The 72,089-nt window shown below is 44.5% G+C and overlaps 2 protein-coding genes across 2 annotated transcripts; both read right to left on the bottom strand.

The window, feature by feature from the left end:
- Positions 1 to 15,144: 15,144 nt before the first annotated feature.
- On the bottom strand, positions 15,145 to 38,275 carry SEC22B (SEC22 homolog B, vesicle trafficking protein). Its single transcript, XM_056120810.1, has 5 exons — positions 38,145 to 38,275; positions 28,175 to 28,284; positions 24,075 to 24,235; positions 22,377 to 22,523; positions 15,145 to 18,380 (listed from the first exon to the last, which is right to left on the bottom strand). Exons 1-5 carry the CDS (start codon positions 38,217 to 38,219, stop codon positions 18,226 to 18,228), a joined length of 648 nt encoding a protein of 215 aa, XP_055976785.1. The 5' UTR covers positions 38,220 to 38,275; the 3' UTR covers positions 15,145 to 18,225.
- A 28,660-nt stretch (positions 38,276 to 66,935) lies between these two features.
- LOC130025123 (uncharacterized) lies at positions 66,936 to 67,235 on the bottom strand. Its single transcript, XM_056116091.1, has one exon. It carries the CDS (start codon positions 67,233 to 67,235, stop codon positions 66,936 to 66,938), a length of 300 nt encoding a protein of 99 aa, XP_055972066.1.
- Positions 67,236 to 72,089: the final 4,854 nt, after the last annotated feature.

Raw genomic sequence — 72,089 nt, forward strand, 5'->3', positions numbered from 1 at the left:
GCTTATGAAAATCGTTCGGTAAGGTACGTGAGCATCGTAGTCAGCTGTAAAAAGGAATCATGATTACTGTTGCCAACTATGAATGATCCAAAATTAGAATGCAGTAACTCTAACACAACAATGATCTGAACAGAGAAAACACTGATCCTACTTATAAACAAAGCGAGGATTAACTTTGGAAGAAACTGCTCTTTTGGTCTCAGCATAAATCCGGAACTATATCATTTGAATTTGTACATTTTAATTTTTCTTTTGGCTCTCTCTGGTTACCTTACGGGGCATTTTAAGCAAGAGTATCTAGAATGGCACACCCACGCCCCCCCCCCCCCCCACACACACGCCATCCCTTCAAAAGTTCAAAGCCTATTAAGATCTGAATCACACCATCACTCCCCTCTTCCTTGTGAATCTTGACACAGCCTAGTCAGGCCCAATCTCCTCACAGCTCTTCCACAGAAGGTACAGGAGACAGACCAGCTGCAACCGGGGCTTACTCATCTGTACAGTCATCGGGGGGTGATCCAATAATTAACATCTGCCAAGCGCGCTGCTGCGTACATGCCATTGTTGCACATTTGATTTTAATTTCATTTTAATCTTCACACCAACCCCTCCTTTTTCTCACCCCGCACCTCCCAGTCAAAAGAATCAAAGCTTAGGAATGAAGTGACTTATTCAAAATCTCTCACTATACTCTTTTTTTTTTTTTTGCTTTTTGGGTCACACCCGGCGATGCTCAGGGGTTACTCCTGGCTCATGCACTCAGGAATTACTCCTGGCGGTGCTCGGGGGACCATATGGGATGCTGGGAATCGAACCTGGGTCGGCCATGATGGCTGCGTGCAAGGCAAACGCCCTACCCGCTGTGCGATCGCTCCAGCCCCTCTTTTTTAATTTGGGGGTTTGTTTCCTTTCTTTCTCTTTGATGTTTAGTAAGTTCATCTATTTTTTAAAATGTACTTATTTTAACTGAATCGCAGAGAGATGCACAGTTCTAAAGAGTTTGTGACGGGGTTTCAGTTGTATAGTGTTCCAACACTTGTGTCTTCACCAGAGTACATTTCCCACCACCATGTCCCCGTTTTCCCTCCTGCCCCCAACCCCACACCTCTCTGGCAGGCACTCCCCCCCTCCCCCACCTCTCATTCCCTCTCTCCCCTTTTGGGCATTGCGGTTTGCAACACAGATACTGAAAGGTTATCAGGTATATTCCTTACCTGCTCTCAGCACACAGTTCCTGTCCAAAGCTCACTATGCTCTTCAGTGTATCAATCTATCCTGAACTGGAGAGACAGCACAGCGGGTAGGGCTCCTGCTGTTCAGACCGTGATAAATGTACAATTTTAGACATTTTAGACATGTAAACTTTACTGTATAAAAAAATATCCCAGTAACAGTGTTTGGGTGTTTGGTTTTTTGGACCCTTGTACGCATCCTTGGACCCTTGTACGGAACCGCCTGTCCAGCTGGCTGAGAGTCATCTCTGAGGGTCCTCAGATTTCCTGAGTACCACCTGGGATGCCCTCTCATCCTTCCAAAAACATTTGGCCACTGTAAGAGACAGTCTTTGAGGAAAGGAGCAAAAGGAAATTTATGGAAATTGGGGGGCTTTGACCCCCGCTTTGCGATCTCCTTAAGAACACTGACCAGGTCCTTGTGTTCACAGAGCTGTGGGCGCCTTCCTTGCAGGCCTCTCCCAGCCCCCTCTACCTTGGTGACTTTCCTGCCATGGGCCACCTTCTCAAGCCAGTACCTGGCAATGCGCAGGGTGCTCTCCAGAGGACCAGGGGAAGTAGAGGCCAGGCTGGGCAGCGGATTTCTTCAACTCTGTGGCTTCTGACTCCTCCGCCACCCTCCTCATCAGAGGGTGCGGCTTGGGTCACGATGGCACTCAGCAGCTTTGTGGTGGGGATCGGTCTGCGCTTCCTCCCTCTGCTTTCGATTCAAGGCTTTCCTGTCGCCGTCGGAGCAGCTGCAGTTAACCACAGCCCACAGCAGCCTCCAAGCACGCGGGTTGGGTCCGTTCAAGGCCAAGGACCGGCGACCGGAGGGGAAGGGGCAAGAGGCGAGAGGTAAGAACGGAGGGAGGAAGAAGCCAACTGGAAATGGAGAAAAAATTCCAAAGAGAATGTCATGGGGATTGGCCATCAAGAAAACATTCCAGTAATTTTTGGGTACTGGGATCCGTGGTGGTGGGAAACGGGCACTGGTGGAGGGATGGGTCTTTGATCATTGTATAATTGAAACCCAAGCAAGCACAAAATTTGTAAGTCTACAACTGTACCTCATGGTGTCTCACCAATAAAAATAAATAAAGCATTAAATATTAAAAAAAATTATGTTATATTTCACAGACAGCTCTGGTCAAAGTCAAGTCTAATAAGTTAACGAGTTCAAATACATTTTTGCTAGAATGTACTCTGGACTGTATTTTTCCGGGACTAAGAAATATATACAAGGCTGGAGTGATAGCACAGCGTGTAGGGTGCTTGCCTTGCATGTGGCCGACCCGGGTTCGATTCCCAGCATCCTATACGGTCCCCTGAACACTGCCAGGAGTAACTCCTGAGTGCAGAGCCAGGAGTATCCCCTGTGCGTTGCCAGGTGTGACCCAAAAAAAAAAGCAAAAATATATATATATATATATATATATAGGATGAGATAACACTGCTCTGAGAATAAGTTCAAGAATTTATTAAACAACGAGACTGAAAAAATAGTTTAGTGGGTAGGCATTTGCCTTTCTTGATCTGGGTCCAACTGCCTGGCACCCCATATGGTCCCCCAAGCACTTCCAGGAGTAAGCCCTGTGTACAGAGCCAGGAGTAAGCCCTGAGCACCACCTGATGTGACCCCCACCCACCCACCCACCCAAGAAAAAGAGGAATTTATTAAACAGTAACTTTAAGAGTTCTGTTTTGATTCAAGACTGAGGTAAATGAAGAACTGAAGAAACAGGGATTAACGTTCTTGCTTTGCATACTGCTGAGATAGTAGTCCTGTCCCCAGCATTAAACATGGTCCCCTCAGCGCCACGGGGAGTGACTCCTGAGCACAGAGACAGAAATAGCCCTTGAGCACACAATGGAGTGGAACACACACACACACACACACACACACAGTATAAAAATAAGACTTAGGCAAATGACAACTTGGAGGTGGAATTTAAACTGGATGTATTTGAGGCCCAATTACAAGAGCGTACCAGGCCAAGCAAAGAGAAGAGGGGAAGACCTAAAGCAAAAGGAGAGTGTGTTTTAAAGAAACAAAATGGGAGACTAACACCCAAGAATGGCCGAGATTAGTACCAGGAATTTTGCTCCATGACTTGGAGGCCAGCCACATGTGCTAGGGGAAAAGGAAGCTCAGATAGAGAAGGGAGCACCAAATAAAGGGTGTTGGGAGGATCCTCCCAGGATGGGAGTAGCATGCTGAAAGTAGACTACAGACCAAACATGATTGCCACTCAATGTCTCTTTTGCAAACCACAACACCCAAAAGGAGAGAGAGAACAGAGGGGAATGGCCTGCCACAGAGGCAGGGTGGGATAAGGGGGATGGGGGGTGGGAGGGATACTGGGATTAGTGATATTGGAGAATTGGCACTGGTGGAGGGATGGGCATTCAATCATTGTATAATTGAAACCCAAGCACAAAAATTTGTAAGTCTACAACTGTACCTCAGGGTGTCTCACTAATAAAAATTTTAAAAAATTAAAAAATAATAATAATTAAGAAAAAAAAAGAGTGTGTTTGAAAGCCTGGAGCCCACAACATAAAGGAGGGAGGCTGGTGATTGATCATGAAGCGCTTCTGAGTCAAGCCAAGAAGGTTGAAAGTCCATTCTAAGTTTAGGATATGATTTTAGCAAGGAAATTATTTTAAGCAGAGGGGCAATTTTATCAGTCTTATATTTGGAAGAGACTTTCTGGTAGCCAGTGGAAACTTATACCAGGGGCAGTAAAACTAGATAGCGTAAGTTGGCAATGCCTTGCAAAAGTTCAGAAATAACTTAGTTCAGGTACAGAGTAGAGGGACTGATCTAGGAGCCTGGGGCTTCATTTCGCTTGTCTGTTTTTATTTTATTTATTTATTTATTTTTATAATGTAGGAGTACTGCAATTTATTCAGCCATTGATTAAGCTGATTGAATTGGGCATAAACTCCACATTAATTTTATTATTATTCCTCTTTTTTTGATTCACCGTGAGATGCAGTTACAAAGCTTTCATGTTCGAGCTTTGGTCATACAATGATGAAACACTCATCCCTTCACCAGTGCACATTTTCCACCACCAAAATCCCCAGTGTCCTCCCCACCCCCATTCCAGCCCTTCCCCTGCCTGTGTGGCAGACAATTTCCCCCGTACTCTCTATCTACTTTGGTTACATCTGATATTTCGACACCAGTCTCACCACCACTCAAACCTGCCGGAAAAGGCAATGCTAGACAATTTGTTTTGTATTGCTTGTTGTAGATAGAATATAATGTCTAGGAAATTCTGTGTATTCTCTTCCAGAAGCTTAGCTTGTTTTTATTTTTAATAAAGGTGAAGGGTTAGGAAATAGAGGTTTTTAAATTTTTATTTATTTTTTTGGAAGGGTCAGGACTTGCTCTTGGCTCTACACTCAGGGATCACTCCTAACAGGGTTGAAGGGATCAGGGATTATATGCGGTGCCAGGGATTGAGCACAGGTTGACCGTCTGCAAGACAAACGTCTTATCCTTGTCCCATCTCTGGGTCCCCCTCCCCCAGAAGTGCATGTTCTGCATGTGCAAGGACCCATGACTGAGCACAGTGTAGCCCTAAAGTAGCCTTGGCACAGCTGGACTTGATCACCATTGTCCTGAAGTGCCCTAGCACCCAACCTCCAGCCTGGTTGGTTAAGAATGACCTGGACAAGTCCCCAGACCTTTTGAGAAATACTCAGGAGGCACAGACTAAGAAACAAACAAAAAAGCAAAGTAGATTTGACTGGGCTGGGTTTTTGGTTGAATGTCAACCACAAGCAAAGAGTGACCAAGATGAGTCTGCTCCTGGCTGGTGCAGCAGGGTGGCTACTGTGGCTATGTCCGGGTGTGTCAGTAGAACAGCAAGTTGGACACGTTGCTGGTGTAGAGGAGCTTGTAGCTGTACATCCAAACCACAGAGTCAACACTGAATGATATCCGAACTACAACACCCAGACTTTAAAACATGCCCATCAAGAAGGCAGGCTGGGAGGTGGGAGGGAACCTGGGGACGCTGATGGAGGGAAGCTGACGCTGGTGGTGAGGTTGGTGGTGGCCCACTGGATGCCTGAAACTCGGGTACGAATGACTGTAAATTACAGGCTTTAATAAAGGGCCGGGCTGGAGCAATAGCACAGCGGTAGGGAGTTTGCCTTGCACGCAGCCAACAAGGCCAACCCGAGTTCGATTCCTTCGCCTCTCTCGGAGAGCCCGGCAAGCTACCGAGAGTATCTCGCCTGCACGGCAAAGCTTGACAAGCTCCCCGTGATGTATTCGATATGCCAAACACAGTAACAACAAAGTCTTCAATGGAGACGTTACTGGGCCCGCTCGAGCAAATCGATGAACAACAGGAGGACAGCTTAATAAAGGGCCAAAGAGAGTACAGTGGGTAAGGCTCTGGCCAGGGTTCAATCCCCTGAGCACCACCAGGAGTGATCCCTGAGCACAGCAGGGTCAGGAGTAAGTACTGGCGCTGGAGCAATAGCACAGCGGGTAGGGCATTTGCCTTGCATGCGGCCAACCCGGGTTTGATTCCCAGCATCCCATATGGTCCCCGACGAGCACCACCAGGAGTAATTCCTGAGTGCAGAGGCAGGAGTAACCCCTGAGCATTGCCGGGTGTGACCCAAAAAGCAAAAAACAAAGCAAACAAACAAAAAAAAAGGAGTAAGTACTGAGAACCACTGGGTGTGGTCCCCAAACCAAAGTAACAGAAATAAAAACAGAGAGTTGAATAAGTAGGGTCTTGGCATATAGATCCACAGTCATAGAAAGGAAAAAAAAACTAAAGTCATAGAAAGGGATGAGATTTATCAGAGACTTTGTAGAAGTTTGTCAGCGAAGGTGTAGAAGGAAAAGAGGCTGCTAGAAGACAGATGCCGAGAAATTGGTAGAGAAAGAGGAGTTTGCAAGGGACACTGAAGACTTATGACTAAGGTCTGGGGCAGAGGGGGAATCATACTGAGTAGAAATCATCCAAGGAAAATGGGGAGTGTGACAAGGAGGCCGAGAGTGTGAGGTATAGCTCAGATATAAGTGGTAAGCTAAGACTTGTATAGCCAGGCCAGATAGAGAATCCACAGGGAAGGCCCTTGCCTTGCATGCAGTTGACCTGGGTTTGATCTCGGCACCCCATATGATTCCCCAAACCTGCCAGGAATGACCCAGAGCAAAGAGCCAGAAGTAAGCCCTCAGCACTGCTAGGTGTGGCTCAAAACTGTCACTGTCACTGTCCTCCCGTTGCTCATCGATTTGTTCGAGCGGGCCCAGTAACATCTCCATTGTGAGACTTGTTACTGTGTTTGGCATGTCGAATATGCCACGGGGAGCTTGCCAGGCTTTGCCGTTCAGGCAGAATATTCTCGGTAGCTTGCCGGACTCTCTGAGCGGGGCGGAGGAATCGAACCCGGGTCAGCTGGGCCACCGGCAAGTGCGCAAGGCAAACGCCCTACCACTATGCTATCGCTCCAGCCTAGGCTCCAAAACAAAAGAAAAAAAAATGTGTCTAGCTATCAATAATGAAGAAGGGAGAATGCGTTAATTACTGTCCCTAGTGAAAACCTCTTTGGTACAGTAATTGGTCAGCCAGGTCAGACTGGCCAGAAGAGCGAAAAAGAAGAGTGTGAGAAGCAGCCTGAGCAGAGCTCTCCTTGAGGGAGGTGCCCAGGCCATTCCTTCTCCCTCACACACCCTTCCACACTGTTCCTACTTGGTCAGTCACGCATGTTCCAGGACAGAGCTGAAGTGATGGAGATTTATAAACAAACACACGAAATCCAAGGAATATGTTTTCCAGAGACAAAGGCAGCCTGGGCTGGAAGTCAGGAAGTGAGTGACTTGTTCCAGACACACCAGGCCCATAAAGAAGGGCTCTGCGCGCCACAGTGCCAGTGTGGGGGTGTAGGGCTCCGTCAAGCCAAGAATGTGATGCAATTCCCAAGCACAGGAAGAGGGTTAGCTGGAATGGAAAGAGGGCTCTGACTCAAGGCTGGCAGAAGTGGGAAACGGCAGATTTTGTTTTCCGAAAGAGGACTCGAGCGAACGGACAAAAAGACAGAAGGAATTAAAAAGACAGACTTGAGACTCTCCCTACCTCATCTCTGTGGGAAAGCTGTCAGGCAAGGCATGAGAGTTAGAAATGCTCTCCTATCTCTGGTCTCTCAACCTAGAAGGTCTCCTTGGTATGTTTTAAGCTGAAAAGCACCGCAGTTACAGATGAGAAAATAGATCTGCAAAATCGGGTGGCGGCTATCGACCTTCCGTGAAAACACACAGAAATACACCTGATATGATCCAGAACATTTATGACATTAGCTGCTATGATTCTAATGTGCTATTAAAGCACAAGGATTTTTTTGGGGGGCTTTTTGGGTCTTACTCGGCGATGCACGGGGATTACTCCTGGCTCATGCACTCAGGAATTACCCCCGGCGGTGCTCGGGGGACCATACGGGATGCTGGGAATTGAACCCGGGTCGGCCGCGTGCAAGGCAAATGCCCTACCCGCTGTGCTATCACTCCAGCCCCACAAGGATATTTTTAAACACATTTGAGTGATGAAGAAATAACTGGCACAGAGAATTTTTGCTCGGAATGACCAGGACAGACATGGTTAGCCAGTGTTAGGAGGCATTCTTTGGATCTAACTAGGCATCTCAAATAAATCTAAAAAAAAAAAAAAAAAAAAAAAAAAACAAGATAGTCAGGCCTAAACAACTTACTTTCTTCTTGCTAAAAATTATTTAAGGGGCTGGAGGGATAGCACCGCGGATCGGGCATTTGCCTTGCACGCAGCCGACCTGAGGTCGATTCCCAGCATCCCATATGGCCCCCGGAGCACTGCCAGGGGTAGTTCCTGTGTGCAGAGCCAGGAGAAACCCTGAGCATCGCTGGATGTGACCCAAAAAGCAAAAAGGAAAAAAAATTATTTAAGGCTGGAGAGATTGTACAGCAGGTCAGGCGCTTGCCTGGCACATGACTGACCTGGGTTCAATCCCGGGCACCTTATATGGTCCCCCAAGCCATCCAGGAGTGATCCCTGAGCAGAGTCAGGAATAATTCCTGAGCACCATGGGGTGCGACTTCAACAAAAGGGCAAAAATTGTTTATTTAAAAATGAATATTCTGTGACATCTAAAGTCTGGGTTAAACACAGCTGGGTGAGGCAGGGCGCTGGAGCCATAGCACAGCGGGTAGGGCGTTTGCCTTGCACACAGCTGACCCGGGTTCGATTCCCAGCATCCCATATGGTCCCCTGAGCACCGCCAGGGGTAATTCCTGAACCAGAGCCAGGAGTAACCCCTGTGCATTGCCGGGTGTGACCCCCAAAAAAAGCAAAAAAAAAAAAAAAAAACATAGCTAGGGGGACTACAGCTAGGCTTTCCGGATACTCAGGCGAAATTATTAAAGTGAGGTTAAAGAAAGACCAAATTATCTTCTCTCGACACAGAACAGGCAAAGTGCACTTTGAATGTTTGTTCTGGTGCTCATTATCCTGGAGATTTCTACCTCATCTGTTTCCCTCCTAAGGAAACACGACATAACTTAGAGGCCAGCCGGGTATCCTAGAGGAAAGGGCAGTTCAGATAGAGAAGGGAGCACCAAATAAAGGATGTTTGGAGGATCCTCCCAGGAGGGGAGATGCATGTGGAAAGTAGACTATGGACTGAACATGTTTGCCACTCATTGCCTCTTTTGCTGACCACAACACCCAAAAGGAGAGAGAGAACACAGGGGATTGCCCTGCCACAGAGACAGGGGGGATGGGGGATGGGGGGTGGGAGGGATATTATCCATGGTGGTGGAAAATGGGCACTGGTGGAGGGATGGGTATCTGATCATTGTATAATTGAAACCAAAGCACAAAAAATTGTAAATCTACAACTTTAAAAAAAATAAAATAAAATAAAGGGAAAAAAAAAAAAAAAGGAAACACGACAACGCTTTGGGAGAAGTGCCCGAAGCTTCGGGCTGGAGCCTGCTGCCCTCTGCTGGGCAGATTCAGTCATGGGTCAGACTGAATCTGCCTTCAGAAAGGGGTATGGGTCCTGCAGCCGCGGTCGGGGCCAGGCGAGAGACCCAGACGTCAGTCAATCAAGAGTGATGGACCCAGTCACCCTCTCCTCTCTGGAAAGAAAGGTGGCGGCCACATGGGAGCCTTGTGGACAGCAGGTATGAGCCGGGGGTGTGGGGGCGACTAAAACCTCATGGGAAGGGGGGCGTTTCGCTCCGCCCTTCACGCCCTACCGAGGCCACCAGTTGCCCCCCGCGAGCGGCTCTCCAGCACGGCCACGACTCCAGAACACAGAAACCAATTTCTGAACTATCTGACTTTCAGTAGAAATACTTCCAGGGTCAATAGGTAAAATAGCAGAAATCCAAAACCAACATTTAATTCTTGAACCCAGCTGTAGAAAGCAAATCACTTCACAATGCTTTGTCAGCATGTCTGATTTGGGGGGGGGGGGGTAAACTCTAAATAATAGTGGTGAATCTTTTACTGAAACAATGAATCTAATCAAAGCAGATAGAGTGTTAACTAGAATTCATCTGCCCCACAGGGACTTGGGAGGGGTGGGGGGTGGGGTTTTATTGGGGTTCTTCATGGTAAAAAATAAGTATTGGTAAAGGGAAATGTGTTTGATATTTGCATGACTGAGACCTAAACCTGAAAGCTTTGTAACCTTTCCCACGGTGATTCAATAAATAAATAAATAAATAAATAAATAAAAATAAATAAATAAAATAAAATAAAATGATCAAACATTCTCCAGTTGAAGTCAAGTAGGCAGAAGAGATGCTCATCCTTAATGTTCTCGGAAACTGGTGCCTTACTCCTGGGAATATATCCCAGAGAGGCAAAAATGTATAGTCGAAGTGACATCTGCAATTGTTTGTTCATTGCAGCACTCTTTACAATAGCCAAAATCTGGAAAAAACCTGAGTGCCCGAGAACAGATGACTGGTTAAAGAAGCTTTGGTACATTTACACAATGGAGTATTATGTAGCTGTTAGAAAAGATGAAGTTATGAAATTTACATACAAGTGGTACTACATGGAAAGTATCATGTTAAGCGAAATGAGTCAGAAAGAGCGGGATAGACACAGAAAGATTGCATTCATCTGGGGAACATAAAGCAACAAAACGGGAGACTAACACCCAGGAAGGGCTCAGATTAGTACCAGGAATTTTGCTCCATGACTTGAAGGCCAGCCACATGTGCTAGGTGAGAAGGAAGCTCAGATAGAGAAGAGAGCACCAAATAAAGGGTGTTGTGAAGACCCTCCCAGAGTGGGAGAGACATGCTAAAAGTAGTCTATAGACCAAACATGACTGCCACTCAATGCCTCTCTGGCAAAACACAGTACCCAAAAGAAGAGAGAGAGAACAGGGAGGAATGCCCTGCCACAGCGGCAGGGTGGGACGGGGGGGGGGGGGGGGAGGATGGGGGGTCGGAGGGATGATAGGACCCGTGGTGGGGGAGGATGGGCACTGGTGGAGGGATGGGTACTTGATCATTGTATAACTGAAACCCAAGCACAAAAATTTGTGAGTCTATAAGTATACTTCATGGTGTTTCACTAATAAAAAAAAATGATAAATAAAAAAAAAAAAACTGGTGCCTTATATGACTCACCCTAGCTCCCGCAACTGTAGAGGGCTAAGTTGCATCTGGAACTCAACTCTCCTAAGTTGATCTGGAGAAATAGTTCAACAAGCTAAGCACATGCTTTGCGCAGGAAGTTCAGGTTCAGAGTGTGACCCCCCTCCCCCCCCCCCCCTCCAGCATGGAGCTGGTGACCACCACCACTAGAACACAGATCACACAGAAACAAATAAAACTGAATTTCTCAACTTGCGTTTCAATGCTTTCTACCTCAATCGACCGTTGCTATATGTTAAATCATACGCTTAAATCAATTTCTCTAGATGTTAAATCGACTTTTCTCTCTTGCAGTTTCACGTCTATGCTTTAGGAATGTCTCGTTTTATATTCTTACATATTTAACTTGTTGTTACTGTGTTTGGCATATCGAATACGTCACGGGTAGCTTGCCAGGCTTTGCCTTGCAGACGAGATACTCTCAGTAGCTTGCCGGGCTCTCGGGGAGGGGTGAAGGAATTGAACCCGGGTCAATCAAACATAATAACAACAAGTCTCACAATGGAGACGTTACTGGGCCCGCTCGAGCAAATCAATGAACAACGGGATGACGGTGGACAGTGGACATATTTACCTAATTAATGAAAATAAATATGCGACTTTGTATATGATTCTGTAAGACTAACGTTATCGTAGCAAAAATATCTACATAAATCCTGTAAACTAATGAGGACTCTAGTAGAACTGTTTGAGCTTTTGCCCAGACATTCTTTAATGTCTTTTTAAGAATATCTAACAAGCAGAATTTTGTTGTATTTTAAGTTCCAATTTTGCTCTTAGGGAAAACAGAGTTTGAGAAGGATGAAATAAATAGAGGGGCTGGAGCAATAGCACAGCGGGTAGGGCGTTTGCCTTGCATGCGGCCAACCCAGGTTCAATTCCCAGCATCCCATATGGTCCCCTGAGCACTGCCAGGGGTGATTCCTGAGTGCAGAGCCAGGAGTAACCTCTGTGCATTGCTGGGTGTGACCCAAAAAGCAAAAAAATAAATAATAATAATAAATAGAATATAAAGATTAAAAACATTAAAAATAAAAATTCTAAGTGCACTTAGATGAAATTTCTAATTAATCCTAATAAACGCAAATGGCTAAACAAAATGCATACAAATAAATACAATCTCCAGTTTTCATTCTATTTTGTGCACCTGGTTCACGCTGCCCAAGCGCCTCACTGCTGACTGCCCTGTGCCTATGTAGGTTATCGGAGAGTTCTTGGAAACGCGAATGTGGCCAGAACTGAGATTTTAAAATCTTAAACTTGGACTAAAACCCAGGTCACAGTGTACAAGGTAAGCGTCCTACCCGCTATGCTATTGCTCCAGTCCGCATTCTTACAATGTTTGAAAAAATAAGCAAAAATAATAAAAAATAAAAAATAATCCCCAGCTGGCAGTGCTGGGGATTCTGGGTCCCTCCTGCAGTGGCGCTCTGGTGGCAGTGAGCTGGGTGCACCACTACACCTACTGGTGGTGGTGGTGGTGGTGTGTGTGTGTGTGTGTGTGTGTGTGTGTGTGTGTGTGTGTGTGAAGTAGGGGGCAGGGGGAGGATGACACAGGGATGGACTCCAAGGGACTTGCACTGGTTAGGAATGTGGCCACCACCTGAGCTATCTCCCTGGTCCCTGGGTTTTTCTAAATAAAATTCATAAATACTAGGGGCATATCTGCATCAACAAAATACATTTTAAAAAATCAGTAAAGGCTAAATTACCACAAAAAATAATAATAAACAATCAACATTGGTTTTGAAGCTCTCACCAAGTTGTAGCATCATATTAACTCCTAGGTGAAAAACAGTAACTAGGGAAATGAAATTAAATGAAAAAGTAAAAGAAGTCACTGTCACTGCCCTCCCGTTGTTCATCGATTTGCTCGAGTGGACCCAGTAACGTCTCCATTGGAGACTTTGTTGTTACTGTGTTTGGCATATCGAATACGTCACGGGGAGCTTGCCAGGCTTTGCCGTGAAGGCGAGATACTCTCAGTAGCTTGCTGGGCTCTCCGAGAGGGGCGGAGGAATCGAACTCGGGTCGGCCGTGTTGGCCGCTTCCAAGCCCTACCCGCTGAGCTATCGTTCCAGCTCATAAAAAGAAGTAAAGGGGTAAAAGAATAGGGGAAAGATATGGGAGAAAAGGGAGATTTTTATTTTGGAGATGTTTCCCAAGCAGTGTTCAGGCTTGAAAACTTGGGACAAAGTGGAATGTTAGCGCTTCAGGAAATACAACAGTATGTAATTGTAGTAAACGATAATTGTATTGGTCAGAATCTACCAGTCCTGCTTGGGGATGAATCGAAGTTCTTCAACTCATTATCTGCCTCTGGGCACACCGGGAACACCACTGAGGATCACAGTGAAGGAAAATACTGCAAAGTGCTCAAGAAATGGAGTTTATGCGAGGACATTGTTCACCCTTAATTAGGATCAGTAATTAGGATATGGAAATCAAATTTCCAACCATTCTTCTCATCTAGGGCTGGAGCGACAGCACAGCGGTAGGGCGTCTGCCTTGCACGCAGCCAGCCTGACTGAGCCAGGTTCGATTCCTCCGCCCCTCTCGGAGAGCCCGGCAAGCTACCGAGAGTATTCAATATGCCAAACACAGTAACAAGAAGTCTCACAATGGAGACGTTACTGGGCCCGCTCGAGCAAATCGATGAACAATGGGAGGACAGCTCCTTACAGCTCCTTTCTCATTTAATTCTGGATTCAGTTATAACACCTGGAATAAATTTTATTAAGTGACTGTGTCTGACAGCAATGACTAAAAATAGGATGTGAGACTCCACTTGTCTCTTCGATCTCAAGGTTTATCACACAGGCTACATCTTCCTCAGAATTTTATAGTGCAAGCTATTTGGTCCGAACAGGGAGCATCTCGACAGTCGCTACTCTCTGGCTTTTCGCTGAGCTGCCTCAAAGCAACCATGTAGGGCTCAGTGACGCCCATTTACTGAGGTTTGTTCATGAAAAACCAAAGTGTAACCCAGTGAGGTCTGCTCACATGGAACCAAAAGCACTGTGTAGCCATCCACAACAAACCCCGAGTCAGGAAAATTCCCAAGAATATGCAACTTAAATGGAGATGTTTTATTTCTTTGGCTTTCGGGGTTACACTCGGCGATGCTCAGGGCTTACTTCTGGCTCTGCACTCAAGAACTCCAATCAGTGCTAGGGAGACCAAATGGGATGCTGGGGATCGAACCCATGTCGGCTTCGTGCAAGGCAAATGCCTTCCCTGCTGTACTGTCATTCTGGTTCCCATTCTTATTCATGTACTATTAAACACAGCACAGAGATGATTTATGTGCTGTTCTGTGGGGGGGGGGGGGGGGGGTCACGTCCAACAGAGCTCAGAGGGACATTCCTGGCAAATTACAATGGGTTAAAGATGGAAACACTAGGAAGAAGAGATAGAACTGCTAACAGTAATTTTCCTGGTTGTTACAAACACAACTTCTTAGCCTGCATTCCCTCAGAAATCTTACTAATATTATGAGGTAGCAATATCTGTCACACAGTTAAAGGCCTAATTGTGGTTCTTTATGGGAAACTTGAAACTCTGGTACATGCATTATAATCTGCCTTCTCCATCCGCTTCCCTGGGAACACTCCTGCTGTATGGCAAAATGCCTGAACTGAAAGTACATTTTGATATTTGGTGGAAAAAAAAATAAAGACTCAAGCATCCAACTGCCGAAGTTGAAATTTTAGCTCCATGGATTTCTAGCTCTGCAACTTTGGACACATTATATTCTTTTATACCTCAAAGTGGTAGCACTGTAGCACTGTCCTCCCGTTGTTCATGGATTTGCTCTTGCTTGAGGGAGCGGGCCCAGTAACACTGTGAGACTTGTTACTGTGTTCGGCATATGGCATACTTCATGGGTAGCTTGCCAGGCTTTGCCATGCCGGTGAGATACTCTCGGCAGCTTGCCAGGCTCTCCGAGAGGGGCGGAGGAATCGAACCTGGGCCGACCAGGTTGGCCACGTGCAAGGCAAACAAACGCCTTACCCGCTGTGCTATTGCTCCAGCCCCCTCAAAGTGGCATTCTCTGCAAAGTGTCAACATATGTATTGTACTGTATGACAGCACTTATTTAAAAATGTCAATGTGAGAATAAGCTGACAAAGTATCACACAAATCTTTGGTTCCGGTACCAGGGATAGCTCCTTTTATTGTTTATTTAAACCACTTCCCTGCCTCCCTCCTCCCACCTAGCCCCCCCACCCCCTCGCCCTTGTGATGAGCAGGGGGCCGTGTATCAGCCACACTGTGGTGCTTGCTGGTGGCCTCACACCAGGTCACAGTGCTCGAAGTCTGCAGTCCGTCAGCAGTGCTGCCTACACATGTGCTCCCCAGAGGTGACTCTCACTGTGGTCTCACACACGCTGATTGTGGCGCTTGCCGGCGGTCACTGCAGATTCCACACAGGCTCACCCAAGCTTGTACCAACTGGCCCTGTCACTCAAATCTCCTTTCAGTTAGTGCCTAGGATGGGATGGGGGGTGGGGTCACACCCGTTTGTTGTCGTGCTCACACTCAAGGAATCGCTTGGTATCCCTGGGGATCACAGACAACAGTTACCCGGCTCTAACAGCAGTGCCACCAGGATTGTTTTCAGTGCATGTGGAGGCATCCGGGTCTGAACTTGTGACCTTATGCTTGCAAGGCAGGTATTCTAAACCAGCAAGCTTTTCCTCCAGGTCCTGGTAATTCTTGTCTTGAAAATCATCTGTCTCCTACATCTCATTCTAACTCGAACAGCCCCTTAGACTCATGTCCTTACTTCCAGGCTTCGTCCTCTACAATCTACACTGAGGTCAAAACAGCATCTGAGACTATGTAGCTGCTGGCATCTTCTGCCACAGACATCAGTGTGGAGAATTCCTTACTATCGTAGACAAGTCCCTTTAAAATAGTCTACTTCATCCTCCAGTGTGGGTCGGGTCAGATCAAGTTAATTAAAACCCTCCAAATGTGCTTCCCTCTTTCCACACGTGACTTCACACGTGCCATTATTCTGTCTAGAATCCCCTTTTCTCCTCTCATCGCTCTTGCCAAGGAAGTCAGGTGCCCATTTTTCGTGTGTCCCCAGAAACTCTGATATTTATCATGTTCTATCTCGGATATCTGGTTGCCGATACACTTCTTCTCCCCACAAGAGAGCAATCAGATCTGCCTTCTACCTCCAATAAAGAACAGAAGCGGGAGCCATGTTCTGTGCGCCTTGTTCTACCATTTTTCACCAATACCTTAAAATCACTTTCGATTCCTTTATTCCTCATCCCCCATGCTTGTTTATCAGTCAAGCCGCTAAGTTCAGGTAGAAATGTGCCTAGAAAGGCTACGTTCATGAATTAAGTAGGTGTCAAAATATCACACCGAATGGAACATCCTACAAGTATTTTTTTCCTTGCTGAATATTTGGCTGCAGCATGCGGCTCTCGACAATGAGCTGCTACCCTCCGTCCTGACCAGCTCTGAACGCTACGATACTTGGGCATTCAAAGGCTTTAATCAACATCATTACTTAGGAAAACGCCTTACAGAATCTTAATCATTACCTATCCCTCAAAAGTAATTTTAGGGGCTTGAGCCATAGTCTGGCAGGTAGGGCATTTGCCTCACAGGCTGCTGACCAGAGTTGGATCCCCAGCATACCACTTGGTTCCCAAGCCACCATCCATCACCCCTCAACTCTATCCGGAAGGAATTCCTGAATGTAGAACCAGGAGTAACCCCTGAGCACTGCCCAGGGTGGCCCAAAAAGTAGTAACTTTATATTTCATGTGCAAAACTCCAATTGGCAAATCCATCCAAAATGGAAAGAAAAAACTTTAAACCTTAGTTGTGTGAATTACTGAGAATAAAATAAGCATTTCTCCTTGGCCTATTAATAAGGAACCCTGATTTACCTGCCCCCAACCCCAATCAGGAATCAAGACAGAAGCTTAACTGATCCCTCAGAGTTATAAAACTGCTGACTGGTTAAAGTTCTCATCAAAGACTCAAGTGAGAGGTTGGCTCACTGTCCTATACTACTTAAAGAACGTGTCTGCAGTTTGTACAGGTGCTACAGATTATAATTTAGACCCTTCTGACAATATTCAAAAGGCCTGTTCTCCGCTTTAAAAAAAAAAATTCTACCTCAAAAGAGGAAATGCCCATCATCCCTGAGCAAAGAAGGAAAAAAAAAAAAACCATAGGTATTTTTGTTAATAGAAGCTACTGTCTATGATATATCTACCTCTAGAACATTTTTACAGACTGTATGTAAACTGAAGTGGGTTATGAGCTGCTCTCAGAGGCTTTCCTGGATAAATGTATGTTAAAATTTAAGGAGTTGCTTTGCAAAAAATGTTTGATTATACACTAAAACATCTTTCATCTTGAAATTTGATAATAACACTACAAAGATGCTTATGAGATATGAAACTACTGCAAAAGGATTTTTTTTTTAAATGTTACTAAATTGTTAGCAGGAGAAAAGAGAATGGACAAAGGGAAGGGACATGACAAAGCTGTCACCATGAGCTGGGTTTTTTTCTTATTCATTCAGGGGCTTCTGGGACTCGGTTTGCTATCACTCATATTTATAATCCAAGTGCTTAAGAATAACTCAGACTAACTTAAATCCTTAAGGGAGTAAATGACAGGAAACATTTCTTAATCAAGGAGAGCTATAATTTCAAGGCATCTGAATAGAATTCATTTAACCCTAAAGCAATTGTGCAATAAGCAAAATCTTCTAAAACGAAAAACAATGAAAGGAGAACTTTTTACAGGGGCCACCAGACAAGACTATGGCAGCACAGCGATCAACCTTCACACACTGGAGTCTTCTTGAAAGGGCCATCAACCTCTCAGGTAACTGAAATCATGTTGCCAACGAAAGGAATGTTGATTCAAGAGTTCGAAACCTTTTCTTCTCCACAGAAATTTCAGACTGTTGCTAGCACAGATCATTCAGACCAAATCTCACTGATGGCTCCATCAGAGAACAAGGATACCCCAACCGGTGCTGTAGGAAAATGTAAAAACTGGGAGGAAAAGAAACAAAATGGAAACACTCTACTGTTCCCCAAAATATATGGCTTAGCACCCAGAGAAAGCCTCTGCCCCCAAGGAAACTTTCTACGCAGGGTTAAGCTTTGTAAAATGAGGTGTGTAGCTCTTCATTTTCAGGACATCTTTTCTTGGAAGGTCGTTAAGAGGCAGAAGTTCCGCTTGGATTCTAATACACATCTCTGTGAGCTCAGCTTCCTGAAAACATACACCTGCCGGACTCTAGGTTCTCCCTTGCCAGTGATTGGACTCACGACTTCACAGCCACCAGAATCGCACATACACTATTAGCATGATGAAAAACACAGCGACGGCTGCAAGTTTGGCGTAAGTGGAACGCATGTTCAAGTACTTCGCATCCTGGCGGTATTTCTTGGACAGACTAGACAGATTGTTAGCCTTTGAATCCAATGCTGTCAAAGAGGAAAAAAAAGGAAAACGTTAATTGGTCCCTGGAAGCACCTTACTAAATGTATTAAGACATAAAAATAACCAAAAAGGATACAGCTAAACCAAATAATCATGAAGCTTTCGTGACTTCTATTTTAAGGGTAAGATTACAACATCAAGATTCTGAAGCACTGTAAAGGCCACAATGCATTTAAAAATTAGTAGACCGGGTTATGTTCAAATGGGGGAGTCTGTATAGTGAAGTGGTTAGAAATGCACATTCTGGTTTCAAACTCTAGTCCACATTTTGCTGTCTTGCCTTCTGACAATGGTAAACTTACTTCGTTTTTTGGGGAACCAGTCTCTTCATCAATAATATGGGGACATAACACGAACTCTATCACATGACTACAGGTATGTGAAAACGCCTGTCAAGTGGGGACAATGTCTGTATCCGGTAAACACTTGATAAGAATTAGCTGATATCAGTCATCTTCACAATTAAATTACACTTATGGTCGAAATTATGATTTATGGTCAAAATCACATTCTCTTACATTTTGAAAATAGTAGCATATTAAAATTCTGGTTCTGAAAATTCAACAGATGAGACACAGGTTTGGGGGTTTTATTGGGGGGTGGGTCACACCTATGGTGCTCACAGTTTGCTCCTGGCCCTGTGCTCAGGGATCATTCCTGGAAGGGGTAGGGGACCATACATGGTTATGGGGATCAAGTCCAGATCAGTTGTGTGCAAGGCAAGCCCCCTACCCACTGTACTATCTCTCTGGTTTCAAATACTGAGTGTCTGGGGCCTCATGGGTCACATCCAGTGAAGCTCAGTGTTTACTCTAGGTCTGCACTGAGTTTTATCTCATGAATGCTACCAAATTTCTAGGACTCCCGTCATAGCAAAGGTCATTTTGAAGGTAGAATCATCAAAATCAACACTGAAAAGTTATATTGTCCATCTACAAAGCTTTTTTCCCCTATAATGGCAATTGTAAGTAATGTTGTAAACTCATTTTTTCATAATTAAATGAACACTTAAAGAGAAACAAACACAAACTGGATTAGACTGAAATATAGGGTCACTGTCACTGTCACTCTCCTCCCGTTGTTCATTGATTTGCTCGAACGGGCCCAGTAATGTCTCCACTGTGACAACTGTTACTGTGCTTGGCATATCGAATACGTCGTGGGAAGCTTGCCAGGCTTTGCCGTGTGGGCGAGATACTCTCGGTAGCTTGCCGGGCTCTCCGAGAGGGCTGGAAGAATCGAACTCGGGTTGGCCGTGTTGGCTGCGCGCAAGGCAAACGCCCTACCTGCTGTGCTATCGCTCCAGCCCAAATATAGGGCATATTTTTAAAATATAAACAAACTCTAAGATTGATATAAATTCTTATCAAACTTTTCACTGCTTTCAATTTTTGAAAAACCATTTTGCAATTTAAATTTATTCTTCCTTGGAAAATGCTTTTGGAATCTCTGAAATTGCTTAACGAAGACTGGTTTTGATTGAGAAATGTGGCATTACTTAATAACAGGCAAGTTGGTCTCTCCAAAACTAACAACTTCTCCTGCAGGAAAAAGAAAAAAACAGCAAACAAACCTAGTTGTTTTGCTGAGATCTGCTGCTCTTTCCACTGTGCTTTTTTGCTCAGCTCAGACACATGTTCTCTTCTTAAAATACCATTCGTTTGGGACTGCTGAGTTCGTACAGGGGAAAGGGCACTTGCCTTGCACTGGCTGACTCGGGTTCCAATCCCAGCACCCCATATGGTACCCAAGCCCCGCCAGGTGTGAACCCAGAGTGATCCCTGAATGTAAGGCCAGAAGAAAGCCCTGAGCACTGCTAGGTGTGGCCCCCGGACAAAAACAAAACGAACAAAATAAAATTACCGTTCCTTTGTGATGGATCTAAATTCAAGAACTCTTTTCCTGGTCATTTCACATTCCCCGACTACCGTGTTTTTATAGCTGACTGTCTATATATGCCTATTTAAAACTGCCAGACAGAGAAAGTGAACAAGGACCCTGGAGATCAAGGAATATTATTATGCATTAGCAGTGTGACTTTTATTTATTTTTTCAATTTATTTATTTTTGCTTCTTGGGTCACACCCGGCATTGCACAAGGGTTATGCACTCAGGAAATTACTCCTGGCGGTGCTCGGGGGACCATATGGGATGCTGGGAATCAAACCCGGGTCGGCCACGTGCAAGGCGAACGCCCTACCCGCTGTGCTATCACTTCAGCCCGGCAGTGTGACTTTTAGAGCAAGCCACTTAACGTTTCCATGTCTCTGCTTCTTTATCTGTAAAACAGGTTTGATAGTGCCCATTTTACAGGAAACTAATATAAGAATAAAAAGTGACATATGGAATCGCCCCTTAGTGTATATATTACTTGGCACACAGGAAATAACAGGTGTTCCCTTACATGACTGCATATCAGTTACGACGCAACGTTCCCTATGTTCTTAACCAGATGAAATTACTTAAGGATAGAAATATAATTCTTTTATAATTGCATATCATATTTGTGTAAGCATTCAAAGAGACTTTCACAGGTCCTATAAACTCAAAAGCACATGAATTTAGAATTTAAGGAAAATCTGTATGCTTTAGCTAAGTAGAAAAACAGTTACGAAATGGGTGTTGGGAAATGTGAACGTACAGCAGTGAAGGAGTGAAGGGATGAGTGCAGGAACACTGTACGCCGAAAGCCTAACCAGGAACAACTTTGTGACTGTGTACCTCTCAGTGACTAAGTAAAATACTAAAGAGAACAACAACGAGAAAATGGTTATGATATAAATTTATACAGATTCATTCACCCACATTTGATTTTGAAAGAGCAGGAAGCTGTAGGCTGGGATAATTGCTGATTTCATAATATAAAGATTACAACTGCAATTCATAATAAAGATCAGTTTATGCATGAATTAAATAAGGATTATTACTGTGAGGGAAAGAAGTATGTCAAGTATGAATCACTTATGCTACCACTTATACTACTCATATAAACTATCTTTAAAGAGTATGTGCCCATACCAACACTTAAAATATTAGATAAATATATATATAGTGTAAGATAAATGAGCAAAAAAGTATATACACACACACCCCATTATGTGCTAAAATACATTAAATAGCCGACTCCATTAAGAGTTTATAGGACAAAAGAGATTAAGGTGATGTGAACTGTAAGGACCAGGGAAAGCTATTTCAAGGGGCAATTCTTAGATATTAAAGAAAAGGTGCAAGATGGTAAGAAAGAGGCCCTGGCTGAGGCTGAAGGTTCGAGAGCTAGGGAGAAATGAAAGAGATTTGCACGGCCCTTGTCTTCTGGAACAGAGAACACAAGGCCTTGTGTATCGTAAAAATTCAGTAAAAATGATTCAATAAAAGATCGGAGAGTTAGTACTGTTCTTGTCTCACACACAGCTGAACCGGATTCAATCCCTGGAAACCTCTACGGTTCCCAGAGCCCAGCAGGAGTAATTCCTAAAGATTCAATAAAATGTAAGTTGGTACCAAACTATATCTTCTCTTGCAGTCACAGATTTTAAGGATTCCAGCAGAGAATGCCTTGATAATAGCGTTTTATAACACCTGCTAAAGTCAATTATCTTGTAGTGGCTCCAAATGAAAGGAGTCTTTGGCAATTCTTTTCCTTTCGTTTTATGTCCCTTACTTACTAAGAATATTTACTAAATTCGGTAAATAATTCAGAAACAGCGATTCTATTGCAGATGAGATCTTTACGATATCCCTGTTCCAAAGAAATGAATCATGCTAGGGGCCCCGAATACCATCAGGTGTGGTTCCCATGACAGCAAAATAAAAGAACACCCCCCACCCCCCGCCCCTCACCTGGAAGCGTAGTACTGTAAAACATTTTTAAAGAAGGAACTGTTAACACTGCTCAATAGGCCATGGCACCAGGAACCATTCCCCTACGTAAGGTATCTACCCTGCAACACTTGCTCCCCAGACTCTACGGTGTTGAGTACCTGAGAGAGCTTCTCCACGCTGCAAGACCTCCTCAATGTTGGCCACCATGATCCTCTGAACATCTTGTAATTCAGTGTTGATGGAGCCTAGGTTTCTTCGAGCACGACTATCAATGTAGAGCTTCTTGGTTTTCTGAATGTAGGTATCTAAAATTAAAAAGTGACCGTGAGCATTTTTTTCAATCCATCTTTTTCTTTCTGTAGACCGCTCGGCCATAGCACAGCGGTAGGGCGTTTGCCTTGCACGTAGCCAGCCCAGCCGAGCCGGGTTCGATTCCTTTGCCCCTCTCGGAGAGCCCGGCAAGCTACTGAGAGTATCTCGCCCGCAGGGCAAAGCCTGGCAAGCTCCCCGTGACCTATTGGATATGCCAAACACAGTAACAACAAATCTCACCATGAAGACGTTACTGGGCCCACTCAAGCAAATCAATGAACACCGGGAGAACAGTGCTACAGTGCTTTTTTTTTTTCAATGAAGACGACAACTCAGTAAGCTAGGAGTTTAGTTCTGCATCTACAACTGCCCGTGGTTAATTAAACTTCAGTACCAAAATCTGAACTTTGATTTTTTTCATTTGTGAATTTCAACATACTAGATGACCACTAGAAATTAAACAACCACACAAGAAAAAAAAGAAATACCCTCAGCACTTCCCTGAATTAGAAGTACCTGCTACCATGGCCAGAGCGATAGAGGGTAGGGCATTTGCCCTGCATGCGGCCGACCAGGGTTCAACCCCTGACATCCCATCTGGTCCCCAAGCACCGCCAGAATTAATTCCTGAGTGCAGAGCCAGGAGCAACCCCTGAGCATCGTCGGGTGTGATCCAAAAGGAAAAAAAAAAGTATCCGCTACCAAGATTCTGAGAGAGGGGTGCGGAGAGGGCTCAAAACGGTCCGAGACACATGCTTTGCATACAGGAGTTCCAACTTGATCCTCAGCACTGCACAGTACCCTGAACACTGCCAGCAGTGGCCCTGAAGCACCAAGAAGGCAACATTCCTGAGCACTGGCAGGTGTGATTCCCAAGCCAAAATCAAACAAAACCCTCAAAGTGGTATAGTCTGACTGTATCTGTTTTCTCTTCCTCTATTTACCATAAGTAGGACAAGTTTGACCTGTGTTGAGTCTTTCTATGATTTCAGTACAAACAGATGTCTACCATGCTTACTACGTCACTAGAGTAAATACTCCCCTTCAAATGATACCATAAGTCTAGTACATTTAAAATTCATTATAAAATTTCTTATTTTAGAATTTATTATATTAAATTAATATAATTAATTATATTAAGAAAAACACCATTCTTTCAGAATTCCATCTACTGATGGCCATAAAAATTACATCACTGTGTGCGTGTGTGTGTGTGTGTGTGAGAACACAAGTGTGTGTGTTCTGAAAGAACTAGGCTGTGAGATGCTAATTAAATAGCTCTTGAGACATGGGTTTTGTCACAACCGAATGAAGAATCAAACCAAGCAACAAGGGCAGAGAACAATGGGTCCATGAAGAAAAGATCAAAAGAGCAGAGAAAACCAGGAGATGAAAGTCTCCTTCTTTTGCAAGGACAGTAAGTATAGAAAAAGAGCAAGAATCCAAAACTAGTAAGCAAATGTGTCTAAAATATTACCAGTGTAACAAACAACTTCCACATATTGTTGGTTCTCTTCACAGACAGCTGAGCTGCCCAAACTTACCAAACTCAATGAAGGAATACGGCCTGGAGACGGTGGGCACCTTCTTCCCATGCTGCTCGTCAAACTCTGAGTGCAAATCTTCTAGGTAGGCGAAAGCCAGCTTTTTAGGGAAGGCAGCTTCACACAAAACCAAGTAACACACCCCCTGCTCAATAATGTAGCTAGAGAGACAAAAAAAAAAAAAAAAAAAAAAGAAAAAGAAAAAGGCTGTTTACAGTAACAATACCTCCAAAGTTGAAACTTTGGCTTTTTAGCACAATGTTCTAGCCTAAATGTATTAAGGCTAGCTAAATGAGAAAGTCGATTTCAAAAAACTTCTCTGTGGAGTGGCTGGAGTGATAGCACAGCGGGTAGGGTGTTTGCCTTGCACGCGGCCGACCAGGGTTCAATTCCCAGCATCCCATGTGGTCCCCTGAGCACTGCCAGGAGTGATTCCTGAGTGCAAAGCCAGGAGTAACCCCTGAGCATCGCCAGGTGTGACCCAAAAAGCAAAAAAAACTTCTCTGTGGAATTAGACAGTAAACATTTTCCTATTATTAAAAGTATAGTCCAAAAGGAGTACTTTAAATAATTTATTATAAATTGTTTGTTATATGATTCTTCAACTGTCACTGTTCTCCCATTGTTCGATTTGCTCAAGCGGAACCAGTAACATTGTGAGACTTGTTACTGTGTTTGGCATATCGAATACGTCACGGGAGGCTTGCCAGGCTTTGCCGTGTGGGCGAGATACTCTCGGTAACTTGCTGGGCTCTCCGAGAGGGGAGGAGGAATCAAACTCAGGTCAAGCTGTGTTGGCCGCAAGCAAGGCAAATGCCCTACCCGCTGTGCTATGGCTCCCTAAAACTTTTATTAAAAATTCAGAATGGCAACTATTTATCCTTTGATTATAAGCAATAAACTAGACTACAAACATTTTAACTCCTAAGGACCAGAGTACAGTGTGTAAGGCATTGCAGATAGCCAACCTGGGTTCAATCTCCAGCACCTCGTGTGGGTCCCTAAGCATCACCAGGTATGAATGGTGGTGTCATAAGTCATAGTGGATGTGACCGCCCCCCCCCCCCCCAACAAAAACATGTATTTCTCAAATATCTAACTCTTCCAACACTTTTCCCCCGCCTCTTGGTAGGGAAGTTTGGCTACACCTGATGGTCCTCAGGGATTATTCCTGGCTCTGTGCTTAAGGGTGACCCCTGAAGGTGCTGGGGGGCCCATATATGGTGCCGGGCATTTGGACCAGAGACTGAAGGATGCAAAGCAAACATCTTCCCCCCTGTAACTAGCTTCTAAGTGTTACAATTCCTTAGAACCAACTTTAAAAACCAGTGGAAGTAGAGTTGTGTAGATGCTTAAAAGTTAGAAGTTAATGTCACAGTATGTATTGGACAAACTGGCAGGCTACCGAATGTAGCCTGCCCGCACGGCAGAGTCTGGCAAACTCCCCGTGGCGTACCCAATATGCCAAATACCAGTAACAATGATGGGTCTCATTCTCCTAAAGAGCCTTGAATATAACCTCAGGGCCAGGATGAAGGAGACGTTACTGGGGCCTGCTCGAGGCAATCGACGAATAACAGGAAGATTTGTGATTGTGATGTATTGGGTACAGAGAATAAAGACGTCGGAAATAATATTCTTCCCTAATCTCCAGGGTACAAGGTCCATCAGAGGGAACCTATTTAATAACGAAACTGGTTCCTCTTACAAGATTAAGCTCCCTAACCCTCTTCAAGGAGCTATACGATACCTAAGATATTCCTGAGGTAGTTAAGCTACCCAGTGGTGGTCAACTATTGTTTTAGTTACAGTATTCTTTATTTCTGCAAAATATGCTCAGAAGAGCAATAAACAGAGCAAACAATCACAAGTCATTTTGCTTAAGTCAGAGCTTAAAGGCCCAAAGCACTAGGCATACCGGTATCTCCAGTCTTCTTATATAGCCCCTAGGTGTCTAAGGACTCCCCAGAGCAATATTTTTGGGGGAGGGGGTTTGTGTTGTTTGGGGGTACACCTGGTGATGCTCAGAGGCTAGTCCTGGCTCTGTGCTCAGGACTGATCCCTGGTGGTGCCCAGGGAACGATTAGATGGTGCCAGAGGATTAAACCAGGATTGGCCTCATTGCAAGGCAAGGGCCTCAACCCTGCACTATCTCAAAGCCTCATTTCAAGTCGATTAAACGGGGGCGGGGGGGGGAGGAGAAAAGAGAGGAGAGAAGAAAGGAGAGGGAAAGAGAGGGAGGGGAAAAAAAGAGAGAAGGGGCAAAGAAAAGGGGAGGGAGAGAGGGAGAGAGAGAAAACAATCATTGCTGCATTATAATTCTGTTCTTCTAGTGCTGGCGTGGGCACTTGAATTATCCAGTCTCCTTGACTTCAGTCTACATCATCTTCTTCTTCTTCTTCTTTTTTTTTTTTTTTTTTTTTTGCTTTTTGGGTCACACCCGGCGATGCACAGGGGTTACTCCTGGCTCTGCACTCAGGAGTTACTCCTGGTGGTGCTTGGGGGACTATATGGGATGCCGGGATCGAACCTGGGTTGGCCGCACACAAGGCAAAGCCCTACCCGCTGTGCTATCTCTCCAGCCCCACGACATCATCTTCTAAACCTAGTTTTATTCCTGAAAAGTAATTAACACTGCTTAACATATCCAGGGCTCCCTTAGGTCCTATAAAATATAACCACAGTCCTTGATATATTGTTTGCGGCTCTCCAAAATAACTAGTATATATCTTAACACATCAAATGACTCTCTCTCCCTACAAATTTCTGCTTTGTTTTTCTTAACAATGAAAAGCACACATCTTTTTTTTTTTTGGGGGGGGGGGTCACACCCGGGGATGCACAGGGGTTACTCCTGGCTCTACACTCAGGAGTTACTCATGGCGGTGCTCAGGGGACCATATGGGATGCTGGGAATCGAACCCGGGTCGGCCACGTGCAAGGCAAACGCCCTACCCACTGTGCTATCTCTCCAGTCCCATGAAAAGTACACATATGAAGAAACTTGGTCTGTTTTCATATGTTCAATTATCCTATAATTTTTTTCTATTGCATTTTTGTATTCTTGGATGTTTTCAATTAACGGTAGTTTTGTCACTTTTAAGTTAAACAAAGAAGGTTCCTCCTATGCCATTAGAGTATTAGTAACTGTAGCACTGTCCTTCTGTTCATCGATTTGCGCGAGCAGGCACCAGTAACGTCTCCATTGTGAGACTTGTTACTGTTTTTGGCATATCGAATATACCACGGGAAGCTTAGCAGGCTCTGCCGTACGGGCAGGATACTCTCGGCAGCTTGCCGGGCTCTCCGAGAGGGGCGGAGGAACTGAACCGGGGTTTGCCGCGTGCAAGGCAAACGCCCTACCTGCTGTGCTATCGCTCCAGCCAATTAGTAACTAAGTTCCTAAAATACCAAGGACTATTTAGCTAATCTCTTTACATTTCCTTCTGATCATCAGGTCCACTTTGCTTTTTAAACTCTTTCATCACTTTCAAATATGACATATATTAAACATTCGATAACAATCATTTCCAGAAGATTTATAAGCCTTTAAATCTCACTTAGCTCTATGCATTGTCTATAACCAATAACTGAGGTGTCGTTAAACTGTCTTTTATAGTTCCTTCTTTCCTAAATACTTAATAGTTCTATTATTTCTGACATCTGGGCACAATACTGATACAGATAAATTTTCTTATAATCCTCAGAAAAATAAGAAAATCACTTATTTTCCCCTAATCCATATAGAATATTGAAGACCAGTGACATTTATGGTAATTGCTTAAATTATTAATAAATGTTGGCTATACTTAAGCTTCTAAAGCAAAAAAAAAACCACTGTATTATTGCTTGATGGGAACAGCATTCACTACATAAATTACTCATTAAAGCACTCACTAGTTAAATTATTGTGTACAAGATGGGGAAAAAAAATTAGACCCATGAAATTGTTTTCATGAAGAGATAGTATTTTAAAAAGTATCCCTACCTAAAAAAGAAATTGTTATTCCTATCAAAGTGCTGTTTATTATGACTGTCTTTCATAATTTAACGATTGCAAAGAAACTATTTCATAATGAAATTGTTGCAAAAATACTCACTGAAAAGTCATGGCGCCAGCTTCCAAGGTACATCTGTTAGGAGACTGTTCATTTAACTTTCGGAAAAGTTGCTTAGCCTGACTCTGGTATTGTTGAAGGTCCCGGCCGGACTGCAAAAAGATAACTTCATTTAAGAATTTTCCACTAAAAAAGTTGTTTAGTTAGTGAAAAAGGTCATAGAGTATAAGGAGGACACTGTGTCAATAAGGTCCGACGTGCAATCTGGTGTTTTGTTATTTGCTTGCATGTCGAGGGCATGTGGCACCAGGGTCTGAGACATTCAAGACAGGCGCTCTACTACCCGAGAGACACACTGATCCTCGATTCCGAGCTCTTTCTCCTATGAGGTCAGTGCCTTTCTCCTCCTCTACATTTCACTTGCAGTTACCATCACAGGATTTTACAGAAGTGCTATACTCGGGATAATTCTGAGAACAAAACACTGATCACAGATTTACACTGACATTCCTAGAAAAACCTTCCAAAAAATATTACAGTGAAGAGCATTTAACCAAAAGTGAATGTGTTTGGCTTTGACCAAAAATTATTCTAATTACCATAACTATAGATAAAAGTGAACAAGAATAAAGAAAAAAATTGGAAAGCTAAATATCCGTTGTTGAAAAATCTATTTCCTGAGTGTGGACAGCAAATGTTGGAGCGCATATACACATCTAAAAATAAAAGTAACATTCAAATAGAATTACAGGCAGTATTTTCCCAATTTCCTAATTATACAATATTTAAAAATTTATTTTTATTAAGGCAACATCCAGATTTAGAGTTGTTCACAGAATTTCAGGCATACAGTATCCAACACTAATCCCAGCACGAGTGTAAATTTCTCTCCACCAAACTGTCTCTTTAACAGGCACTTTTTTTTCCCCCTTTTTGGGTCACACCCAGCAATGCTCAGGGGTTCCTCCTGGCTCTGCACTCAGGAATTACTCCTGGTGGTGCTCAGGGGACCATATGGGATGCTGGGGATTGAACTCAGGTCGCTGAGTGCAAGGCAAATGCCCTACCCACTATACTATCAATCTGGCCCCAAACAGGTACATTTTGAAGTTGTTTATTGTACCTTGGGTCTCAAGTAAGGAATGACAAAACCATGCGGCTTACTGCAACCTGCATGGAACAGGAGGATCTTGTGTGAAGTCAAAAGAGAAAGACACACACTGGATGGTCTCACTTATCAGCGGTCTACAGACTGACAGGCCAAGGAAATGCAAAATATCAAAGGGAGTGATACTGGGGCCGCAGAAGTCGTACAGTAGCTAGGGCATCTGCCTCGAATGCGGCTGACCTAGGTTTGATACCCGGCACCCCATATGGGCTCCTGAGCCCTGCCAGGAGAGATCCTTGGGCGAGAACCAGGTCATGGGGTCTATCCACAAACAAACAAACAAACAAAAAAAACAAAAAAAGCAGGGGGTGGGGGTGGGGGTAAACCTAGATTAGCCTTGACCCAAGTTACAGGAGTGAGGAGGACAGGGAAGGAAAGAGGTTGGGGAGGGCCATTAAATAATAAGACAGAGACGGAAGGTCACACGAGCAAGGGTCTTGGGTATTTCAGTGGTACAGGGCTGTGACCTCTGTCTTTTTCTAAACCGCAGAGCCACGAGCTCTTTGATGTTGATCTTCATTACATATCTTCAATATTAATCCTTTATCTGATGCGCTGAATGCAAATATTTTCTCACATTAGGTTGGTTATCTTTTAGGTATAGCTCATGCTTCTTTGGCATGCAGAATGCTTTGATACAGTCCCATTTATTTTTGTTGCTTTTGCCCAGGAAATTGTATCACTGAAGAATACCTTTGAGGTTCAAATCTCGGGAGTATTAGCCATAACTTTCCTCAATGCATTTTACAAATGCTGGTCTGATCTCAAGGTCTTTGATTTACTGTGACTTGACTTTTGTGTAAGAAATGAGACAAAGCTGTACCTTGTTTTAAATTAAAAAACAATTTCTTTTTAATATGTGGGTTATCCAGCTTTCCTACCATTTACTGAAGAGGCTATCTTTATTCCACTCCATGTACATAATTTCTTTGTCAAAAATGACTTGACTATAGCACTGTTCTCCCTTGTTCATCAATTTGCTCGAGTGGGCACCAGTAACACATCCACTGTGAGACTCTTGTTACTGTTTTTGGCATATTGAGTATGCCTCAGGGAGCTTGCCAGGCTCTGCCGTGTGGGTGGGATACTCTCGGAGCTTGCCAGGCTCTCCGAGAGGGATGGAGAAATCGAACCCGGGTCGGCCGCGTGCAAGGCAAATGCCCTACCCGCTGTGCTATCATAGATCTGGGCTATTTGTCTACTGAGTACTCAATTCTAATCCATTGGTCAGTTTATCCTTATTCCGGTAACATGCTGTTTTGGTTTATAGTATAGTTTCAAGCTAGGTAATAATATGTCATCCAACCATTTTTTTTTCCAGTATGATTTTGGCTTTTCAGAGTGTTTTATATCCTAACAGACTTTATTTTGACCGTTCTAAGTCCCTGAAGAATGTCATGAGAATTTGGATGGGAACCAAGTTGGACCTATATTAATAATTTAGGTTAGGATGCTTATTTTGACAATATTGATTTTTTGATCTATGACCACGAACTATGTTTCCATTTTCTAAGGTCGTCTTCAATCTTTCATAAATGCAGTTTTATGGTCCAGGCCTCACATCTTTACAAAAGGTTGGTGCCTAGGTATTTGGTGTTTTTGGACACTATCTGAAAGGAGTAGATGTACATGTGAATGCAAGAGATTTTTGTATGTTGACTTGTAACTGGTTACTATGCTGTACTGGGTGTTATTTCTAGAAATCTTTTGGTGGACTCATTGTAATGAGGAATAATTTTTTGGGGGAAAAAGTCTACTCGAAGGAAATAGTGTTATCACTTCAGAAAACAAACAAAAAAAACCCTCACAGCTCACTCACTAGATTCAGGGGGAAAAAGAAGTGCTTGCAGAATAGAAAGCAAATGCACGTTAGTTATTCAACCACAAACTAGGGGAAAATAAAATAAACATTTCTGTCATGTAATGAGAATGAATGATTTTAATTTGGACTGAAAGACAGGTTCTAAGGGTTGGGGGAGAGGCTGGAATGATAGTACAGCGGATAGGGCATTTGCCTTGCACAAGGCTGACCCGGGTTTGATTCCCAGCATCCCATATGGTCCCCTGAGCACTGCCAGGAGTGATTCCTGAGTGCAAAGCCAGAAGTAACCCCTGAGCATCGCCAGGTGTGACCTGAAAAGCAAAAAAAAAAAAAAAAAAAGGGTTGGGATAGGCTTTGTAAGTAGAAGCTCTAGGTTCAATCCCTACAACAAATGACCCCTTGAAAAGGAAAGAATATGGTGATGACATATTACAATGAAATACTATGTAGCCACATATTGTATAATATTGTATAATATTTGATGAGAAAATATTCATCACAATACTAAATGAAAACTATTATGTGGGATAATCTTACAGTATTGACTATTATTTTAATTGTATATTTACAGCTTGCTATGTATCAAAATAAATGTAATAAGGGATTATTTATAAAAGTTTATTAATATTATGGTTTACATAATATTATGGTTTAATTTAGTTTACGGTTTACATAAATATTACGGTTTAATTTGTGTACATTTTCTGATTACAATAAGCACAGATCAATTTTGTAATGGGAAAAAGTATTCAATCATCCATTCCTATTTATTATGTATTTCTACCAACTGAGTATGATGTTATAATCCTAGTTTATGAACTGTAAGAAAAATCAAATTAAATTAGAAAAGTATTCAGAAATAGGGGGTTAGAGACAGGAAAAGTATTTACCTTGTACATGGCTGACCTCAGTTCGATCCCTGAGACCACATAATCCTCTGGGGCTCCCCTTACTCCTGACAGAGCCAGCCCTGAGCACAGCTAGGAATGGCCCAAAAACAAAAAAACAAAAAGATTCTTCAAAAAATACCCAGCATCGGTGGGAATGCCGGCTGGTTCAGCCCTTTTGGAAAACAGTATGGACGATTCTAAAAAATTAGAAACTGAGTTCCCATTTGACCCAGCAATACCACTCCTGGGAATATATCCAAGAGAGGCAAAAAAAATACAGTCGAAATGACATTTGCACTTCTATGTTCATTGCTGCACTGTTCACAACAGCCAAAATTTGGAAACAACCCGAGTGTCCAAGAACAGATTAAAGAAACTTTGGTACAGCTACACAATGGAATATTATACAGCTGTTAGAAAAGATGAAGTCATGAAATTTACATACAAGAGGTTCTACAAGGAAAGCATCAAGCTAAGTGAAATGAACCAGAAAGAAAGGGACAGACATAGAAAGACTGCACTCATCTGGGGAATATAAAGTAACACAAGAGGAGTCGAACACCCAAGAATAGTTGAGATAAGTACCAGGAGGTCTGCTCCATGGCTTGGAAGCCAGCAGCACATGCTGGGGGAAAAGGCAGCTCAGATAGAGAAGGGAACACCAAGTAAAGGATGTTTGGAGGACTTGCTCTGGATGCAAGATGCAAGATTCGTGCTGAAAGTAGACTACAGACCGAACACAATGGCTACTCAATACCTCTATTGCAAAATACAACACCCTAAAGGAAAAAGGGAATGCCCTGCCACAAAGGCAGGGTGGGGTGGGGGGATGGGGTGTGGGGGTGGGAGGGCTACTGGGATCATTGGTGGTGGAGAATGGGCATTGGTGGAGGGATGGGTACTCGATCATTGTATAACTGAAACCCAAGCACAAAAGTTTCTAAGTCTACAACTGTACCTCATGGTGTTTCACTTAAAAAAAAAAAAAAAACACAACAACAACACCAGCATCCCATATGGTCCCTCGAGTACCACCAGGAGTAACTCCTGAGTGTAAAGTCAGGAGTAACCCCTGTGCATTGCTGGGTGTGACTCCAAAAAAAGGGGGGGGAAGACTTCAAAAATAGAAAAAAGAATTTAATTTTATTAATGTGTTCCTATCTGATTTCTGTCAGTAGACCATTAGAAACATTTTACATAACTTACATAATCTTTACAACTAACACCATGAGGGCATTATTATATCCATTTTATGGAAAAGAATTGAATAGATATTTTTTCAAAGATGATACGTAAATAACCAACAGGTACATACAGATGCTCAAAATCACTATCACCAGGGAAATGCAGATTAAATGATTTTTTTGATCACATCTGTAGAGTGGAAACTATCAAAAAGATAATAATAGACGTTAGTAAAGAGAAAAAGGAATGTTGCTGGGATATTAATTAGTACAATCACTATGCAATGGATATGAAGGCACCTCAAAACTTACAAATAAAATTACCATAAGTGCTAGGGAGTCTAGGTTTGGATATTTATCTGAAGATACTGAAAACATGAAGTTGAAAAGTTATATGTACCTGCCATGTTTACTGCAATATTCTTGATAACAGCCAAGATACGGTATAATGAAAGTACAATGGAATAATGACCAGATAAAGAAAATGTAGTATACATATACAATAGAATATTATTCAATAAAAGGAAGGAAAAAAATCCGTCTGCAACATGAATGGACTTTAAAGCATTATACTAAGTGAAATATATCAAACAGGAGAAGACATATACTAAAGATCTCACATGAGCAACCTAAAAACAAATTTTTTAAATGTAGCTACTGATGCAGCATGCGGACTAGTGAATGCAGAGTCAGAGGACTAGTAGACAAAAGATGTAAATAGGTAAAGGTGGTTTAACATGAATCTTTCAGTCATAAAATAAACCAAGGGGAAATAATACATAGCTCTGTGGTTGTCACTAGTAACTGCATTCAATATATGAAAGAGGTTAAAATATAGTAAATCTTAAATGTAATACTAAGGAAAAAAACTTAACTGCATGGTGATAGATGTTACTGTGATCACTTCACAATACACACAAGTACATGAAATCCTTCTGTTACATGCCTAAAATGAATGCTTTATCAATTGATTTCAATAAAGTTATAAAATTTAAAAAATTATGCCCATTCTATATTTGAGAACTTAAAACTTATTAAAGACTCAAGGCTAATCAGTGAGGAAAGGACTAAGATTTGAACCCAGACAATATTGTTCTTGAAATCCCTGTTTCATTTCTACAATAAAAATTGCTTGTGACAGTGGAGCCCGCTTCTAAGTGAAGTCCTAGTATTTTAATATTAAATCTAATAGGAAATACTCGAAGAATCGAGTGACAACAATCACTTACGTCTTGCAAAAGACCAACAGTCAGCCAATATACTGAAAAAAAGTTGGATTAGAGGCGTAATTCTGTTCTCAACTTCATCTAGCTTATGTCAACATCTATATCTATTAGGAGTCTAATATTGAAGTGGATGTCTGGACAAATTCTGAAACTAATCTGGGGCCATCCGATAGCACATTCAGGATTTGATTCTAAATATAAAAGACAGTGATTTGTTACGTAACAACAATACCTTTTATTGCCATCACCTAGGTCTACTGAACAACTAGTTGTATCAAGCGCTATCTTTATTTTTACAAGAATGTTTAGCTAAGCTCTTATCATTTTAAAATTCCTGCTGAACTCAGCTGGCCAAAGACCAACACCAGAAAGAACCAATCATTTTCCCCTAAAAGCAATTATAATAAGGTAATTAATCAACCCTTGACTGAGGGAGTCCGGCAGTTCAGCTCGCTCCCTGAGCTCTAGCTATCTGATTAGATTTGAAACCATCTTCAAACTCACAGAGCTGGGACAAAAGAAAAGAACAAATTGTTTTTAAAGCTAGAAAAGTGTATGTAGAACTTGCAAAAAACATCTGAAAAGGATACACACTACAGTAAGAAAAAAAAAAGAGTAGTTCATCTCTTCACTCATTCTATTTCATTTGAATACCTTCATCTCTAGTAGTAAGGTAGCATGCACAGGAAGTAGAACTTACCATCTACCCGAAGTGTGATATTATCAGTGCAAATAAATGAAAATATATTAATTGGTCTGGTCAATTAGGGTACTCAATTATAAAACAACTTAATGAAAATATTCCGATCTTTTTGTTTGTCTTGGATTTTTTTTTTGGGGGGGAACCACACCCAATGGTGCTCAAGGGTAGCTCCTAGCTCTGCAATCAGAAATTACTCCTGGTCGTGTTCAGGGGACCACATGGGGTGCCAGGGATCGAACCCAGGTCAGCTGCACGGAAGGGGAAAACCATTCTACCCGCTGCACTATCACTCGGGCCTAATATTCATATCTTAAGAAATCTTTCTGAACTAAGAGGAATGCTGTTCAAGTTTCCTAACAACGTGGTCAAGTCTAGCGATGAGTCACTGCTGCCACAGTCAGGATCATTGAGAAAATCACTGGGACGAACCGGGATCAACTGCATGCAAGGCAAGTGCCTAACCCACTGAACTGTCTCTCCAGCCCCAAACCCGTGATCCTTAAGCAAGGGTGGTTTCCTGTCTGAAGCTGCGCCTCTACCCCAGCCCCCACCCCCTGGATATGTGGCACCGTAGCACTGTCCTCCCGTTGTTCATCGATTTGCTCGGGCGGGCAACAGTAACGTCTCACAACAAATTGTGAGACTTGTGGTTACTGTTTTTGGCATACAGAATATGTCACGGGGAGCTTGCCAGGCTTTGCCGTGCAGGCGAAATCCTCTTGGTAGCTTGCCGGGCTCTCCGAGAGGGGTGGAGGAATCGAACCTGGGTCAGCCGCGTGCAAGGCAGGCACCCTACCCGCTGTGCTATCGCTCCAGCCCGGATATGTGGCAATGTCTGGAAACAGCTTTTGGTTGTCACAACTGGTGGGGGCAGAGGGAAGTGTCGACATCTGAAGCTACTGGACATCCTTCAATGTACAGGACAGTGTCTCAAAACAAAACAAAGCCTTCGCCTTTAAAATGTTAATGGAGCTGAAGAAACTCTGATTAAAAAAATATAGTTATAGTGATGATTAATTAGATGTGTGACGTTATGCAAGTGACTTATCCTTGCTGAGCCTTATAAATGGAGATAACCGAATACGGCCGGTGTCCAGATTGAGTACAGAATACACTTAACAGGCTGAGCACAGTGTGACATGCAGTTAGCGTCCTAACAATCTTCTGTCTTCTCTCTTGGAGGTCTAAACCCAGGATGTATGTTTCTGGCACATATTAAGTTCTTAAGAAATCTTAAGAAATCTTTCTGAACTAAGAGGAATGCTGTTCAAGTTTCCTAACAACGTGGTCAAGTCTAGTGATGAGTCACTGCTGCCACAGTCAGGATCATTGAGAAAATCACTGGGACGAACCGGGATCAACTGCATGATCCCAGGAAAGGTTTTGTGACCCCAAATCCTGAAAGAAATCACTAGGGAATGACAACCCTATGTACTGTGTTTGGGGCCATCTCCAGCTGCATTCAGGGATCGCTCCTACCGGAACTTGGGGGGCTAAGTAGGGTGCTAGGGTCAAGCCCAGGATGGCTACGCGCAAGGCAAGTACCCTAACTGCTATGCTAACTGCTCCAAGTCCACCAAAAACTATATTTTTGTATAAAAGTTCTTTTCTTGTCAGGCAAATTAACCTATCTTGGCAAAGCTATACCTAGTTTGGAATTAAATTAAGAAACACAAAGTAACAGAACAATAAAGCCTCGAGGCAAAGAGGAGGAGTCTGCTAAAATTAAGGAGACTTTTTCAAATCCACTTTGTATTCTCTGCCCAAGTTGGAAATCGGTGTTAGAGTGAGGCAACTGACTAGATTTTCCTGTCTTGGGAAAACATATATTCTTTACGTAAATTTTCCCAGGCCCATTTCACTACGTGGAAATAAACAGAACTATTCCACCGTGTTCCTGCATTCATCTTAGGAATCTTTCTTCTCCAGAGTGGTCCTATGAAATTCTTCACAAGTTAGAAAAGAAGATCATTTCACAATGGAATATTTATGACAGGCGACATTTCTCACAAGTTTTACACGTGCACAGGTTTTTATTTTGTAAAACAAAGAAAAAATGTCACTTCACATGACTTGCAACTTCATAATGTATGTCACTATGGTCCTAAACGTGATGAAAAATTATTTTCCAGAGCAAATCTAAAAAGGCATATACAACCAGACAGAAACCTTAGTATTGAGGACCCTGCTAGACCTTACATGCTATTTCCTCTGGGACGACGTTCCTCATCTCCTCCAGTTTCGACACCCGTTCCAAGTAAGCTTCTTCCCTACTATTATCCTACATTAGCTAAGCCTGTGCGCAGCCTTCTATTAAACTGCAAGCTCCAGAAAAGTAGGAACCGTGTTCTCTAGCCCCTGGCACTGGTGCCACGTTAACACAGGATACACTCTGTGTTTTTCGACCCGGGGAAAGTCCCAGGGGGGAAAAAACGTAACTCATCTTAAAGATTTGCATTTCCCCCCACCCCCAAGCCCCTTAGCTTTGATAAGAAAGTAAAACAAAACCGCCTACTTTTCAGAAATCCTATAAAATTCCATCTCCCTCGGTAGAAATCGGCGTTCGGGAGAGGAGGTTCCTTTGCGACTGCCTGCGAGGCACGAAGCTGCTTCCCTGTACGCTCCGGGGAGCTGCTTCTAAATCACTGCGTTTTTGCAGATGCGTGAGCATCGCGGGGAGGGGGGGCGGGGGAGAGCAAGGGCTGCTGCTGCTGCTGCTGCAGGAGCTCCGGGGACCTCCGTGGTGCCGGGGACTCGCCGCCCCGAGGATCGGGAAGAGTCCGTGAGCGGAACTGACCAAGCGACATCGCGACATCGCAGGGCGCTGCAGGGCAATGGCGGGTCAGAGTCACTGCAAACTGTCAGGCATCGGGGGCGAGGGGGGAGCTGGGCGCCAGCTGGGGAGAGGGGGCCGGGCCGAGCCCCAGACAGGCGCCTCGGAGGCGGCGCCCCTCGCCCCCCGGGCCGGCGTCGGCGTCGGCAGGCGACGCCCGCGGGTCCCGGGGGGCGCGACGCTCACCTGTTCGTCCTCCTGCATGGAGGCGGCGAGCGGGAGCCCGTCCGCCACGCGGGCGATCATCGTGAGCAGCACCATCGTCTCGGCGTCCCGGACCCCCGCCCGCGGCCCCGCGTCGCCCGCCGCCCTCCGCCGCCGCTGCAGTTACGCCGCCTCCTCCGCCCCGGGGCCGGCCCCGGCGTCGCCGCTTCCCGCTGAGGTGGCCGGAAACGGGCTCGGGCGCGCGCACTTCCGGCCCCGCCGCCCGCCGCCCGCCGGAAACGCGACCGTCGGAGCAGCGTTCCGGGCGCCGTCCTGTCCGTCCTAGGAAACTGCAAGCTCCCTGAGTCCTAGGAAACTGCAAGCTCGCCCTGACTCCTCCTCCGGCCGCTGCCAGGCCCCGCCCCTTTTCCTGCATTCGAAAAGGACGGGGCAGAGTAACTGCAAACTGTGGGTGGGTGGGGCCTGGCGCGCAGCTGAAACAGAATTTATCAGGGCCAGATCCTTCGAGTGTGGGGGAAAGGTCGGGAAAAGGGGTGCGGTTTATGTGGGAAAAATGGAAAGCTGGGATGGAGAGCTTTTCCTTTAATTTGTCCATCTAGATATGAGGTTTTCGATGTTTGTGTATTTCTGGGCAGAGAGTCATGTGTTTCTCTTGCTTTAATGGACCGGATTCCCAGAGGCTTGAACAGCTTCTAGTAATAGCACTGTAGCACGGTCCTCCCGTTGCTCATCGATTTACTGGAGCGGGCCCAGTCAGGGCTCTATCATGAAACTTCTTGTTACTGTGTTTGGCATATTGAATACCTCACGGGGAGCTGACCAGGCTTTGCCTGCGGGCAGGATACTCTCGGTAGCTGGCCGAGCTCTCTGAGAGGGGACGGAGGAATCGAACCCGGCTCGGCCGGGCCGGCTGCGCACAAGGCCCTACCGCTGTGCTATCATTCCCGCTCCAATAGTAATGATAATAACAATATTGATGATGATGATGATGATCACGATCATGATCACAACCATCGTGTTGTTCGTCGATTGCCTCGAGCAGGCCCCAGTAACGTCTTCTTCGTCCTAGCCCTGAGATTTTTAAAAAGTGCCACATTCAAGGCTCTTTCAGGCTTAGGAGAATGAGACCCATCATTGTTACTGGTATTTGGCATATTGGGTACACCACGGGGCGTTTGCCAGACTTTGCCATGTGGGCAGGTTACATTTGGTAGCCTGCCGGTTTGTCCAAAGTAAGGATGAGATAATAAGATGTCGCACGGCCGTGAATGCCGTGAATGATGATGATGATGTTTCTGTGAATTAAAGTCCAAGCACAGACCTCAAAAATCAGGCAAGTCAGTTAGCTGTCCAGATGATGCGATCTTTGCTGTTGTAATTCTAATAAGTAGAAGGGTGTTCTTGCTAGAACTTGCACTGGTTGCATTCACTAGGTTGGACAGACTTCTTGACCAGTTTCTCCATCTTTTTCCAACCGTGGCCCTCTGTACACTTTTGTTTCTTTCCTCTGCCTTCCCTGACTCCCCCAGTCATCCTCCAGAAATGACCCCATTGTTGCTTGTGAAATATTCTGGAGGGACGGGGAAGGGACCGGTGGGAGCGGCAGTGAACAGTCCCCATTTTAGAAACGCTGGTCTTGACAATTCCCCTTAAGTATTACCAGGCCTCTTTGAAGTGTCTATCTCTGAAATGGAAATTATATGCCTTTCGGTATTTTTGTGAATATTAGATGAGAAAATACAGGTGCATGAGTTTTTATAAACTAAAGTTATACATATTAATTTATTGTATTCACAACAATCACTATTAAGGGCTGATAGTTGGTGTTTGCATTAACAGAAACCCTTCTAGCAGCTAGTTGTGATGTACACAAGTAGACAGGGAAGGGCCCCCGTGGCAATAGAGTTCCTAGGATATAATGAAACCAGCAGCCGAAAGCTACTGCAAAGAGCCCACCTTGTGAGCTCAGGCCTGATAAGGCTTTCGCCTAGCAACAGACCCTTCTTGAGAGATACTCTGGCAGGAACAAGAGGCCAGGAAAGGAATTTCAAAGAAGGCCATCATGCACTCCCAACTCAATCACCTGAGCAAAAGACCTTGACCTAGGTAGAAGCCCCACCTGGGGCAGGCTGGGAGAACCCTATGAAAACTACCTTGAACAAAGGAAGGGGGCGCATATGCTGACCCATGTCCTGTTTTTGCCCATGTGGCCAAGCACACTTGTCGCCCACATCTCCTCACTTGAGATGTGTACTTTCATGCTTTTCTGTCTAATGCTAGGATGTGTGTAGGGGTTCTCTCTCTTCATCCTTGGAGAAGCCTGTGTTCTCTCTTGAGTACGTTACTGTTTCTCTCTCTCTCTCTCTCTCTCTCTCTCTCTCTCTCTCTCTCTCTCTCTCTCACTTTCTATCCCTCCCTTCCCTTCCTAAAATCCTCCAAATAAAATCTGTTCTACTTCACTGCTCGGCTACTCCTGAAGTTCTTTCCTTGAGAAAGACAAAGAACCTATAAACCCTGTAAACCCTGGGTAAGGCCTCTGACTCACTTTCCAGACTTCACCAGTCCTAATCTTCCAGCCCCTCTCAGGGTGGCAGAGGGGGGACTGTCACTCTTCTCTCCACCATCCGTGGGGGCTACTGACTTCATATGGACACTCGTTGTTTAAATAAGAGAATAAGGATGTGGAACTTTAGGCCTACAAGTGTGATTTTTCCCCCCAAGTTTCAATAGCTAATATTTATGGGAATGAAATCTGACCTCAGATATGACAACAAAAAGGACTGTCTTGAAGTTAAACTATAGTCTAAAAAAATATCATGCCTTTGTTACCTTTGCTAGTTACCTACAGCTCTCAGAAGAAAATTGATACTGATTTTTGAGAGGTGTTTGGGAGAACGACATAATAAGACTTAGTAATAAATTCTATACAAGGGATCACAGTCATGGTTCTCCCGTTGTTCATCGATTTGCTCGAGCAGGCCTAGTAAGTTCTCCATCGTGAAACTGTTAGTGTGTTTGGCATATGGAATATATGTCACGGGGCGCTTGCCAGGCTTTGCCGAGCGGGCAAGATATTCTCAGTAGCTTGCCGGGCTCTCCGAGAAGGGCGGAGGAATCGAACCCGGCTCGGCCGGGCCGGCTGCACGCAAGGCAAACGCCCTACCCGCTGTGCTATCGCTCCAGCCCACACAAGGGATAATGGATTGAAATATGGAAACTGATGAGACTATTAGTAGAAACAGTGAGAAAATGGAGTGAAGGTAATTCTTATGAATAGGAGCACTTAAACTAGTAAAATAAAATCTTAAATTAGGCTCTGTTGACATATATATGTATATGCATAAAACTTTACTATTAATCCCACTTAAATGAGTCTAGATATAACTTAATTACCATTATTCCCACTCTACAATGTGCTTTCTATGAGAGTCTCAAATGATGGTCCTTCATAATTAGGATCATAACTCACACAATTCAACCCAGGGTACTGCTGATTGGTGGATCAGAGAAGCAGGAAGAAAGGATGGAATCGTTAAGAACAGAGATTTGGGGCAAGAGCAGCAGCCTCTGCCTTTACGTTGTTTCAAGCCCTTAAATAGTCCTGTTCATTCACAGATTCTAAGATTCTGTTCTTTCTTTTCCTCCCTCAGTTCCTATTGCCGACATCTGCCACCCCTAAGCAGAGGGCTGAGTTACTTTGAAGGAACTCCTTCTTGCAACAACATTCATACTCGGATCTCTGACTTCTTTTTCTTCTTAGACACACTTGATTTACACACCTTTCAGAGGTACTGAAATTATTGCTCCAGGGAGAATCCTGGAGTATCAGAGAGCTGTCAAAACATTCTTAAGCTTATAAAAGTTGGATAAAACATATATCTACATATACTCAATTGTGCTGCTAAAACAGGATGAAATTTTTCCCTAAACAGTGTCAAAAGTCTAGTTTTTACAAGTGGGTTCAAAAGAAGTGTTAGAAGCTTGTATCCATTTATTTTTTAGACTTTTTTGTTTGTTTGTTTGTTTGGGGTCACACCCAGCGATGCTCAGAGGTTACTCCTGGCTCTGCACTCAGGAATTGCTCCTGGCAGTGCTTGGGTAACCAGATGGGATGCCGGGGATTGAACCCGCGTCGGCCTTGTGTAAGGCAACCGCCCTACCCACTGTATATTTATTTATTTATTTATTTATTTATTTATCTATTTATTTTTATTGCTCGAGCGGGCCCAGTAACGTCTCCATTGGAGACTTTGTTGTTACTGTGTTTTTATTGATTCACTGTGAGGTACAGTAACAAAGCTTTCATGTTTGAGCTTCAATCGTACAGTCATCAAACTCCCATTCCTTCACCAGTGCATGTTTTCCACCACTAAAATCCCCAATATCTCCTCCCCCCATTTCACACCTCCCCCTGCCTGTGTGGCAGACAATTTGCACAATACTCTCTCTATTTTTCACTTTGGTATTTCAAGACCAGTCCTACCACCACTCATACCTATCAAAAAGACAATGCTAAACAATGTGTTTTTATCGCTTTTTATGAATACAATATAATGTGGCACAACTGCAAGAGCAGCCACACGCTCTAGGAATTCTAAAATTTGAATAATTAGGGTCTGAAGGCATATCAAATACTCTCGGTAGCTTGCCGGGCTCTCCGAGAGGGGCGGAGGAATCGAACTCGGGTCGGCCATGTTGGCTGCGTGCAAGGCAAACGCCCTACCCGCTGTGCTATCGCTCCAGACACAGTAACAACAAAAGTCTCCAATGGAGACGTTACTGGGCCCGCTCGAGCAAATCGATGATCAACGGGAGGGCCTTTACCTTTTACCTTAGGGTCTGAAGAGATCTCTGCAGCAAGTTGCTCGGGTCCGAGATTCATTTGTGTGTCTCTGGATCATGGCTGTGTGGGAGCCTAAGTAGACAGTGGCCGGATGTGGCATCATCTTGGAGTCCCACTGGGGAAGGGGGAAGGAGGAGTGCCCACTCCTCCCCTGTCCCGTGAGGCCCAGCGTCTGTCACCACTGCCACTCGTACCTGGAGCTTGTTGCTGACTTCTAGAAAATGGCAGCCACCGGGGCTCTTAGGGGGCAGGCTGAGGGACAGCACCTGTCCCTGTCCCTTGACCGATAGTACAGTGGGTAGGGTGTTTGCCTTGCAAGAGGCCAACCCAGGTTCGATTCCCAGCATCCCATATGGTCTCCTGAGCACTGCCATGAGGGATTCCTGAGTTCAGAGCCAGAAGTAACCCCTGAGCATGGCCAAAAGTGACCCCCAAAAAGGCCAAAAAAAACCCAAAATCAAAAAAAAAAAGACTACAGAGACAACATAGGAGACATAGATTTGGAGTTGTGATAACCTCAAAGCAGTGAGAGCACTGTATCTTCGAGTTAGGGAGACTTATCCATTTAGCTTTAGACCACCAGTCCTTTTCTAAGGGGCAGGCAAGCTCATTATCACAGGGCAGATAAGAAAATGATAATATAGTATAAGATACTATAGCAGACTCAAAAAGAGACGAACATCTTCTCAAAATCCCTAACCGTCACTGAATATAGCGCCATAAAAGGACAGAGGCAGAAATTATCTTAGCACCTTTGTTTTCCTGTAGTTCCAGTGACTGTGGTGATAGAGACTTTTAGCTGTTCTCTCTGCCAGTTTAGAGCTGGGATGGGTCTTATTGCAAGACACGTTTTTTTTTTTTGTGGGGCATTTGATGTTTGTGAATTTTGTATGATATAATGCACTCCTCATTAGTCTTTTCATTCTCTGTGTTGTATTCCCCTTTATGATAAAGTTTCTAGTCCCAAAGAAAATTAGTAGATTTTAGTATTGCTTTGGGATAACATGTATTTTTGTTCATACCAATCATTTTTGTTGCAAAGCATATCTCAGTTAAATTGCTGCAATTGTGTTTGGATTAAATTTTAGCTATATTTATTTTACTTGATTTTTTCAGTATGCTCTATGAAAAAAGATGGGAAATACTTCTGAGAAAACCTGAAGAAAAAAAATTGCATGATTTCATCTTTTCTTAGAGCTGGTAGTATTCCATTGTGTATATGTGCCATAGTTTCTTTACTGAATTATCTGTTCTTCGACATGGGTTGTTTCCAGAGTTTGGCTCTTGTGGGTAGTGCTGCAATGAGCATAGGAGTGCAGTTTTTTTTTCAAATAAAGTTTTTGGGCCATTGGGATAGATGCCAAGAAGTGGAATTGCTGGATGTTATGGCTCTTTTTTTTTTTTTTTTTGCTTTTTGGGTCACATCCGGCGATGCACAGGGGTTCAGGAATTACCCCTGGTGATGCTCAGGGGACCATATGGGATTCCTTGAATTGAACCCAAGTCGGCCGCATGCAAGGCAAAATCCCTACCCGCTGTGCTATCGCTCCAGCCCCCAAGGGAGTTTTTTTTAAATGAAACTTTTAAAAGTGGAATTTTTTTAAAGTGAAATTTTTATTTTATTTTTATTTTTTATTTTGTATTTTTTGCGTCATTCTATGTTTGTCCCTCTCCTAACTTCACTCAGCATGAAACTCTCCAAATCCACCTTTGTAGCAGAAAATTACGGTCACGGTCCTCCCGTTGTTCATCGATTTTCTCGAGCAGGCCCAGTAACGTCTCCATCGTGAGACTTGTTACTGTGTTTGGCATATCGAATACGTCAGGGGTAGCTTGCCAGGCTCTGCCGTGCGGATATATATATATATATATATAATATATATATTATATATGTAATATATAATATATATGTGTATATATATATATATGGAAGGCGGCTCTTCACCAACTTGGAGAAGCAGAACTGATCCCGAGGAAAGAAGAGCACAGAGAAAAACCCTTGGATAAATGACAGGAGGGGCAGGGATTGGATGCGAAGAGGACCAAGCCCTGGAAAAGGTGGAGCGAAAACGCAGGCAAAGGAGACGCGCTCTGAGCTGAGACGTTGCAGCAGGTGACAGCGGAGTGGGTTGGGGTCTGCGGAGGAGGCCGGGTGGGGGCGGTGGGTGGGGAGGGGAGAAGGTGCCTGGGCGCGCGGGCGGCCGGGCGCGGGGAGGTGCGCGTGGGAGCGCGCGCTCTGGGCGGGGTAGGTGGAGGCAGCGCGGCGTCCGTCTCCCACGCTGCGCAGGGGCATCGGCGGCCGCGGGATGGTCCTCCAGGCGCAGAGGACGCGCGCCGCGGGCGGGGGACGGTGACTCGGTCGCGGGTGGCCGGGCCGGGGCGCACCCATGAAGAGGCCCGAGCGGGGCCCTCGCTGGCGCCGCGCGTCCCCCCGCGCGCACCACGCGTGGGACTGCGGCGGCGGGGCCGCGGCGCCGTCCCCGCGGTCCTGGGGGTCGCCTCCGGGCCGGGACCCCCCGCAGCCGCCGCCGTCGGCCGGGAGCTGGGCCGCGGCGTTGGAGGAGGAAGAGGCAGCGGTGGCGACCGCGCCCGGGATGCGGTGAGAGCGCGCGGGGAGGAGCCGGAGGCGGCTGGCGGGGTGCGGCCGGCCCGGGGGGCGAGGCTGGCGGGGCGCAGGATGGGACCGAGCCGGGCGACGCCTGGGGAGGGTCGCCGGCTGGCAGAAAAGATGCGAGGGTCGGGGGGATGCGGAGCGGGAGAGGGAGGGATGGAGACGGGGTGGCCGAGAGATGTAGGCTCGGGGCGGCGTGGTACCTGCAGCGCAATTGGGGCCACCCGGTCTCCAACCCAAGGATGCTCCCGGGAGCGCCCAGATTGGGTGCTGGAGATGAGCTCGAAGACTCTGCCTGCTGGGTGGGCCCAAGGGAAGGTGAGTCAGAAGGACGTGCGGGTGCGGGGCGAGGACGCCTCTGGGCTGGGAACGGGTCCAGGATGGGTGGGCCAGCGCGCACGGCTTCTCCTACACCTTTAACTTAAAAAAAATCTTAAATACCGACGTTAGGGTGGGAGTTAGGGACGGCCCTCCCTTCCCTCCTGTCTCTTTCCCCTCCACATCCCTGCCTGTCTCATGACTAAAGGGCCTATAGCACCGCCCAGCACCGCAGGACCCTAGTCGCGGCCTTTGAGCCGGTTTGCAAAATCCGACTAAAAGGTCCGAGTTTAGACAGTGGCTGCAGCAGCGCGAAAATCTGATTTTCAGACGAATTTTTGAACAGGGAACACTGTGTTGCTGCTTTTTTTTTTTTTTTGGAGGGGCCCGTGATGGAGTGAGCTGTTGTGGTAGCATCTCTTATGAGAAACCAATATTCATAAATCAAATTATAAGGCAATACATTCAGGTTTCTGTGTTTTCTGTCTTTGAACTGACCCCCGCTTATCTAGAAGCTGAAAATCGTTGCTTTCTTTCTCCAGGCCTCGGTTTCCTTTCTGTAGAATTAGGATTCGGGTCTTTTGAGAGTTAATTGCAGGACTTAATATTAATGCATTCTATATTTCTCTGTTTAGGACTTCATTTAAACTAGGAAACTGAGTCTACTCGCAGACACTTATTATTAGTAACAGACTAACAGGGTAACAGAGAGTCCCCCTGCTCTCTGTTTGAGAAAAACAAAAGACATTAGGTTAGCAGTGCTTAAAGGAATCACATTGCAACTGAACCCGTTGGACTTAAGTCTTAAGAAGGAATGAGTGAAGCAGGGCCCTTAGTGATAGTACAATGGTCGGGTACTTGCCTTGTCAGTGGCGGACCCTGATTGGATCCCTGGGGCCCCAGTCTCCTCAGGACTGATTTCTTGAGCATTGTCAAGTGGCCCAAAAGCAATAGAATGAAAGAATGAAGCAGGAAGTATTCATTGTTCGGTTATTCAATTTTTTTTAGTAGGGGCGACTCTCAGTGGAGGTTCACAGTGCCGGGGGCAGGTGGCAAGAGGTGCCACCGCTAATTCAGGGTCTTGCATATGGTATTTAGCACCCCCTCTCCCCCATACTCATTTAAAACACATGCTTGTAGAGTGTTGACTATCTTCCACAGACTAGGAAATTTTTTAGGTCACACCTGGCGATGCTCAGGGGTTACTCCTGGCTCATGTTCGGGGGACCATATGGGCTGCTGGGAATTGAACCTGGGTTGGCCACGTGCAGGGCAAACCCCTACACTCTGTGCTATGGCTCTAGCCCATACACTAGGAAATTTTTGAAAGCCAGAATCAAGCCCAAACTAACCGGACTATATAAATAGTTTTTCATCACTAGCACAGTGGTAGGGTATTTGGCTTGCATGAGGTCAGCCGACCTGGGTTTGATTCCTCCGCCCCTCTCAGAAAGCCCGGCAAGCTACCGAGAGTTTCTCACCCACACGGCAGAGCCTGGAAGCTACCCATGACGTATTCAATATGCCAAACACAGTAACAACAAAGTCTCACAATGGAGACGTTACTGGGCCCGCTCGAGCAAATCGATGAACAACGGGAGGACAGTGACAGTGATACTCTAATCTTAGTTGATGTGATGATGAGCCTTGAAATGTTTGGAAGGATTTCAGGAATTCCCAGATGAAAAAGGGTCAGGAGTAGTATTATGAGGCTGATGTTACGCTGACCTTCATCTACAAAGCACTTCTCCAGCATGGGGAGCATGCTTTAGAAAAATGTACTCGACAGCTACAGAATTAGAGTCATGTGAGTTTTAAACACTTGGCATAGGCAGGGACACTTTTGCTATCTAATTTATAATTCCCAATCAACTAAGCAACTAAGAAAATGAAAAAAAAAAGAAAAAAGAAGTCCTGTCTGTTATTCAGATTTTCTTTAATTCACTGTTGTTTCTTGAGCAGTAATGGTGGAGAGCAGTAGGAGCTGGGTGGGTGAAAAAAATCCTTCAGTGGTCTGATCCAATATTTCTAAGCAATGCTCATTGAGCTATGTATGGGCTAATGCCGTAACAGAGAGATCAACACTGTCAACACTGTCCTCCTGTTGTTTATCGATTTGCTCTAGTGGGCCCAGTAATGTCTCCATTTTTGAGACTTGTTGTTACTGTGTTTGGCACATTGAATACGTCACGGGTAGCTTGCCAGGCTCTGCCGTGCGGGCGAGATATTCTCAGTAGCTTGCCGGGCTCTCCGAGAGGGGCAGAGGAATTGAACCCGGCTCGGCCGGGCTGGCTGCGCATAAGGCAAACGCCCTAGCGCTGTGCTATCGTTCCAGCCCTGTGTAAATAAAATTCAATAAGCAAAATGACCTCTTCAAGGAATGTTGATAGTGTACCAAGAAGCCATGCATGACATTTTTTTGGCGATTTTTATACATTTTATTTGCATAAAGTAGTTCACCATAGTTCATTACAGATAATATTCAAACACCGGCCCCACAAGTGGGCATCTTCCCACCACAATAAAAGGGAAGTGTGTAAAGGCTGTTGTATTTCATTCTGGGGCCATTTTAGCTCGTATATAAGAGAATACAAGCATGAATGTTAAAATCAAACGAATGTGTGATACTTTAGATACATCAGTGGGTCAGAGTAGAAGAGGTCGAGCGGCCGCAAATGCAGCCACGTGCCAGGAAATATGACATCACTCTCTTTGGGGAGCTTTGTTTTATAGTCTTTGGATCTTGGCAGTTGATGGGGTTACATGGTGGCTGGGGGCAGTTTGTGGGTATGACTGCCAAGCTACTGGAAAACTGGGAATCTGGGTGGAGGAGGCCCAGTCCCCATCCGAGCAGACCTGGAGATCTCAGCCACCGGTCCCGCATACCTGGGTTCCTCTGTCGGTTGCTTCATGCGTGAGGCTCGTCTGAGCTTGTGAAGAGTTGGACTTGAGCACGACTGAGGCTGGGTTCTGGAGGTTTTGGGCTGCTGAGGTTTTGCTTGGGGCAGGGAAGGAAACTCAACCCGCCTCCCTCTGAGGGGCCCCGGTAAAGACAGCCTGGCATGGAGACAGGAGGTTCTGCCACATGACAGCATTATCTTGAGAAATTTATAAGAGTCTGGTCTTTTTCTTGTTGAGTCTATTTCTCAGAATACTGTTAAATAATTCCACAAGACTGCTATTTATAAACCACAAGAGTAAATTATCAATTTCCGCAAGAATTCTAACATTTGAGGAAACGGTACTCTCTATTATTTCAGTGAGGCATCTGGGCATACTTACCACATTTGAAAACCAAATTAAATCAAAAGGTTGTTTGAGAAATTTGAATTTAGAAAAAGTAATTAGTAGTAGATTCCAATTTTTAAACAGCGTAGTAGCTTCAAAAGGGATATGAAGAGACACAAATGGTTTGTTCTTCCCTGAACAGTGAGTGCCATTTAGATCTGCCATCTTTCTTTTTTCTATTTCTGACACACAGATCTTTTCTAGGTTAATCATCTGTTTAGTTTCTAGATTTCTTGCTCACTCTATCTCTCTCTCGTTTTAGGGGGTCACAGCCACTAATGCTCAGGGGTTGCTCCTGGCTCTTTGTACTAGGAAATCACTCCTGGTGGTGCTTGCGGGCTATATAGGATGCCAGGGATTGAACTCGGGTCGGCCTCTTACAAGGCAAGCAGTTACCTGCTGTACTATCTCTCCAGCCCCTCTCATGTCTCTTTTAAGTTTTTGCATATTTCTTTTCTTCACCAGTTTCCTAGCTGTCACGTTTAAGTTTTAAGTGGCAAGTTTATTTTCCTTAGTCTTTGGATCTTGGCAGTTGATGGGGTTACATGAACTGATGAAATGACAAGACCGAGTTAATGAGTTCAGTAAAATGGAAAAACACGAATTCATGCTGGGAGCATAGAAGTAGGATTGGGGGAATCTGGCCATAATCCTTCCATCCTGGTATGGGAAACCATGTGGCTTCCCCTGGCTGGTTGTGTTGCTAAGAGGCTGTGAGCAAGAGATTAACTTTGACCTAACAGGATAGCAAAAGTTCTGGTGGAGGGATGGGTACTCGATCATTGTATGACTGAAACGTAATCACGAAAGTTTGTAAGGCTGTAACTGTGTCTCACTGTGATTCATTAAAAAAAAAAAAAAGAAAGAAAAGTACAGATAAGAAACAAAATAGTAAATACAAGTATAACAATGCCTATTTTCAAAAGACCTAATAATATACATAAAAATCCTAAAAAAAAAAAATCCTAAGATTGATCTGATGAAATGACAAGACTGAGTTAATGAGTTCAGTAAAATGGAAAAACACAAAAACAATACATCTGAATCTATTACATCTCTATTCACAAACAACAAATTTGAGTAAAGATCAAATCAAGAAAACAAAATAAATAAATTATTGTGAACAGCTTTATAAAAATAAAATATTTTTTTTTCTTTTTGGGTCACACCTGGCAATGCTCCAAGGTTATTTCTGGTTCTGCACTCAGGAATTACTCCTGGTGGTGCTCAGGGGACCATATGGGATACTGGGAATCGAACCCGGGTTGGCCGCGTGCAAGGCAAACGCCTTCCCTGCTGTGCTATCACTCCAACCCCCAAATTGAAAAAATTTAAAGAAATAAAATAAAAGTTATCCTGAAAACTATATATATATAGCAAAAGCTATTGATGGGAAGCCAATGTTAGGAAATGTATAGCCCTGGGGAAAGCTTGATTGAAATGAGACCTCTACTGATAGAAATTTTTATGAGGATGTAATTCAGAGAGGAGACTTTTTCAAGTAAATAATTATTTAAAAAGAGGGATTAAGGGCCCGAGATATAGTACTGAGGGTAGCGCACTTGCCTTTCATGTTGCTAATCTGGTTTGATCCTAAGGGCATGTAATGCCTGGAGCATGGTCAGAATAGAGATCCCTGAGACAGAGACAGGAATAAGCATTGAATACCATCGGATGTGGCCCAAAATTTAAACAAATTGTGTGTGTGTATGTGTGTGTGTGTGTGTAATTAAATAAACTGTCAGTTGCTAGCAATTTACTTCAGTGTAGACTGAACTTCTGAAAACTTGCTGATTGCCTCCACATCCTAGGTGGATTGTTTGGGATAGTCAGGGAGAATGATTTCAGAGAAGATTCGTTCTTGTTTTATGTATGTATTGTATACTGGGCATTCTACCCAGGGACTCACACATACTAGGCAAGTTCACTGAACTGCATTCCCAGTCCCAGGTATTTTCTAGAGTGGGGAGGTGCTTAGGCCACACTTGGTGATACTAAGGGACGATTCCGGGCTCTGTGCTCAGTGCTGCTTGTGAGACTATGTGCTGTACTAGAGATCAAACTGAGGTTGGGGTAGGCAGGGCAAGCACCTTAACTTCTGTATTCTCCACCCTCCCCCCCATTTAATTTTGTTTGATTTTTTTAAATTGAATCACAGTGAGACACAGTTACAAAGTTGTTCATGATTGGGTTTCAGTCATACAATGTTCCAGCACCCGTCCCTCCATCAGTGTACATTCCCCACCACCAATATCCCCAATTTCCCTCCTGCCACCCCAACCCCAACCCCAGTCTGCCTCTATGGCAGTCATTTCTCTTCTCTCTCTCTTTCTCTTTTCTCTCTCTGTCCTCTCTTTTTCTCTTTTCTTTTGGGCACTGTGGTTTGCAATGCAGGTATTGAAAGGTTATCATAGAAAGGTTACGCTTTTCCTCCTTTCATGACTCAGTTCTTGTCCAGAGTGATCATTTCCAACTCTCATTGTCATAGTGGTCCCTTGTCTATCCTAAATAACTGCCCTTCCAACAACCCTCACCCTGACTTGTGGCAAGCTTCCATCTGTGGACCATTCTACCTGGCCTTTTTTTCTGCTGTCCTTGGGTACTAGTCTCACACTGTGTTTTTTATATCTCACAAATGAGTGCAATAATTCTGTCTGTCCTTCTCCTTCTGATTTACTTCACTCAGCATGATACTCTCCAGGTCCACCCATTTATAAGCAAATTTTGTGATTTCATTTTTCCTTGTGGCTGTGTAATATTCCATTTTGTAGGTGTATCATGGGCTGGAGCGATAGCACAGTGGGTAGGGCGTTTGCCTTGCACATGGCTGACACGGCCGACCCGAGTTCGATTCCTCCGCCCCTCTTGGAGAGCCCGGCAAGCTACCGAGAGTAAATCGCCCACACGGCAAAGCCTGGCAAGCTCCCCGTGACGTACTTGATATGCCAAACACAGTAACAAGAAGTCTCACGATGGAGACATTACTGGGCCCGCTCGAGCAAATCGATGAACAACGGGATGACAGTGACAGTGTCAGGTGTACCATAGTTCCTTTATCTAGTCATCTGTTCTCAGGAACTGGGATTGTTCCAGATTCTGGCTATTGTGAATAGTGCTGCAATGAACATAGGCGTGTAGATGGTGTCTCTGCAGTGTGGTTTTGGGTCCCCAGTCAGCTTCCATTTTAGTTCATTTTATGATCAAACTTCAATATTGTGTCTCTTTCACTATATCTCCTTTTTTGGTTATAGTTCTTACTATTTCCATTTTTCTACATTATTGAATTATTTCTATATGTACAGATACATACACATATATGTGTATATATGTGTGTTTCTATATATGTACTTTGTATCTACATGTAGGGATATACACATGTATGTGTATATGTATATGTGTGTGTATCTATCTATCTATCTATATGTACTTTGTAAACTAAATTTGCTTCATCTGGGCAGGGTAGATAGTTCAAAGGGCTAGAGCACATGTCTCGCCTGAAAGAGATCACAGGTTCCATCCCTAGCTCACTGCATGTTCTCCTAACTCCCCCAGGTGTAGCTCTGCTAGGCTCCTGTCACTGTGCCTGAGCAGCACCATATCACTGTGTTGAGCACTGAATTGTTAAACCTGCAGCCCTGGGCCAAGTATCACTGGGAGTAGACTCCGGCTCTGAGCACTGCTGGGGAGGCCCTTTCAATGGAGGGGCTGTAGATATGCTTCAGGTGATGGTGGTGGTGGTGGTGGTGGTGGTGGTGGTGGTGGTGTGTGTGTGAGTGTTGTGAGTGTGTGTGTGTGTGTAATAATCATGTATCTACTATTTCCCTGGCTGGAGCGATAGCACAGCGGGTAGGGCGTTCGCCTTACACGCGGCCAACATGGCCGACCCGAGTTCAATTCCTCCGCCCCTCTCGGAGAGCCCGGCAAGCTACCGAGAGTATTCCATATGCCAGACACAGTAACAACAAAGTCTCCAATGGAGACGTTACTGGGCCCGCTCGAGCAAATCGACGATCAACGGGAGGGCCTTTACCTTTTTACCTTTACTATTTCCCAAAGCTTCTTTCTGTCTTTCTAGAATCCCTTCCTCCAGTCTCTTTCTGTCCTGCTAGTACAGGTCAAACAAAAACCATACTGAGAAAATGCAACAAAAACAGAATACACATTATACAATCCCATGTATGGGAGATCCTAGAAAAAAACAAATTAATACAGATGGACAAAAAGATGCACAGTCCTCTGTACTAGCAGGATGGGGCTGGAGCAATAGCACAGCAGTGTTTGCCTTGCATGTGGCCGACCCGGCTTTGATTCCCAGCATCCATATGGTCCCCTGAACACCGCCAGGGGTAATTCCTGGGTGCAGAGCCAGGAGTAACCCCTGTGCATTACTGGGTGTGACCCGAAAAGCAAAAAAAAAAAGGGGGGGAGGGTACATTCAGTTGTACTTGGGAAAGGATGGGCCTGGGGGTCACTCCCTGTACTTGGGCCAGAACAGTGCTTGGGGCTCACTGAGGCTATCCCCTGCAGTACTCAGTGCTCAGGGGAACCTTGTGGTGTGATAAACTCAGGGCCAGCCGAAATCTAGGCTTGTCTTCTACTTCTTAAGCAATCTCCCTGGTCTCAGAACAGTTTATTTGAGCTTGATTTATATTGTTGTGTTCATTTTCTTTTCTTATTGAGTAGTTTTCCATTATAGGGATATGCCACAATCTGTTTAAGTAAGGAACACGGTGGAGTATGGCCCCCAAACAACAACAGCCAAAAATTTAACAAAGTGAGAAAGGAAATAAAAAGTAAAAAAGAAATTACTAAACTTTGCCACCATTGTGTGAAGGTTCTCCCTTCTCCACATCCTTGCCAACATTTGTTGCTGTTCTTTCAACTGTTATTGTCTTTTTCCTCTAGACCTAGATAAAGTCTTTTTTACCTCCAAAACTTTGCTTTGTTTTTTTCCAAAACAGCTCCCTTGTATTTTCATAAATCTTTATTCTACCTGCTTAAATATGTATAACATGTATAACATATGTAATGTTATACTAACATCTATGTCTGTTCTTAGTATGTTTCCAGTGATTGTTCTTCCTCTTCATTTTGAGAAGTGTCTTCCAGCTTCTTTGTATGCCTGGTAATACATGATTAATTTGAGCATTTTACTTATTGGGCTGGGCTGGAGTGATAGCACAGTGGTAGGGCATTTGCCTTGCACGCAGCCAACCCAGCCGAGCCGGGTTTGATTCCTCTGCCCCTCTCGGAGAGCCCAGCAAGCTACCGAGAGTATCTCGCCTGCACGGCAAACTACCCATGGCGTATTCGATATGCCAAACACAGTAACAACAAGTCTCAAAAAAATGGAGATGTTACTGGGCCCGCTCTAGCAATTCGATGAACAAGGCGAGGACATTGACAGTGACTTATTGTGCAAATAATTGTCTAGATAAACTGTATTTCTCTCAACATACTTGAGCTTTCTAGGACTTAGTTATGTTACTCAAAAGCAAGTTGAACCATTTGGGTCTTATTTTTAAACTTTGTTAAGTGGAACCAAATTTATATTTCACTTGTGGGCAGTCTATCTTCTGAGTTCTCTACTCAAACAGGCATGAATTATGAGATTTTTTTCCACCTTAAAATTGAGACCATAGCATGGGCATTTTTTTTCTTTTTGGGTCACACCTGGCAATGTACAGAGGTTACTCCTGGCTGTGCACTCAGGAATTTCTCCTGGCGGTGCTCAGGGGACCATATGGGATGCTGGGATTTGAACCCAGGTTGGCCACGTGCAGACAAACGCCCTGCCTTCTGTGGTATCTCTCCAGTTCCATGCATGGGTGTTTTTAAAAAGCACTCAATATTTCCCCCAGGTACAAAGTTAAAGAGCCATTGAATTAAGAAAAATATATTTATTTTTACTTATTTTGTTTTTAAAATTGATTGAGATTTTGTGTTTCCAGGACTCTTAATGTTGGTTTCTCATACACATGATTCCAACACCACACCCTTCACCAGGAAAAGGTATTTAAAAGTAATGTGGAAAGACTTCAAGTTCTGTAATTCCAACCAAGACAGGAAGGTGGTTGGGCTTTCTGTTTGGTTTTGCTTCTGATAAGCTGTGTGGGGCTATCGGAGGTTTCAAGCAGAGCACTAATATACTTGACTCTTTGTTTACAGCTTCAAGTGTGACAACTCTCTAGGCTCTGGGGTTAAGTGGGCTGAATAAAGACAAGGAATCACTGAGGGCTATTTGTAGGTGGTTCTGGGTCAGAGATAATGCAGGCCTCAATTTGGGTTGCGGGAGTATGAACAGTGATTGAAGGAATAGATTTGAGAATTTCTGGCATCAAACTGCAGGAACCTGTTCATCAGTGAAGTATGGGAAACAAGCGACCACGATCACGATCACGACCATCCTGTTATTCGTTGATTGCCCGGAGCAGGCCCCAGTAACGTCTCCTTCATCCTAGCCCTGAGATTTATTTAAAAAGTGCCATATTCAAGGCTCTTTCAGAGAGAGTTAGGAGAATGAGACCCATCATTGTTACTGGTATTTGGCATATTGGGTATGCCACGGGGAGTTTGCCAGACTCTGCCGTGTGGGCAGGCTACATTCGGTAGCCTGCCAGTTTGTCCAAAGTAGGAATGAGATAATAAGATGTCGTGAATGCGGCCGCGCGCTTCCAAGAACTGGGTTTTATAGTCTCTGAGTCTTGGCCGTTGATGGGATTACACGGCGCCAGAGGGCCAGTTGGTGGGAGTGACCCCCGCCTACTGGAATTTGGAGGATCTGGGTGGAGGATGCTCAGCCCCGATCCGAGTAGGCCTGGAGATCTCAGTTCCGGGACCCGCAAGCCTTTGTTCCTCTGCCAGTACCTTCATGTGTGCAGAGAGTGGTCTCAGCATGGTGGTGGCTGGTCCTGGAGGTCTTCGTCTGCCGGAGCCCTGGTCGGGGGAGGGAGGGAAACTCAACCTGCTTCCCTCCAAGGGGCCCTGGAGAGGACAGCCAGGCGTGGGGGCAGGAGAGACTCTGCCGGGTTAGTACTCAGCATTGTGGGAAACAAGCAAGAGGCAGAAAACAAGGTTATACTTTCAGGTCAACCACGAGTGATTAGTGACATAATTAGCTGAGATAGAGGGGCCAGAGTGATAATACAGAGGGTAGGACATTTGCCTTGCATGGAATTTCCCTGGTTTCAACCCCAGTATCCCCTACGATCCCTAGCTGGCCATGAGTAATCCCTGAGCACCACCAGGTGTGGTCCTCCATTCCTACCTCCACTCCTGCTAAGAGACCCCTCACCAATTAACTGAGATAGGTAATAGAGCCTGAGAAGTTGCATGATTTTCATATCAGGATATTTAAATATTTTTCTGAAGTACATGAGAGAAAACTATAAAAGTGTATCTATAATTTTTCTTGCCTTTTCTCTATTCATGTCATTTCCCCTCTCTTTTTTATAAATTTATTTATTGAATCACCGTGAGAGCAGTCACAAAGCTTTCAGGTTTAAGTCTTAGTCATACAATGATGAAACACCTGTCCCTTCACCAGTGCCCATTTTCCACCACCAAAAACTCCAGTATACCCCACCCATCCCACACCCTCCCCATACCTATGGGGCAGATGATTTCCACATTACTCTCTCTCTACTTTGATCACATTCAATATTTTGACACCAGACCCGCCATTATTATTTGGGATTTTACCCCAACACTCAGAAAAGGCAACCGTAGACAATTTTTTTTCTATTGCTGGTTATGAATAACATAGGATGTGGCAGGGCCGTAGTAGTGGCTGTGCGATTTTGAAGTTTCTGTTTCATGTGCATTAGAATAATTATCTTTGTCCATTGTGTAATTTTTTAATAGTGTCTTTAGGTGTGAATATTTATAATCACTTCATAAATGAAAGAAGGATCACATCCCATATATAAATATAAACCTCCTAGATTCTTCAAATACTACAGTTTTTTTTTTAAGGAAGGTGAAAGTAGATAAGACATTTCTGTAAGAACAGAAGTGGGGACCCAGGCCTCTGGTAACACTGTGTTACCATTGTGGATGCTTAATTTTTTTTTCCTTCTTTGTGACCTAGATTTACTTCTCCTCACAATAGCAAAAACAACAGCAAAATTTCTTTGATGCAAATTTGTCAAAATAGCATATGTTGGAAATGTTGTGTTTTAAGAGAATAAGCTGCATTATTAAAATCCAGCCTTCTGATGATTTGCCTCCTAATTCATAAAAAATGTCTGAAGGTCAACTTAGAGAAATAAATGACCTATTTAAAACAGAAGTATTCTGGACATGACCAAGAATCTATCAAAAAAGCATCAGTGGGCGCCACATCTAGGTTAATAAAAAGAGATGGATTGCATATTTCCAAGGAGAATCTGGGACACTGCTCAAATAACCAAAAATTAAAGCAAGCCAGGCTCCGTGCCCAGAACAATAGACACGTGCACTCACAGAATGAGAGGACTTGTGTCCAATTTGTGTATGTTCATGCATGTACACATCAAGTTCTATGACGCTGGTCAGAGAAAGTGGAACCAATAAAGAAATAAACCCTGAACAAGTGACAACTGACATAACGCCAGGTACAAGCCACTACCGTCTTATTAATCTTTATAAAATTCGAATCTATTCCATCTTTTGGTCTCATTATTCTGCAAACATCGACTTTGGAAACTCCAACACATATTGCAACTCAGATGTACAAGTTTATTATAATTTTGACCAAAAAGAGTTTTCCTTGCACCTACCTTCTGAAAGAAAGATAAGTTTTTGGAAGTAATGAAAAATGTATTCTGGAGACAGAATGCTTATATGATGTATTCCACAGAATGATCTCACAAAGGTACTATTTATCATACCATTATTTTTTGCCATATAGTTGTTCCTGTAATCTTAAATAAGTGTCTTGAATTATTCGCCCGTCTTTACTGTAAAGGGAATAATAGCTGCATTGTGAAAGGGTTAGGGGGCTGATCTCTAACTCATAGCATGACCTCGTATTAAAGGAAGATTTCAGAGTCTCGTGTGAGTTATCTATTGCCGAGTAGAAAATTGCCTCCAAATTTAGTGGCTGTGATGGTTAATTTTATGTGTCAACTTGACTGCATCACAGGGTGCATAGATACTTGGTGGAATGATGTTTGTGGGTAAATCTGTAGGGTTATTTTCAGATGAGATTTGCATTTGAAATCACCAGACTGAGGAAAACAAATTGTCATCTCCAATGTGGGCAGGCACCATCCAACCCATTGAAGATCTAAATAAAACATAAAAATGAGAGAGAGAGAAATTGCATCACTGCATGAACTGATACGGTCTGTTTTGGGACGTTTCCAGGAGGTACATATGGTGCTGGGGATGAAGCCGGCGTTGGCTGCCAGGAAAACATGTTAACCCTTGCCCTCTCTCTAGAACTGTGAAACATTATTCTAATTTGGGACTTACATTATGGGCTCTCTGAGTTTCAGAAGTATATCTTGGAACCCCTGCTCTCAGGTAACAGAGAGTAGGCCCGCTAAGTCGCCACAATCCAAGGGCCAGTCCCTTCCAATAAACCTCTTTCATTACCAGAAAATGGAATATCAGGGATCACTAAAGAATATCTTTTTTTTAAATGTAGGAGTACTGCTATTTATTCAGTCACTGATTAGCTGATTGAATTGGGCATGAACTCTACCTTACTTTTTTTCCCCATTTTTTATAATTTTATTTATTGAATCACCGTGAGAGCAGTTACAAAGCTTTCGGGTTTAAGTCTCAGTCACTCAATGAAACACCCGTCCCTTCACCAGTGCCCATTCTCCACCACCAAAAACTCCAGTATGCCCCCATCCAACACCCTCCCCCTACCTGTGGGGCAGATGATTCCCACATTACTCTCTCTCTACTTTGATCACATTCAATATTTTGACACCAGACCCACCATTATTATTTGGGATTTTACCCCAACACTCAGATCTGCTGAAAAGGCAACAGTAGACAATTTGTTTTCTATTGCTGGTTAAGAATAACATACGATGTCGCGTGGCTGCAGTAGTGGCTGTGCGATTTTGAAATTCCAAAATTTTAACACTTAAATCTGGAGGGATTTCTGCCAAAACCTGCTGGGTTCCGAGATTTGTTCCTGAGTCTGAGTCTCTGAGATCATGGCCATTAAGCAGCTTTATCAGGAGCCAGAAAGGCCGTTTGTGGGTGGTGACTCGGGATCTCACTGGGGTGGGGAAGAAAGGGCTGGCTCCACCCCCATCCCATGGGGCCCTGCGTGTCTCATCACTGTGGGTCCAGACTGTCCAGTGGCCTCTGGAGGAGGGTGGCCACCAGGCCGCCAGGGGGGAACTGGCCAAGGCACGAAACCTATTCCCACCTGGGTTGACCCAGCACCGGTAACCTACTGCAGGGACCAGACGCATTTCTGCCAAAAGCTGCTGGGTTTCGAGATTTGCTTCTGAGTCTCTGGGATCATGGCCATTAAGCAGTTCTTTCAGGAACCAGAGAGGCCATGCCTCCAATTATATAGCTGAGCCCGAGGTGGTTTGTGGGTGTGTCTCCCACATACCTAACTTTTGGCCATTTACTTTCTTGGTAAACTTGACCCCAAGTTTTTGGGGTCTGCCAAAGGCACAGCAGCAATTTTGGGGTATCTGGAAGTCTGAAGGCGCCATCAGGCTGCTGATGCACTCGCCTAACAGGTACAGATTGACCTGCTGGCGGCCCCATACCCCCGAAGAATATCTTAGAGATTATCTACCTCAGCCTGAACCCTAAATCTAAACTTCTAAAATTAGAGCAACAGTAGGATTCAGTCCCTCCTTCCCTTTCATCTAGACAGCTTAGTATGAATCTTAAACACGAAACGATGAGGAGTATAATTAGAGATGAGGCCGAAAACTGTGCCAAGTCACGAAACTCACCGGAAATATTTCCATTTGTATCTTTAGCACAATGAAAGCGACTGGTTGGGAATTTGCCTTATGTATGCTGCTGAGTGGTGATTCTCAAACCACTGTTAATTTATAAAAATTTGCCCAAGATCCTAGTTGGCACTCTCATTGTCCCCATATGTAATACAACGTACTTGCCACCAAATTACAGTTTATTTCTGACATAAACAAACTGAGCTGCCTCCAGGCTGATCAGGCCATAGTCTCAGCAGAAACGGGCTTCATTACACAGCCGAAGTGAATATAAATGAAAATATGTTTTCTTTTTTTCTTTTCTTCAACATTTTATTTTATCAAGCACCATCATTACAAAGTTATTCAGAGTTGGGTTTTGGCGTACACTGCTCCATCACCAATCTCTCCACCCAGTGTCCCCAGTTTTCCTCTCCTACACACCAACACCAGGCCCGGATCCATCTTGCATCCTGCAGCCACCTTTTATTATTTTTTATTTTTATTTTTATTTATTTATTTATTTATTTTGCTTTTTGGGTCACACCTGGCGATGCTCAGGGCTGACTCCTGGCTCTGCACTCAGGAATCACTCCTGGCGGTGCTCAGGGGACCATATGGGATGCTGGGACTCGAACCCGGCTGCACGCAAGGCAAACGCCCTACCCGCTGTGCTATTGCTCCAGCCCCTGCAGCCACCTTTTAAATTTGGTTATTAAAGTTTGGGTCTCACTATTTCAGTGTTGTTGACTCTGTAGTTTGGATATCTAGCTCTATCCTTTTTTTTTTTTTTTGCTAATTTTGGGTCACACCTGGCAATGCACAGGGGTTACTCCTGGCTCATGCACTCAGGAGTTACTCCTGGCCGTGCTCGGGGTACCATAGGGGATGCTGGGAATCGAACCTGGGTCGGCCGCGTGCAAGGCAAACGCTGTGCTATCACTCCAGCCCCTCTATCCTTTCTTAAGATCACCAATATATCTCCTGGACCCTTATTCCCGTTGCTTCTTATCTCTTTCTCCTCCCCCTTCCCTCTCACTTTGTTTCTCTCCTTCTCCTTCCTATATTCTGGGGCCGAGGATGATCTAAGCATCACCCTTCCCCCCCTAAAATCCTCATCCAGTGTCTTTAATAAATGTACGAACAGTATATTTTTCAGGGGCTGCACCAGATTGTGCTTGAGGGATCACGTGGTATGGAGATCAAATTTCTGGTTCACATTTCCAATCCCAGTGGTTGAATTGGAAATGAGTAGTGTTCACAGATCATGTTCCTTATTGTATCATTTCATTCTTGAAGTGATAAGCACAAATTTTATCTTTGAAGCGTCAAATGAAATTTCAGCACATAAGGAGAATCTCATTCTGAAAAGTACATAGAATGCTTTCATGTATGTGAGACTTTGGAGACGTCAGATAGTAACAGAGACCTAAATGTCATACTTCATGTGTATTTCTTTTTTTTTTCAGTCTTTTTTTTTTTGATTTTTTTTCCCTTTATTTTATTTTTTTTTTACAGTTGTAGATTTACAATTTTTTGTGCTTGGGTTTCAATTATACAATGATCAGATACCCATCCCTCCACCAGTGCCCATTTTTCACCACCATGGATAATTTTCCCCCCACCCCCATCCCCGCCATCTCCCCCTGCCTCTGTGGCAGGGCAATCCCCTGTGTTCTCTCTCTCCGTTTGGGTGTTGTGGTCTGCAAAAGAGGCATTGAGTGGCAAACATGTTCAGTCCATAGTCCACTTTCGACATGCATCTCCCCTCCTGGGAGGATCCTCCAAACACCCTTTATTTGGTGCTCCCTTCTCTATCTGAACTGCCCTTTCCTCTAGAATGCCCGGCTGGCCACTAAGCTATGTAGTAATCCTCCTGGTGCTGATCTCAGCTATTCTTGGGTATTAATCTCATACTTTGTTACTTTATATCCCCCAGATGAATGCAATCCTTCTATGTCTATCCCTCTCTTTCTGACTCATTTCGCTTAGCATGATACTTTCCATGTTGTACCACTTGTATGTAAATTCATGACTTCATCTTTTCTAACAGCTTCATAGTACTCCATTGTGCAGATGTACCAAAGTTTCTTTAACCAGTCATCTGTTCTTGGGCATTCAGGTTTCTTCCAGTTTCTGGCTATTGTGAAGAGTGCTGCAAACTTCATGTGTATTTCTAACATGCTCAGTCAGTTAGATATCACACTGGCCCACATGAGTACAAAATCAGAAAGGAAGAAACCACACTGAAGTCAGCATTGAGCTATTGGGTTTTCTAACACTGAAAACAAGGGATGGTTTTTGTCTCCGTGGCGATGTCAAACTCTGTCACAGTTTTGCCTTTCTTTTTGTCTTCTCTTTGGACCCAGGGACTTGCTTTTCTCAGCCTTCAGATTCTTTCGGTGAAATGTAAGACTTTTGTGTAGCTCACCTCCCTCTAAGAACATCCCTTCTTTCATCTCACCCTCCTAGGACAGTTTCCCAGCTAGATCTGCCCCGTCTCACAGGTAACAGTGTATGGACAGATGCTGGACTCTGTTCTGAAAGAGCAGCTAGAAGCCTGAAGGACCAAGGCCCCACCCTGTGTCCAAGGCACTGGGCCCCTGGTCACATTTTAAGTTTGGACCTGAGTGGAGGACTGGGTGATGGTTCAGCTCTCCAGGCTGGGTTCAGAGCTGGGACATCAGTGTCCCGATCTAACTGCAGGTTTTTCTTAATCGCTTAATCACTTAACTTCCCGTTAGTCGGCGATTTGCTCGAGCGGGCGCCAGTAACGTCTCCATTTGTCCCTGTCGCTTGCTAGTGTAGCCGATTTTCTTGTGTTTTTATTTTTCAAAGAGAGAGAGAGAGAGAGAGAGAGAGAGAATAAGGCGCTGGTCTTGCACACGACGTAGCCAATCCCCAGCATCCTTTAACCCCCAAGAGTGATCCCTGAACACAGAGCCATGAGTAAGCCCTGAGCACTGCTGGGTGTGGCCCCCAAACCAAAATGAAAATAAAAGGTGAAAGAAGAGAAGGAGGAAGAGGAGGAGAAGGAGGAAGAAGAAGAGGAGGAGGAGAAGGAGGAGGAGCAGGATGAGGACTACGAGAAGGAGGAGGGGAAGGAGAAGAAGAACGAAATGGGCACAAAGTACTCAGATCTGGAAAGAAAGCCCGTCCTGTTATGCAGGCATTCAGAGCCACGTGACCAAGGCATTAAGAGCCAAGGTGACCAGGCTGCCCACCACTAGGAACCAGGCATCTGGAAGAAAAGGACAATGTCCAGATACCATGAAAGAAGGGAGCAGGGCGGTGTGAGATCTCTGAGTCCTTTATGAGCACTTAGGAGCGTTCTGTGAGCCTTCCCTGAGGCCGATTCTGGCAGATCAGTTCTACCAGCAGGGGGCGCGGTAGGTGTCTTCCAGCCCCTGGACCTGGCGGGGCTGCGGTTTCCAAAGGAATCCGGTTGGGCAGCGTTACCCGAGCTGCTGAATTCGCTGGAGCTTGCCTGGGGGATGCCTCAAGGCTACTTTGATTTTCAAAGTGAACCGTAACAGCCTCAAAAGGAGAGTTGGGGCTCAGGGTTTTCTTCCAAGGGTGGATTTGTGCAAACAGGCACTGCATTTACATTAGCAGCAGCTGATGCCCTGATCCCTTCCACCCCACTCTTCTTTATCCTCGCTCAGTGCTCCTATTCACAGAGACTTGCACCTTTAGGGAAGGAGCTCGGGAGAGATGAGCCCAGAGTTGGTGCCTGAAAGGGGCCACCTGGTATCTGGCCGCTCATTTAAAGGTTCGAGGCTTGTCACTCGTGTGGGATGAGCAAGGGACCTTGTCAGAGTGACCAGATACTCCCAGGAGCAAGCAAAGAGAGGCGGATTTGGTCTTCATTTTGAAATGGTGATCTTTTGTTTATTATGAATTCTTGCATTTTTTAAATGTTTTGTTAAATATTCGTAAGTTTTTCTCATTCCTTACGTCTTGCAGTGAGTGTCACACTCCTCTGGCCCAAGGTCCAGCCCTGGAGACAGTCACAGCTGAATGAAAATCCCTTGAACCTTCTGAAATAACCCATCAGCACTTTGACCTCTTGACCTTTAACCCTACCCCATATCTTCCACATCTGAGAATTTGCCAGAGCCAGTAATTAGAGGTTACATTCATTTTCTGTTTTTTTTTTTCCCCAGCCTTCGGCTTAGAGTCAGTGGTATTCTTCTGCTTGTTGTTCTATCACAGGTCTAGCCTAAACACGGAATGCTTTTTTTTCCTAATAAAAGATTTTAGTGGAGAGGAACAAAATAGTACAGCAGTTAGGGCATGTGGCTAGCATGTGCTGACTCAGTTCAGTTTCTGGCACCTCATGGTCCCCTGAGCATCACCAAATGCAGCCCTAGAGGGTCACCAAGCACTGCACCGTGTGGCCCTTAAGGTCTCCCGTTCTGCCCAGAGGGCTCAGGTATCCTGAGTCTCTTGGCCGAGTATCTTGTCCAGACGTTGTACTGAACCATTCCCGGACTGGCCAAGGATTGTGAGTGGAATATGGGGACACTGGTGCAGGGAAGTTGACAATAAAAGTTGAAAATACTATATCCCTAAAACCCAACTATCAATAATTTTGCAATTCATGAATTAAATACAAAATAAACAAATTATAAAAATTTAGGCTTCCTGAGCAGTTAGGCTTTGGAGCACCCTCTTGGCTCCTCCCCAATGGAAGATTTCAGTTGAAAAAAAAATCATAGTGGATGTATTTGTTCTTTTTGTGGTTTTTTTTTTTTTTTTGCTTTTTGGGTCACGTGGCTTTGTCCCTCTGCCAGTACCTTCATGTGTGCGGAGAGTGGTCTCAGCATGGTGGTGGCTGGTCCTGGAGGTCTTCGGCTGCCGTAGCCCTGGTCGGGGCGGGGAGGAAAGCTCAACCCGCTCCCCTCCAAGGGGCTCCGGGAAGGAACACCCAGGCGCGGGGGCAGAGACTGCACTGCTCTCGTCCGGGATCTGGATTTTATAGTCTCTGAGTCTTGGCCGCTGATGGGATTACACAGCGCCAGGGGGCCAGGTGGTGGGTGTGACCCCCGCCTACTGGAATTTGGAGGATCTGGGTGGAAGATGCTCGACTCCAATTCGAGTAGGCTTGGAGGTCTCGGGGGCAGAGACTATAAAATCCAGATCCCGGACGAGAACAGTGCAGTCTCTGCCCCCGCGCCTGGGTGTTCCTTCCCGGAGCCCCTTGGAGGGGAGCGGGTTGAGCTTTCCTCCCCGCCCCGACCAGGGCTACGGCAGCCGAAGACCTCCAGGACCAGCCACCACCATGCTGAGACCACTCTCCGCACACATGAAGGTACTGGCAGAGGGACAAAGCCACGCGGGTTCCGGGGCCGAGACCTCCAAGCCTACTCGAATTGGAGTCGAGCATCTTCCACCCAGATCCTCCAAATTCCAGTAGGCGGGGGTCACACCCACCACCTGGCCCCCTGGCGCCGTGTAATCCCATCAGCGGCCAAGACTCAGAGACTATAAAATCCAGATCCCGGAACCGCGCGGCCGCATTCGCTGCCTGCCTTGCGACATCTTATCAGGACATCTTTTTATGACATCTTATTGTCTTATTCCTACTTTGGACAAACTTGCAGGCTATCGAATGTAGCCTGCCCACAGGGCAGAGTCTGGCAAACTCCCCGTGGCATACCAAATATGCCAAATACCAGTAACAATGATGGGTCTCATTCTCCTAAATAGCCTTGAATATAATCTCAGTGCTAGGATGAAAGAGACGTTACTGGGGCCTGCTCGAGGCAATCGACGAATTTTTGGGTCACACTTGGCAATGCACAGGCGTTACTCCTGGCTCTGCGCTCAGGAATTACCCCTGGCGGTGCTCAGGGGACCATATGGGATGCTGGGAATCGAACCCGGGTTGGCCGCGTGCAAGGCAGACGCCCTACCCGCTGTGCTATTGCTCTAGCCCCAGTATTCGTTCTTTTAAAAAAATTTATTTTTAATTTTTTAATAAATTTTTTAATAAAAATTTAATTTTTAATTTTTATTTAATTTTAATGAAAAATTTTAATGAAAAATTAATTTTTAATTTTTTAATGAAAAAATTTTTAATGAAAAAAATTTAATGAAAAAAAGATTGGGTACTCCTTGTGGCGTACCCAATATGCCAAATACCAGTAACAATGATGGGTCTCATTCTCCTAAGCCTGAAAGAGCCTTGAATGTGGCACTTTTTAAAAATCTCAGGGCTAGGATGAAGGAGACGTTACTGGGGCCTGCTCGAGGCAATCGACGAACAACAGGATGGTTGTGATCGTCGTGATCATGATGAAAAAAAATTTTATTATATAACTTTTTTTTTCTTTCTGGGTCACACCCAGCGATACTCAGGGTTTACTTCTGACTCTGTCCTCAGGAATTACTCCTGGCGGGGCTCGGGGGACCATATGGGAGGCTGGGGATCGAACTCAGGTCGGCCGCGTGCAAGGCAAACACCCTACCTGCTGTACTATCACTCTGGCCCTAAACTTTTTGTTTTTATGAATGGCTTTAACCCCAACTCCCAGTTTTGTTAACTGATAGTGCTGTGAGAGCACACACACCTGTCCCGCTGTTGAGGAATGCTTGCTGTTGCTGCGTTTACACATCAAAAATTCTCGGGGCTGATTTCAAAATGCAGGCATCACCCGGCTTCACCTAAATTAATAAGGTAAAATCAAATATACGAGCATCTTAAACATCGATATTACGAATTAAGCCAAGGTTAGTAACAGGATTGTGTGTTAAAGAAATCTGTCACTGTCACTGTCATCCCGTTAATCATCGATTACTCGCGTGGGCTCCAGTAGCATCTCATTTGTCCCAGCCCTGAGATTTTAGCATCGTAAACTGCGGATGTGACATGCCAGCTGGATGTCCTTGGGCATAATGGTGACGCACTTGGCGGGGAATGCGCAGAGGTTGGTGTCCTCGAAGAGCCCCACCAGGTAGGCCTCCCACACCTCCTGCAGTGCCCTGGCGGCTGAGCTCTGGGAGTGCAGGTCGGTCTTGAAGTCCTGGGCGATCTTGAACGCCAGCCGCTGGAACAGCAACTGGTGGACCTCGAGTAGCGCCACGGTTGGTCTGGTTGCAGTGCACAGCTTCTTCACGCCACCCATCAGTTTCCAAACCAGCATGTTTCCAATATTATTTGCTTCTTTATAAATAAACATAATATTAATGACTTGAAAGAGAAACCATCAGAATAAGTTCTCCAAAATGGCAGCTAATGCTTACAAGGCATCCCTGAGCCAGATTGCAAGGCACCCATTTCAAACTTGGGGTTTTTATGAACATTTTTTTTGTTTTAATAGGTTTTGTGTCTCCATTTTTATCTTCTTCAAAATTGGCCCAGTCTCTCTCTCTCTCTCTCTCTTTTTTTCCTTTTTGGGTCACACCTGGCGATGCACAGGAGTTACTCCTGGCTCATGCACTCAGGAATTACTCCTGGCAGTGCTCGGGGGACCATATGGGATGCTGGGAATCGAACCTAGGTCGGCTGCATGCAAGGCAAACGCCCTACCCGCTGTGCTATCGCTCCAGCCCCCCAGTCTCTCTTTTTGGCAATTTTCCCCACAATTGTTCCCACCAAGGTCTCATACCTTCTAGTCATTTCTTCATCAGACACATTGAGTCCCACTGTTTCATTTTCAACTTCTTTGTTTTTGGAGTTCATCTGATGCATTAATTTCTCAATTCTAGGAATAAATCCTCTGAATGACATTTTTTTTTAATGTTCGAGTACTGCTGTTTATTCAGCTACTGATTAAGCTGATTGAAGCAGGCATTGACTCCACATTACGTTTTTTTGAATTTTTAAATTTTATTTTCATAAAGTTGTTCACCACCCCAGCCTGCCCCTTAGGCAGATGCTAAATAATTTAGTTCATATTGCTTGCCATGCCATGAATAGTAAGAAGTGTCACGTGGCACTGAAAGTGACTGCGTGCTCCTGGAATTCTAAAATTTTTAAATATTTGGGGTCTGGAGGCATCTCTGAGGTGTGCTGCTCTCTTTTGAGATTCATTTGTGAGAGTCTGACTCATGGCCATTAATGCGCTTAAATGGCCTGTTTTTGATCTCTTTCGAGATTTATTTAGGGGTCTCTGAAGCAAGGTTGATAAATGCGCTTATATAGCTGAGCCAGAGGTGGTTTGTAGGTGTGATTCCCACATACCTAACTTTTGGCTGTTTAATTTCTCAGGAAACTTGGTCCCAAGTTGTTGGGGGTCCAGCCAAAGGCACAGCAACAATATCGGGGTATCAGGAAGCCTGAAGGCACCATCGGGCTGCTGATGCCCTTGTCCCGAGGTACAGGCTGACTATACCCCCTGAATGACATTCTCCCATAGAGAAGATCTTCACATAACAAAAAACACTGCTCTTCGATGATAAAACTCAGCTCTGGAAAAATCCAGATACCAGTGCTCTTCACTAATTACTTTCTTTTCTTCTTTTTCTAGTTGTTGGTTTCTGAGTCCAGTCTCCTTTGCATGAACTTCATGTGCAGCTGGACCTTGGACAGCTGGTCTCGCACTCGGCTGTCATGCTGACACCCACCCCTTTTTATTCTTTTCATGAACTGCTGTGATCTAGAATAAAATGGTCTTTTAGATTTTTTTAAAAATTTACTTTTTGGTTTACAATCCTTCTAATAATGATTTATCATGGATGTAATTTCAATACCATACCCATCACCTGTGCTGTCTTTTTCTGCAGGGGACTCACACCTGGCAGTGCTCAGGGGACCCTGAGGGTCGCTAAGGATCGAACCCGGGTGGGTTGAATGCAAGGCAGGCACCCTACCTACTATACTATCTGACCCCATTGAATAGGATGCAATTTCAGAGTCTCTATACTCACTTGAACTTAGCAAGGATAAAGAACTAGAGAGGCCGCTCATTTTGTCTGGCTATGAGTGCCAGATGTTTAATAGAGATTCAACCACTTGATATTTTGGTTTGTTTTATGCTAAAGTGAAAAATAAAACACATGCATAGGATAGAAAATATGGGCTTTTTTCCCTCATTATTTCATTTTTTTTTTTCTGGATTGCAAGAGTTTTTTTTTTTTGAGGCTGTCTCAGAATGTGTGTACAAGTAGTTCTAAGTGGATACGAAAGTGGGAATTTATCTTGAGCTAAGTCAGATAGGCTTCACTCCGGATATTAGTCAAGAAAGTCAATGTAAATACTTCAGATTCAATTTCGTAGTGGCAAAAGTTGAAGCCAGAGAGAAGCAGTAAACACTTGGCAATTTTCATGTCTTAACAGATACTGAAATATTTGGGGATAAGAAATGTATATCTGACTTTCAAATGGTTCCCCAAGAGTTGTGTGTATATGAAGGGGACTAGGAGATAACCCAGGGACTAGAGCACGTGCTTTGCATGAAAACCCACTTGGTCTCCCAAGCACTGTGAGACGTAACCCCTGAGCACTGCTGGGTGTGACATCAAAGGCAAAATTGTGTGTGTGTGTGTGTGTGTGTGTGTGTGTGTGTGTATGCAAGGTGAGAAGAAAATAAAATATCACATAGGGTCAAACATTCACACTTGTAAATCACGACCATCCTGTTATTCTCGTCGATTGCCTCGATTGCCTCGAGCAGGCCCCAGTAACGTCTCCTTCGTCCCAGCCCTGAGATTTTTTTTAAAAAGTGCCATATACAAGGCTCTTTCAGGGTTAGGAGAATGAGACCCATCAATTGTTACTGGTATTTGGCATATTGGGTACACCACGGGGAGATTGCCAGACTCTGCCATATGAGCAGGTTACATTCAGTAGCCTGCCAGTTTGTCCAAAGTAGGAATGAGATAATAAGATGTCGCATGACCGAGAAAGTGTGGCCGCGTGCTTCCGGGAGCTGGGTTTTGTAGTCTCTGTAAATCAAGTAAAGGATTTACAGAACTTCATTGCTGTAATTTTGGAACTTTCCATATTCTTAACATTTTTTCCACAATTTGAAGTATTGATCTCACCACCTGTGTCAACATCCCTCCTCCAGTGTTCCCAGACTTCCTCTCATATCCCAAATCCCTCACCCCTCCAGCCTGCCCTCTTTATATATTTTTTCTTTTGGGGGGGGGTCACACCCGGCGATGTACAGGGGTTACTCCTGGCTCTGCACTCAGGAATTGCTCCTGGCGGTGCTCGGGGGACTATATGGGATGCTGGGAATCGAACCTGGTTCAGCTGCGTGCAAGGCAAATGCCCTGCCCACTGTGCTATCACTCCAGCCCCTCCAGCCTGCCCTTTTGACAGGCCCCTTTCTAAGTTTGGTTGTGAAAGTTTGGGTCTTCTTTATTAGTTGACTCTGTGGCTCTATCATACCTCACCATCGCCTTTGTACCTGACTCCCTTGGCCTGGACCCTGTTGCTACTCATCTGTCTCTTCTTTCTTCCCTCCACTCTTTCTCTCCTTCTCCTTTCTATACTCTGCGTCTAAGGTTGGTCGGGGCATCACTCCTTTCAAACATTGCGTTGCCTCATCCAGTTATTCTAAATACCTCATACAAGTGATATCATCCTGACCATGCACTTAACATTTTAAGATAGTTTTCAAAATGGAAAGTGTTACAGAGTGTGTTTTCATATAGATGTAATTTTTTAAAAAACCTTATATACACAGATCCCCAATATCCTCTCTGTAGAGGAGAGAGAATACCAGGGGTTCTCAGTGTCTCCCAGAATTTTAAAGCCAGAGAACTGCATCTTGGTCAATGCCTCAATCACAAAAACTTAGAAATTTGAAACAAAGAGGGACCAAGGCTGCCTCGGCCTTGATAAGGTGTTGCTAATTCAAAATTTAGACTAAGCCCTCAGCCAGAATCACACACAAGTAACTACGTTTAGTTATCACCCCCATGGATGTTTTATTTTATTTTTATTTTTTATTTTTGGGACCACACCCTGTGCTGCGCAGGGCTTATTCGTGGCCCTGTGATCAGGGGTCACTTCTGATGGTACTCAGATGAAACAGGTGATGCCAGGGATTCGAACCTGGGTCAGACACATGCAAGTCATGCCCTTCACCTCCTGTACTATGTCAACATTCCCCACCCCTGTGTTTGAAAGCGATGCACAGAGGCTGACACATACCCCTTGGCCCTGGACTGAATTGCTGAACCTGTCATAGAAAAAAAAAATTAAAAAAAAAAAGGTCTCAGTGATGGCACAGCTGTTGAAAATGCTTTGAAAGTTTTTCTTTGTTGTTTTAAATTTTGGGTCACACCCGGCGATGCACAGGGGTTCCTCCTAGCTTTGCACTCAGAAATTACTCCTGGTGGTGCTCAGAGGACCATATGGGATGCTGGGAATCGAATCCGAATTGGCCGCATGTAAGGCAAACACCCTACCCGCTGTACTATCGTTTCAGCCCCTTGAAAGTTATTTACATATTTATTTTCTATTGTGTTTGATTCTAGAAATTATTTTTAAGCTCACAGAGTCCCTGCCATCTGAAAGATGATTTTCTCTTTTCAAAGCAAGAATTATCCCAGACATGCACACAAATCTTTCCTATCTGGTCCAACCCCCTTCCCAGAAATTTACATAGCACATATCTTATAAACCTCCCCTCCCCAGCATCAGAGACACATAAATAGTGGGTGTTGAAAGGATTAGGGGGTTTGTATGAGTAAATTACCACCAGCTGTCTGATGGCTTGCCATAATTTGTTTCCTTGAGGTTTTTGTTACAGCTGACAAGGCTTGCAAGGCTTGCTTGTGAAGGAGATGAGTTTGCATAAACACACACACACACACACACACACACACACACACACACACACACACTCGGGAAGGAAGGAGGAAAGCAAAATGAAAGAAATAATCCTTTTTTTTTTTTTTTTGGTCCCTGAAATCCAGCCCGTGAGGGAAGCAGCTCCTCCAGCTTCCTTACCAGTGTCTTGGTCTCATACAATAAATCAGACAGCTGAGAAAAAAAAAAAATCTGGCCCACTGGCCTAGCTCTGGATAACACATCGAAACAG

The sequence above is a fragment of the Sorex fumeus genome, unplaced genomic scaffold (assembly GCF_029834395.1).
Source record: "Sorex fumeus unplaced genomic scaffold, SorFum_2.1 ptg000001l, whole genome shotgun sequence".
In the NCBI taxonomy this organism is placed as follows: Eukaryota; Metazoa; Chordata; class Mammalia; order Eulipotyphla; family Soricidae; genus Sorex; species Sorex fumeus.

Bases quoted from the DNA above. Each gene is read 5' to 3' on its own strand.
- SEC22B (XM_056120810.1), bottom strand. From the start codon at position 38,219: ATGGTGCTGCTCACGATGATCGCCCGCGTGGCGGACGGGCTCCCGCTC. The intron at 22,524-24,074 runs GTAAGTTTGGGC...TTTTAATTTTAG, and splicing joins GTATTCCTTCATTGAGTTTG to ATACCTACATTCAGAAAACC. The intron at 18,381-22,376 runs GTACTCAACACC...CCTCTTTGACAG, and splicing joins GCGTGGAGAAGCTCTCTCAG to CATTGGATTCAAAGGCTAAC.
- LOC130025123 (XM_056116091.1), bottom strand. From the start codon at position 67,235: ATGCTGGTTTGGAAACTGATGGGTGGCGTGAAGAAGCTGTGCACTGCA.